Source organism: Monodelphis domestica, chromosome 6 (assembly GCF_027887165.1).
Source record: "Monodelphis domestica isolate mMonDom1 chromosome 6, mMonDom1.pri, whole genome shotgun sequence".
Lineage (NCBI taxonomy): Eukaryota > Metazoa > Chordata > Mammalia > Didelphimorphia > Didelphidae > Monodelphis > Monodelphis domestica.
Window position 1 is genome coordinate 24,826,601 of NC_077232.1, and position 72,089 is coordinate 24,898,689.

Genomic DNA, 72,089 nt, shown 5'->3' on the forward strand with positions numbered 1-72,089 from the left:
CCAGGCTTATCAGTGACTTAGTTGCCACAAGGAATACCATTTCCTACAATTCTTGCATGACTCAACTATTTACTTTTCACTTACTTGGAGGTGTTGAGATGTTCATCTTGGTGTCCATGGCCTTTGATCGCTATGTAGCCATCTGTAAGCCTTTACACTACATGATAATTGTCAACAGGCAGAGATGTAACATGCTGATCCTGCTTGCCTGGGTGGTGGCATTTTGGCATTCCGTTGCCCAGCTCTTTATGATTCTGAGGTTACCTTTCTGTGGCCCTAATCAAATAGATCACTATGTGTGTGACTCAAAACCACTCTTAAAGCTTGCCTGCACAGACACACATATTGCTAGCATTTTAGTCATTGCTAACACTGGAATGGTTGTTTTGGCAACTTTTCTGGTATTGGTTGCATCTTACATTATCATACTATATAACCTTAGGAAGCACTCATCAGAAGGTAGGCGTAAAGCCCTCTCTACCTGTGCTTCTCATGTCATGGTTGTTTTGCTATTCTTTGTACCCTGTATCTCCACCTATATTCTACCTCCCAGGTTCCTAAATAGTGATAAGGAGTTCTCAGTGTTTTATGCTGTGATTGCACCTATGTTAAATCCTCTCATCTATACATTTAGAAATGCAGAAATGAAAAATGCCATGTGGAAGGTGTGGTCCAGAAAATTGGCTTGGTTATTCAAATAAAAGAGACAAATTCCATTGTGTTATGGTCCCCTCCTTTACATTTACCCAATTAAGAGAAAACCATTTACATCACAAAATTTTCAAGAATAAGCAGTACCTTAGTTTATACTGACTACCCTCATCCCAGAATACCAGGCAATATTTTATTTCAAGGCTGTCCCAGGACATTCCTGAATCCTTAATGGGATTTTAGATATCTAGTATATTTATGCAGCCATTGGCTCTCATCCTTAGATTAAATACTCTGAAGTATAGATCACTTACAATCCAGTTCTACTTAAACATTAGCAGGTTGGTTGCTTTTATGAAGAGTTGTAAATAATGAATATACGAGCATATTAATTTCCCCCTTCATTCTCTTTGGAGGGAAAGGGGATTAGGTTCATACTTTAGCTCAAGTGTTATATAGCACAGACCCCATGTCGAGTCTAACATCCCTATTGGCCTTAAGTATAAGAGCCTCTTGAATTCCCAGGACTTCCCTGCTAGGCTGACTCAAGACAACATCTTGCTTAAAATTTGGGTGTATATGTTATTATTTCTAAAATCCCTGGGTGCAGTGGGGATTGCTCACTGAATCTAGATGATAAGATGAGAAAAAAAATTGAATGAGACAAATACGCTAAACCCATTTCTCAGAGAGATGTGGCTAAAATTGAGATCAAGAGAAGGAAGACCCCTCACTCTTCAATCAATAGTTCATTCACTTCATGGTGCTCAGGCTGGGGGTTAACTTTTGACCTCTATAGAACATGAAACAGGGAAAAGTTTCTCAGATATAAAAATGTAGCTTGTTCTGGTTTTGTAGCCAATCAATAGAAGGCATCACAATTTTGGTGGGAGAGGAATGGAGAGAAGCAAGGTTTTCCATCTTAGGCTATCTCAGAATATTTCAAACCTCCATTCTATTTCAAAAGACCATCAATGAAAATTAATATCCAAATGAATGAAATAGACCTCCTCCTTTAATTCCAACAAAGTACTTGCATATAATAGATACTTCATAAATGCTTATTTAACAAATTATTTGGGGCTAAAAGAGATTGGTATTCTTTTTCCTTTGTTTTCTATTATACAACTCAGTTTGCCACATATAAGATGCTTTTCTTTGCAAAGATAAGTAATGTCTAAGGACAGAGCCAGTCTAATTAAAATTCATGAAACCATCAATTTCCCTTTGATCTTCTTTAGCCTGTCCTATTTTACCATCTCCTTGTCATTTTATCTTCTCTCCAACAACTGAGGTAGTCCAGCTGATGGTTTGTCCCATTCCTATTCTTTCTCTGTAATGTCTGCAGGAAAATGTCTTTAAAAACATACTTCTAGATGGTAAAAATCCTTATTAGAAGTGTCTGCCAATATCTGATAAATATGTGAATTAAGTAAAAATTGAATAGCCTTGGGGAATATAAAAGGTATTCCATAACAATAATGCTATTAGCTATGTCAGGTCAGGTGGTTCTCTGTTATAAGTTTTCAAAAATAAATAAAAATATGTTTTTTTTTCAGTGTCAAGTGTTTGAGAAGAATATGTGGGTCATGAACTGCTTCTTATATTTCCCAGAGAAGAGTAGACTTAGGAAAGAACAATCATTAAGTCAGAGTCATTCATTAGTTCCTACTCTGTTGTAGGTACTGTGAAAAGCACTGAATATACAAAAAGAGACAAAAGTCAGCCCCTATCCTCAAGGAGCTCATTGGATGAGACAACCAAATAAGTAGAAACAAGTTTTATACAAAGTAAATAATTAAGAGAAGAACACTAATAATAAATAATTAAGAGGAAATTGGGAAAGGCTTTTGATGTAGGAGGAGTAATTCTAGTTTGTGTTTGAAGGAATTCAATGAAGTCAAAAGTGAAAAGATGAGGAGGGAGGACATTTTAAGCATGGAGTAATTCTAGAGAATATGATCACAGCTTAGAAATGTAGTGATTTATTCATTGTACTGCAAGAAAGCTTAGGTTACTGACTTAAAAATAAGTGTCAGGAAATAAAGTGTAAGATGACTAGAAAGATAGATGTGTATCTGGTGAGTTATGAAGAAAGGAAGGAAAGAGCCCTTTACAATTATGCATAGTTAAGCAAAGCAAAGCAAATTTACATCGACCATGTCTGAAAATATTTCGTATTATGAATCCTGAGTCTACCATCACTCAGTCAACATGGATATTATATCTTCAATTCTATGGAAAAGTGGTAGATTATTTCATTGAATAGATTTCATTAAGAATAAAAATTATTGGTGAGAACCCTTCTGAGCCGGACTATATTTTTCCGTGAAATATTGTATGCATGAGTTTTTTTGTTGTATTGGGATCATCTTTCAGCTTGCGGCCATTCTTCATCATGTCTTCATCCCCAGCCTTGACCCCGAGCCACCAAAGCAGTCGGCGAGGCCATGCCAACAACCCTACCATGCCTCCCATTGAGAATGGCAAGTCCTCTCCATCACAGAGGCTCTGGCCTGAAGATTCCACTTCCACAGGTGAACTGCAACCAATGCCCACCTCACCTGGGGCTTATCTGTAGAGCCCTGGGACCCAGGACACATTATTCTCAAGCCCACCACCATTTTGTTCTTCAGGTATTCCTCTTGATTTTGATCTCAGTTCAGCTTTGACATATGGTAGTCCCAATTCACGAGTCGAGGGAACTACAAGAAGTGGTGTTCAAGGAATGCCAGTGAGACAGAGGCCTGATCTTGGATCTGCTCGTAAGGGTCAACAAGTAGATCTTCACTCTGATGGGCCAGCTGCAGAAGATAGAGTGGCAAGTGAACAGTCTCTTGGCCAAAAACTTGTGATTTGGGGGGACAGATGTAAATGTAGCTACGTGCAAAGAAAATTTCCAGCGATTTCTTCAACTTTTTATTGACCCCTTATCCAAAGAAGACGGAAATGTAGGCATAGATCTCACTGTGCCTTTATACATGCAGAGACTTGCAGAGATCAATGTTATTTGGGAACCATTTTTAAATGTAAATTGTGAACACCTAAAATCATTTGACAAAAATTTGTATAGACAACTTATCTCCTACCCTCAGGAAGTTATCCCAACATCTGATATGGCTGTAAATGAGATCTTCTTTGATCATTATACTGATTCAATATTAGAACACCAGATACAAATCCAACCATTCAATACATTGAAGACTAGAAACATGAGAAACCTAAATCCAGAAGATATCTATCAACTAATTACCATCAGTGGAATGGTAATCAGATCATCACAGTTGATTCCAGAGATGCAGGAAACATTTTTCCAGTGTCAGGTTTATGCCTTTACAACAAAAGTTGAAATTGATCATGGCCGGATTACTGAACCATCCATGTGCAAGCACTGTAACATGAAACGCAGTATGGTGCTGATCCACCACCATTCTGTGTTTTCTGACAAACAGATAATCAAAATGCAAGAGTCTCATGAGGACATGCCAGCAGGACAGACTCCTCACACCATTCTCTTTGCTCACAACAACCTCGTTGATAAGGTTCAACCAGGTGACAGGGTGAATGTTACAGAGATCTATAGAGCTGTTCCTGTTCAAGTCAATCCAAGGATGAGCAACGTCAAATCTGTGTATAAGACCCATATTGATGTCATTTACTATTGTAAGACCAATGCCAAGTATCTGCATGGTGTTGATGAAGAAGCTGAACAGAAACTTTTTTTTTTCAGAAAATCGTGTGGAAATGCTGAAAGAGCTTTCCAGGAAACCTGATATTTATAAGAGACTTTCTTCAGCCTTGGCTCCAAGCATTTATGAACATGAAGATATCAAAAAGGGTATTATGACTCAGCTGTTTGGAGGAACAAGAAAGGATTTTAGTCACACTGGAAGGGGCCAATTATGTGCCGAGATCAATATCCTTCTCTATGATGATCCTGGGACCAGTAAGTCCCAGCTGCTACAATATGTCTACAACCTCATTCCCAGAAGACAGTACATGTCTGGGAAGGGGTCCAGTGCAGTTGGTCTTACTGGATATGTCATGAAAGACCCACTAACAAGGCAGTTGGTCTTATAGACTGGTCCCCTGGTCTTGAGGGACAATGGTGTTTGCTGTATTGATGAATTTGACGAGATGAATGAAAGCACGAGATCTGTACTTCATGAAGTAATGGAACAACAGACTCTCTCAATTACCAAGGCAGGAATTATTTGTCACCTGAATGCTCAAACTTCTAGCTTAGCAGCAGCTAATCCTATAGGGTCTCAATGGAATCCCAAGAAAACTATCATTGAAAATATTCAACTTCCCCATATATTATTGCCAAGATTTGATTTGATTTTCCTCATGCTGGACCCCCAAGATGAAGTATATGATAGGTGCCTCAACCACCATCTGGTTGCGCTGTACTACCAGAGGACAGAGCAGGTAGAAGAAAAGTTCATGGATATGGCAGTCCTGAAGGACTACATAGCATTCACTCACAGCTCTATCACACCTAGACTCAGTAAGGAGGCGAGCCAGGCTTTAATTGAGGCCTATATAGACATGAGGAAGATTGGAAGTGGCAGAGAAATGGTTTCTCATATCCCTGACAACTGGAATCACTGATACATTTGTCAGAAGCTCATGCCAAAGTGTGATTTTCAAACAAAGTTGAGGCAATTGATGTTGAAGAAGCAAAGTGTCTCCATTGTGAGGCATTCAAACAGTCTGCTACTGACCCAAGAATTGGCATTGTGGATATAGCTATTCTCACTACAGGAATGAGTGCCACATCTTGAAAAAGAAAAGAAGAATTACCTGAGGCTTTGAAGAAACTTATTCAATCAAAGGGCAAAACACCATCTCTAAAACAGCAGCAACTCTTTGAAGATATTCAGGGACAGTCTGACATAGCTATTACTAAAGATATGCTTGAAGACGCTCTATGTGCTTTGGCTGATGATGACTTCTTGACAGTAACTGGAAAAACTGTTTGACTACTCTGAAGAAATAAAATACAAGTGATAATGAGTGCTATTATGTTCTGCATTTCTACCAAAATATTTCATTTATTTGCTTAGATAAAATTACCAGTTTTGCTTCATTATTTGTCAATCACTGTAAATAACTGATTTCTAAAAGAGAACTTAATAACTCTGTTTTTTTTTTTTCAAATATTAATTGGGGGAGGCAGCAGTGGATTGAAAGCCAGGCCTAGAGACAGGAAGCCCTAGGTTCAAATCTGGCCTCAGACATTTCCCAGCTGTGTGACCATGGGCAAGTCACTTAACCTCCATTGCCAAGCACTTACCATTCTTCTGCCTTGGAGCCAATACACAATATTGATTCCAAGATGATAGGTAAGCGTCTTTATAATATATATATATATATATATACACACATATATATATTAAGTAGATATCAGTTTATGTAATGAGATACATTCATTAAAAATGCTTTAAGTAAAAGTTTTCCCCTTTTTTGCATACTACTTTTCAAATCTATCTTTTCTTAGTATAGACTTTATTAGAATTTATACTTAGTTTAAATTTTAATTTCATCTCTCCTAATTGTTCTCATTCTATGAAGATCTTATCCATATTTTTTATAAATATCCACAGATGATGAACCAATGTGCTGAATTTTTAAATGTCTATTTAAATGTCTTAGGGGTAGTAGCACACACACAGTCCATATATTGCATCTTCTCCATAACCATGTATTTCTCAGCACTGCTACTTTTTGTGATAGCAAAGAACTGGGAACAAAGTGATTGCCTATCAGTTGGAAGCAAATAAACTAAATGGTGTACAAATAAAAGGTATTTTATTATGTAGCAAGACATAATGGTTACCAGGAATTCAGAGAAACACAAAGCTTTGAAGAACTCTGCAGAGCAAAGCAATCAAAACCAGAAAATTATATACCTTCGCCGCCTGACTGCAAAAACAAAGACAACAGAGAGACTCATCCTGGAAGCTCTCTTGGCAGATGACTGTGCTCTCATGGCCCACCAAGAAAATCATCTCCAAACCATTGTGGACAGGTTCTCAACCGCAACAAAACTGTTTGGCCTGACTATCAGACTCAGCAAAACAGAGGTGCTGTTCCAACCTGCACCAGGGAGGCCAACTAATCAGCTGTGCATTATAATCAATGGCACACAGCTTTCAAGTACCTGGGCAGCACCATCACCAATGACGGGTCCCTAGACCACAAGATTAATGCCAGGATCTAAAAAGCCAGCCAGGCACTTGGGAGGCTGCACTCCAAAGTCCTCCAACACAGCAGTGTAAGCACTGCGACGAAGCTCAAAGTGTACAACGCAGTGGTCCTCAGCTCGCTCCTGTATGGTTGCGAGACATGGACACTGTACCGAAAGCACATGAAACAGCTGGAGCAATTCCACCAACGCTCTCTTCAGTCAATCATGAGGATCCGATGGCAGGACCAAATCACCAACCAGGAAGTCCTCGACAGAGCCAACTCCACCAGCATCGAAGTCCTGGTCCTCCAAACCCAGCTACGATGGTCTGGACACGTCATCCTCATGGACCCACAGCGAATACCGAGACAGGTATTCTATGGTGAACTGTCAGCTGGACTCAGGAAACAAGGCCTACCAAAGAAAAGATTCAAGGATCAGCTAAAGTCCAACTTAAAGTGGGCTGGCATTACACCAAAGCAACTAGAACTCGCTGCCTCTGACAGAAGCAGCTGGCGAACCCACATTCACCATGCCGCCACCACCTTTGAAGATGAGCGATGTCGATGCTTTGCCGCTGCGCGTGAACGCCGACACCAGGCCACAACCGTACCTCCCATAACAACTGGCATCCCATGACCCATGTGCCACAAACTCTGTGCCTCAACCTTTGGACTTCAAAGCCACATGAGGGTACACCGTAGATGTAGATGAAACTGCACAAAGACAATAGTCATTCTAGATCACCGAGAGACTACCACTAACTACCTTGTAAAATTTTTTAAATCCTTAAAAATGTTTAGCTGAGCAATTATAATAATCAATGTAATTCCCACAGAAAACAAAAGATAGCCAAACAAATAGTGGTGCATACCTGTAATAAAGTGCCATTGCACCCTAAAAAATGAGCATGAAGAATAATAGTAGCTATCATGTAGATAACACTAAGATTGGGAGGACTGCAACAACCTTGTGTGGTAGCTTTACTGTCCCCATTTTACTCATTAGGAAATGTAGCAGTCCACACCTCTGTTTACTCAAGAAGAATAATTGAGTCATAAAATTAGGCCTGAGAAGAGCGCATTCTCTGTCAGGCGCATGGCCAGTAAGGCAATGAACTTTGATCCCAACTAATTTGGGCACAAAAATAGGTTTCTTTGTTCTCCCCAGGCTGAAGAAGGATCCGCCCTTATCTTATGACAATTTACCTTTCTACCAATGATAATCCCCTATGTCATTGATTACTATGCATTATGTATCTTTGCATATGATAATCAATAAATACACGGGCCCACAGGCCCAGCCCAGGCTTTACCCACTCATCTTTCTTCCTTACTACTATCTCTCTCTCTCTCTCATGGAGCAGGCCTCTGGCCATGCTCCATCTTTCACCTCTATTGCTCTTATCTCTATCATTAAGCCATAACAGTTCGTGCTAATAGCATGGGTTTAAAGACTGTGGCTTGTCTCTCCTGATCTCTAAGCTCATTTCTGATGCCCATGATGTTGTGTTGTGGTCCTCTCATTGTCTCATGTGTCTATGAAGTGGACGGCTGGAGCTTAAGTCTGGGGAGCTCGATTTATATATGATTTGATGTCTGGGTCTCTCTCTTGCCATCCCTCCAGCTTCAGATCCTTCTTTCCCCCAGAGATAAACCTCTATCTATCTTTCTTCTTGGGTGCGAGGGCTGCTGGCCAGTTTCTCGCCTCAGGAAATTTAAAAGTTAAGTGACTTGCCTGTAATATGAGTTAGCAAGTATCTGAGGCAGGATTCGAACATGTCTTCCTGTCTTCAACCTGCTATGTCTACAACACTGTCCTTTCTTGAATTTTGAAGTCAAGAATGCCTTGAAGGAAAAAAGGAGTTATTTTACCTGCACTTTAACTTTAATAGAAATGACTGAGCACATTTCAATGGCCAAGATTTATGTCAAGGAATGATAGAGAATAGGAAAGAAATCATGACTTTGTGAACTTTTTATTTGGGCTGGTGCATAAACTAACTATGTGGGAAAGAGTCCTATGATTTCAAATTGATAAAGTAAGAGTTGTGACATATAGTGGGAGTTATATTTTTAGATGTTTATTAAAGATTATTAGAATTAAGAAATAAAGAAATACAAAATAAGAAAAGCACATGCAACCTACATCTTGCCTGACTGGTAGAGAGACCCTTGTGCTTAGAAGTGGAAGCCAAAAGAGAGTGGCAAAGTAGGCGGAGCTTCAGTTTACCCATTCTGTTCTTGGCCCAGATGAGGACCTCAGGTGAGATTTATGGGCATTCTGGGAACTACCAAGGAAATCTGGGAGTTGAAGTTCAGGGTTCAAATCTCCATTTTACAAGTTAACACCTATTATCTAGTATACCTAATGCTATATTCTTGTATAAAAAAAGTAGATAGAAAGCTAATTAATGTCAAAATACAATTTCAGATATATGTTTTTTTTAAACCTTGCCTTCTGTCTTAGAATTGATAGTAAGTATTGGTTCCAAGGCAGAGAAGAGTAGTATGGGTTGGGAGAGGCTATTGTGGTTAAGTTACTTGCTTAGGATAACACAGTTAAGAAGTTTCTGAGTCCAGTTTTCAACCTGAGGGAGCAGGAAACTGCTGGGCCTTGGAAGTTAATATGTCAAAGGTCCTAGCAGCAGTAGGTCCCAGATAAGAACTTAGGGACCATAAATGCTGACAACATTCCAACAATGGTATGTACAAAATACACACTGGGGGGTCATGCATGCTGGAGGGCATATATATCCCAGCATCCCCAGACTAGGATTTGAACTCTATGGCAGGGCTCCCCTGGTGTGTGCTGCTGGTGCACACCAGTTCAATAAACAACCCATTTGCTAATTGCATTGTCCATTGGTCTTCCGTGGTGGTGGGTGAAAATCCGGACCCTAAGAAACCCAGTACTTCCTTTCTCAAGGCCTGACTCTCTATCCACTGAGCCACATAGCTATCCCCCTGATATGTGTTTTCAAGAAACAGCCTGACCATACATGAGAAGTTAAAGGCTAATATCATTTCCCAAAGCAATAAATTTTCTTCTGCATGGTAATACATTATGTATTGTTCAACTTAGAAAAGCCACTGGGACCCCATCTCCCTAGACTCTAATATACTGTTAAATTCAGGTAGTGCTCCGTAAGTGTTTCCTGGAGGGTTCTTTGCTTGAAAGATTTAATATTGAAGCAGAACTTTTGAATATCTTATGTCAGTTCTCTTAACTTTGGCTCAGATGGAGATGAAATAACTACAAAATATGAAGTTTTATTGCCATTCTAGTGATTTAAAGAAACCACGAAAAAAGCAGCTTTCTTCTAATTGAGGAAAAGGATTTTGGAGACACATTTCTGCCATTGTCATGGACCACATGGATCACTATTTGTCAAGTTTGCTTGTTCAGATATCAATCCAGGTTTTTAGGTACTATCTGGTTTCTTATAATGTGGCATAATTTCAGTTTTTGTCTATTTGCTATGTTTTCCAGTTTTTATTCCTTTTCATGGTTTTGAGCATTGGATTTTCCCTAAAACATAGATTTTTTAAAAACCTTTTTTTGTGTGTCTGTCCTGAATACCCCCTTTGGTTGCCTGTGGGGAAAAGCAACAACTAATGGATACCCAAGACTGTTGTTAATTGCATAAAATATAATTCATGGGATTATAAAGAGACCCAGTCATTTATTTTAAAAGAGAATTTTTTCTATCCATTTTACAGTAAAACTTAAATCTATCCATATTCCCCAGGATAACATCTTCTACTTGTCTGCTCTCTATGGAGCATGATTCTGCTAACATCAGGTATCTCTTTGTACTTTTATGTGTGTTTTATATTTTCACGTGTTGTTGTTCAGTCATTTTAGTTACTTCAGGCCTCTTTGTGATACTATTTAGTATTTTCTTAACAAAAATATGGTAGTGGTTTGCAGTTTCCTACTCCAATTCATTTTACAGATGAGGAACTGCAATGTGTTTCCACCTATTTTCTTTAAAATAATTACCTTGATGGAGGAATTAAAACCCTTTAATGGTGCTGGAAAAGATCTGTAGCAGCTCACAAACATGGAAGCCTTGACATCAACCAAGTCACCTCAATCTAACATAAGCTACATTCTCTATATTGTTATCTTCTTCAAAATCCTGTTCATCTGTCATTCACATGTATGTGTTCTGCTTCTCATACATGTATTACTTATTACTGAGCCTTCCTTCACCTTTATACTCTCACTCGTGGGGACAACGATGAGTGAAAAAACACTAAGTTAAAAGGATTATTGTAAGGAAAGTGCTATCTAAAGATGTAAGAGTTTTAGAAATGCGGCTATATTTTTTAGGCATTAGTTCCCCCCCCCCCCCATTTTAAGACATTTATAAGGAGAGAAAGTAGACACTTATGTGGATACAGTTTTAGGTACTGTCATTGATCCTTATCCTGTCAAAGGACTTACTGAATTTCAAGTTCATTGCAAAATACTAACTGATCTGATTATCACTGGGAGTCTGTGATGTAACCCAAGTATCTACTATGATTCCCATATTGGAACTGAGAAAAGTGGACCTCAGAGTGATAGTTAAATACCTAAAGTCAAACTACAAGTTATACAGTAGCATATTCTGGATATCTCATCTCATTAGAGACTTCCCACTAAGACAACTTTTTTTCTACCTCCTAACAATCATTAGGGAGAAGAGTGGATCCATGCTGATTTGGTTACAGGAAATATCAATGTTTTAAAGAGGATTTTTCTTTGGATTCTTTCAAAACAATTAAGCATATAAAAAAGAAAGTCTATTAACTGCTTTCAGCTCCTTTTTTATTTACCTCTAAGAGACTTAATTTCATGAAAAGTAATTCTTATATTGTATGTCATCTGCATGTATTTCTGTTTGTACATGTATTTGTGAGAAAAAGAGACAGGGAAAGGGAGAGATGAGAGACAGATATTACCAATACATTCCTATCCTCCAGGTATGCAATTGCATTGTATTCTTCCCCTGACATATCTCACTAAAACTTTTATTTTTAATTTTTTTTTAATTTGTAAAAGGCCTAGCTTCTGCGTTTGGATCAATACTAAGTATTGGTTCCAAGGGAGAAGAGTGGTAAAGGCTATGCAATGGTGTTTAAGTGACTTGACAAAGGTCACACTTCTAGAAAGTGTCTAAAGTCAAATTTGAGCCCAGGATCTCCCATTTCCAGACCTGACTCTCAATCCACTTACCTACACTTCACCTATAGCTTTTACAGGACACAATAGTGTCTATCTCACTGTTTCTCCCTTTCAAACTTTGAAAACCTATTGACAAGAAGTCATTAAACTTGAATCAAGAGCGTCTAATTTTGAAGACTATCTCCATTGCTTACTAGCTATGATAATCATTAAATCAATTTGCTTTTGTAATCTCCATTTTTTAACTGTTAAAGAAGGTATTTATATTTGATGACATCTAAATAATCTTCTAATTGAAAGCAATCTATAACTTATCATGTTTGAGTAACTCATAGATAAATCCTTAAACAGAGGCATAGGGTATAGAGCCAGAGAAGGTGCCGAAGAAATCCATCATTCCAAACAGAATTGTTTTCTCTATTCTCTTATGGAACATACAGGAATAAATTGCCTCTCTACTTTAAACCTCCAAGAAAACAAAGCTTAGGTACACATTGTTCATTAGAAAGTAATCTAAGCAACTCTGCACAAGTATTTAGTTGAATTTTATTGGGGCATTTAGAAGAGGATTGAGATAATGGAGAAAAATTGTGCAGAAATATGTCGTACATTCATTCCAAATGGCAGTAAATGTAGATTCCTTTTATGTATAACCAGATTGTCTCCTCCAAATTAGAAAGTGTTATCTAAAACTTAAAGTGTTATGGAAATGTGATTATTCTTTTATGCATCATTTTGTTCCTCTAATATACTTAATTTTGACTCAGTGATGAATTAGAATGTTGAATCAGTCTTGTTAGCTCCATGTATGAACATTATGACAAGATCTCACCTGGTAGAATCATAATCCTGAGCCCAAAGTGCTTCCTCTAACAATAACTCTCTCTCTCTCTCTCTCTCTCTCTCTCTCTCTCTCTCTCTCTCTCTCTCTCTCTCTCTCTCTCTCTTTCTCTCTCTCTCTCTCTCTCTCTCTCTCTCTCTCTTTCTCTCTCTTTCTCTCTCTCTCTCTCTATATATATAAATATAACATTTTATTTTATTTCTTACACTTAAAAACAGTATTATTTTATCCTCACTGTAAATCTTCTTATTATCCTCACTTTTTACAGAAGAAACTAAGGCTGACAGGCTGACAGGATTGCCCAGAATCACACAACTAGTAAGTATCTGATTCTGGATTTGAACTCTGATCTTCCTGACTCTTAATCCATCTATTGTATGACACACCTTCCTAATCTGTCAAATTCTTGATGAAGTCATAGTGGCTCTTTGTGATTATTCCTATGTTTTCTATATGTTAATTTAATTTACTTATTTTTGGTTTTTTAAATTTAGAATATTCTTCAATGGTTAAATGATTCATGATTCCTGCTTTGCCCGACTCTTTCCTCCCCCCCTTCCAAAGCTGACAAGCAGTTCCTCTGGGTTATATATGTATCATTGTTCGAATACCTATTCCTATCTTAGAATATAATATTTTAAACAAAATTTTAAAAGGGAGTACATGATCTGAGTTGATGGAAATGATGTGTCCTACCTCCAACTGAGAGAGAAATCTTAGGAATTTTTCCTGAACCTGTTTCAGTAAAACTTAACTCTTTACCTCTCATTTAATAGGAGGTCTTAAACTTTTTCTCTTGGTATCTATGGCCTTTGATCACTATATTACCATACAGAAACATTTAGCTTTATGATAACTGTTAGCAGATAGATATATAAAATATTAATCCTGTTTTCCTGTGTGGTGGCATTTTGGCACTCCATTGCCAAGCTACTCCTGGTCCTAAGGTCACCCTGAATCTATTAATTCTTTATATTTCTTACTCAATGCTCTTCTTAAATATTTCTTTCATAGGCACATATATTACTATTACTTTAGCATCTTCAATACTGTACTGAGTTCTGGATTTGCATTTGAAGAATGACACATAAAACTTCTTTAAAAAGCCAATACATAGCAACCAGTATAGTGGGGAGCATCAATATCGTGCTATATGATCATCCTTTGGAATAAACAGGTATAGAAGAATATATAGTATTATAGCAGAAGTTTAATATGAAGAAAGAAGATTTTGAAAAAGTGGAGTTTTTGCTTGAAGAAAATCATTCTCTGGCCTATAGATTAGAGTGAGGAGTAAAGAATTTAAGTTCCAAAAAGAGAGATTTATTTTCTATATAAGGAGAAAAACTTTCAAAATATTATTGAGGAGTGCTCTAAAGTCTTTTGGGTGGCATTTTGTTCCATAGTAATTGAGGTCTGAAGGAGTTATTATGGGTAGATATCAGGTTCTAGGATAATAGCATAAGTTTAATTAATGACTGGGGTATGGTTGATTGAATGTAGAAAGGAATCCGTTGCCTGGGACATTTTGACTTCTGATTCATTCTTTATCTCTGGTATAATATAAATCATTAAGAGGATACTGTCCTGAAAAAGTCCACATGAATGCCTCAGCCTCAATTGTTCTTAAACTCAAAAATCAGTCTTCTCTCCCCACCCTAGCTGCATACATTTGCATCATTATTATATCTTCTATTATTATATCAATTCTGAATGTTTCAATGGTTTTCTCTTCTCTTTCTCATTTTTGAATAAATAAAAGGAAAAAAAAAATTAAAGCTCCCTATTCATCAGACACAGTGCTCTGACCCAGAGACTAAAATACAATAAGTGATACAGAATAACATTTGGGAATTTTGGTTTGAAATATGGTAAGTTGATTCCTATGGTAGTCAATTGCCTTGACTATTATTAGTTAATATTGTGATCACTGTTTCCAGAGCAGGAAATGGGTGGAGTGTAGGTAGCAGGGCAGGTGGCAAAATAACCAAGGTGAACAACCAGATGGCACATGAAGCATAGTTTCTTACAGGATCAGCTGGGGAAAATAATATCTTTTGACTCCCTCAACATACATATGAGGAAATTGAATATTCAATGATATTCTTTTACTTTTCCAAAGTCATGCGTAGAGTATGCATCAAAGTTGAGATTTGTACCAAATTTTGTCACACTCATTCAAACATTAACCAAGACTTGTTAAAGAGAAGATACAAGCTGAACTAGTAATTCTCCAAAGAATATAAGCATGGATTTAGTATGCAAAGTGTAAAAGGTATTACTCTAGGTGGTAAAGTACAAAGTAGAAAAACTCAAAATAATAGCATAAGAAAGCAGATGTGTAAACCTTGAAATTTCTCAGACTTGTGAATGTTAAAAATTTCCCCATTGGACTGGGAACATTCCCCATTTTGATGAGAAAACTCCTTGCTATGGTTGGACCTCTACTCCACCCATACTTAAGACAGCTTTAGGGGAGAAAAATGCTTGCTATGGGAGGACCTCTACTCCACCCGTACTTAAGACTGCTTTAGGGGAGAAAACTCCTTGCTAAACAAAGAAAGTACTTGGACCCATGCTTATAATAAAGCAAGGAGTTCTTTGAGTCATGCCTGTTTTTTTAAAATTGATACAATGAGATGCTAGATACCTAAAAGGGTTGGGCAAGTTTTCTCTTAATGAGATTAGTTGACTCAGCTGTGTTTTCACAGGTTCAGACTTACTGAGGAGATTAGTCAACACCGCAGCATTTTTTTCTGGTTCAGATTTACTGAGGAGATTTGTCGACTTAGCAAGAATTCAGATGGGCAGTCCTTTGGAAAACGTCTACAGTGATTGGTAGATGTAAGGACATAGGGGAGGTGACATAGGAGAAAAACCGCTATATAAGAAAAAGCAGAATCTCTTGAGAAAAAATCCTTTTGGAGGATCTCTGATGAGGATCGCTTGGGAAGAATTGCTTGAGAGAAGGTCTGGAGAAGGGAAGCTCTTGGAGGACAATCTCTAAGGAGATCTTGCTGGAGCTCCTCTGAGGGGACTCTGTCCATCTGGAGGCTCTGGAGAGAGGCCCTTTGGAACTCTTTCTGGTGAAGTCAGCTGAGATGGAGCTGGCCTGGTGTCACTAGAATCCTTGCTTAGACAGAGCTTGTGGTGAGTGTTAAAAGACTGGATGACTGATCTCTCTCTCTTACGACTCAGGTCTAGGCCATGTTGGCTTAAGGCCCCTCATACTTATTTCCTTTTTCTCTCTTTCTCTCTTTTCTTTAATTCTACATTTGTATTAATTAAAATCTCTATAAACCCAGTTAACTTGGGTATTTGAATAATTGGGAATATTTCCCTGGCGACCACCTTATATTTGATTTAAAAACCAAGACACTGTATTGAAACATATTTTATGTGGTCAAATTTACTCACCCTCTCTTATATCTATCACAATTTATATCTTCCACTATTTTAATCACTACAGTTTAAGACATCAACCATTTTAAATATAACAGTTGATACATATTCTGGAACATCATTAGGCTTATTTTTGCCTAGACTGCCTTTTATTGAATGGAAAATCATTCTTGTCACTAGTTATTGAATCATTGTAAAGTATTTTTAGAAAAAAAATCTGCTTTTCATCATCTGATTTATAGCCACCATATAATTTAATGTACAATGTGCATATATGTGTGTGTGTGTGCATGTATGCGTGTCTGTATTTCACGGTCTCCTTATTTAGGTTATAATTTAATAGTTTAAAGGCCAGAAATAATTTAATTTTACCTAGTTACTGATTTAGCTCTATGGGGTATTGAAGGACTTGGGAAGCTACTGCTTATCACATATATCATATACATTTACCTATGATATATGTGTTGGTTTGTGTGTGTCTGTCTTTGGTACTTAGTATTTAGATGTCTATTTTTTATGATATAAAAAAACAAATTTCATAGATTCCCCTTAGCTAAAAATGAATATCTAGATGTTTTCATAATTGCTCAATTTTCTTTTTAATAAAATTTATTTAATTGAATTATGTTTTGATCAACTTTACATTATACTTAAACTGAAGAGAAATATCTTAATTGTTTCAAAATTCGGCTTGTGTAGTTTATCTTCATCTCGTAAATTGATGTATATTTGAAACTAAAGAAATAAATCAATTTTAATGATATAGAAACATTTATTCAATGGACAATGAATTTTAGAATATTTCCCACATATTGTAATATTATCTTTGATCCTCTCCTTTCAAAATGTGTAGGTTTTCAGGTATAACAAATCATGAAGCTATTAAAGATGTATTCACAAGCTGGCTCTAATGAACCAAGTGCTCATGGACCAGACTTTTCTAATATTTCATGACTGATTTCTGAATCCTTAAATTGCATGGGTCTTAAATATTGTGAAACTTAAGAAGCAAGCTTTTACTGTGATCTGCAGTCTGAAAACTAGCAGACCAGTTCTGTAGGTCCTTTGTAATATCAAAGACTTGCATTTGCAAAGTTGGGGGCCAATGTGTTGAAAAGGAGAGGATTTCACATGTGCATCTTACCTGAGGACCTGGCTATACTACTGTGACCATCTGTTCATTTTGCTTGTCATTATTATGTTCTAATTTCTTATGTGCTGACTGTTTTGATTGACATCCTGCAACCCCCATTCCTACAAACCTCAATAAAATAAATTCATCTCTGTGACTCTTTCTCTCTGACCAACTGAAGAGGAAGAACTGACCTCTTGACATGCTGAGACCTTGGTAAAGTTTTGTCCTGTGTTCCTTATTTCCCTCTGCTCCTTCTATAGCTTACTCTCCCAAGTCTATGAACTTAACCCATTACTTTCCAGCCTTCAACTTCCCTTCGTGGGTGATTCAAACCCACATGAGAATTTTATGTAGAGTGGGTCTCTTCAAAATATTTAAAAATAGGTCAAATTTAAGAACATTGTGTGAAATATGGGTAATGATGTGGCATTTGACTTTTCCTTCATGAAGAATTATTCATTCAATGCTAGCTAGGATTGATCATGCTCTCTATCTTTTCAGGTTAATTAAAATTCTGGATAATAATTTCTTACTTTGAATACATGGAAATTCATAATAATGTGACTGAATTTATACTCTTGGGACTTCTCATGAAGGAAGAAATGAAAACACTATGTTTTGTCATTTTCATGGCCTGTTATTTAGCAATCTTCCTGGGGAACTTCATTATCTTCATCACTATCACATACAGCCATCTGATGCAGCAACCCATGTACTATTTTCTTTGGCACTTGTCTTTCATGGATCCATGTTTCACTTCCACCATAGTTCCCAGGCTTATCAGTGACTTAGTTGCCACGAGGAATACCATTTCCTACAATTTTTGCATGACTCAACTATTTACTTCTCACTTACTTGGAGGTGTTGAGATGTTTATCTTGGTGTCCATGGCCTTTGATCGCTATGTAGCCATCTGTAAGCCTTTACACTACATGATAATTGTCAACAGGCAGAGATGTAACATGCTGATCCTGCTTGCCTGGGTGGTGGCATTTTGGCATTCCATTGCCCAGCTCTTTATGATCCTGAGGTTACCTTTCTGTGGCCCTAATCAAATAGATCACTACATGTGTGACTCAAAACCCCTCTTAAAGCTTGCCTGCACAGACACACATATTGCTAGCATTTTAGTCATTGCTAACACTGGAATGGTTGTTTTGGCAACTTTTCTGGTATTGGTTGCATCTTACATTATCATACTATATAACCTTAGGAAGCACTCATCAGAAGGTAGGCGTAAAGCCCTCTCTACCTGTGCTTCTCATGTCATGGTTGTTCTATTATTCTTTGTACCCTGTATCTCCACCTATATTCTACCTCCCAGGTTCCTAAATAGTGATAAGGAGTTCTCAGTGTTTTATACTGTGTTTGCACCTATGTTAAATCCTCTCATATACACACTTAGAAATACAGAAATGAAAAATGCCATGTGGAAAGTGTGGTCCAGAAATTTGTCTTGGTTAATCAAATAAAAGAGAAAACTTCCATTATGTTATTGTCCTCTCCTTTACATCTACCCAATTAAGAGAAAACTATTTGCATCATAAAATTTTCAGGAATAAGGAGTATCTTAGTTTATACTGACTACGCTGGTCCCAGAATACCAGGCAATATTTTATTTCAAGGCTGTCCCAGGACATTCCTGCATCATTAATGGAATTTTAGATATCTAGTATTTATGCAGCCATTGGCTCTATTGTCCTTAGATTGTATTCTCTGAAGTAGAGATCTAGAATATAGAAGGAAGACCCCTCACTCTTCAATCAATAGTTGATTCAGTTCATGGTGCTCCGGCTGGAGGTTAACTTTTTACCTCTATAGAGCATGAAGCATGGAAAAGTTTCTCAGTTTTGAAAATGTAGCTTGTTCTGGTTTTGTAGCCAATCAATAGAAGACATGGCCATTTGAGTGGAAGAGGAAGGGCGAGAAGCAAGGTTTTCCATGTTAGGCTGTCTCAGAATATTACAAACCTCCATTCTATTTCAAAAGACCATCAATGAAAATCAATATCCAAATGAATGAAATAGACCTCCTCCTTTAATTCCTACAAAGTACTTGCATATAATAGACACCTCATAAATGCTTATTTAACAAATTATTTGGGGCTAAAAGAGATTGGTATTCTGTTTCCTTTGTTTTCTATTATACAACTCAGTTTGCCACATATAAGATGCTTTTCTTTGCAAAGATAAGTAATGTCTAAGGACAGAGCCAGTCTAATTAAAATTCATGAAACCATCAATTTCCCTTTGATCTTCTTTAGCCTGTCCTATTTTACCATCTCCTTGTCATTTTATCTTCTCTCCAACAACTGAGGTAGTCCAGCTGATGGTTTGTCCCATTCCTATTCTTTCTCTGTAATGTCTGCAGGAAAATGTCTTTAAAAACATACTTCTAGATGGTAAAAATTCTCATTAGAAGTGTCCACCAATATCTGATAAAGATGTGAAGTAAGTAAAAATTTTATAGTCTCTGGGAATATAAAAGGTATTCCATAACAATAATGCTATTAGCTATGTCAGGTCAAGTGGTTCTCTGTGTTATAAGTTTTCAAAAATACATAAAAATATGTTTTTTTAGAGTCAAGTGTTTGAGAAGAATATGTGGGTCATGAACTGCTTCTTATATTTCCCAGAAAAGAGTAGACTTAGGAAAGAACAATCATTAAGTCAGAGTCTTTCATTAGTTCCTACTCTGTTGTAGGTATTGTGAAAAGCACTGAATATACAAAAAGAGACAAAAGTCAGCCTCTATCCTCAAGGAGCTCATTGGAGGAGACAAGTGAATAAGTAAAAACAAGTTTTATACAGGATGAATAGTAAATAATTAAGAGAAGAACACTAATAATATATAATTAAGAGAGGGAGTTAGGAAAGGCTTTTGATGTAGGAGGAGTGATTCTAGTTTGTATTTGAAGGATTCCAATGAAATCAAAAGTGAAAAGATGAGGAGGGGCGCATTTTAAGCATAGAGGAATTCCAGAGAACATGATCAAAGCTGAGAACTGTAGTGACTTCTTCTTCAAGGGACTTTAAGAAAGCCTGGGCCACTGACTTAAAAATAAGTGCCAGAAAATAAAGTGTAAGATGACTAGAAATATAGATGTGTGTCAGGAGAGTTATGAAGAAAGGAAGGAAAGAGTCCTTTATAATTATGCATAGTTAAGCAAAGCAAAGCAAATTTACATTGACCATATCTGAAAATATTGCTCATTCTTAATCTTGAGTCTACCATCACTCAGTTAACATGGATGCTTCTTGAAGTATGCTATATCTTCAATTCTATGGAAAAGTGGTAGATTATTTCATTGAACAGATCATTAAGAATAAAAATATATAATTATCTTTTAATATTCTTCAGTTACTTTAAATGGTCATAATCTATTCCTCTATCCATTTTTGAAAGGCATTGTCTCCTTATTTTGCAAATGTGTTTATAGTGTCAGTATGTAGAGATATGTGTAATCTATGGGAAATAGACAATGGAGGTAGGTACTATGAGTTTATTTACATAATTAAACACAAGTACATGATTATACATATGTGTTTAATATTTCCATTGAATATTTTAGAGTAGAATGCCAGGGTGGGGGGATCATGAAGGCCTGAAATCATATCCAACTGCAGATATTTTCTTTAACTGGCCAAATCACTTATTAAATAAATGTTTGCTTCAGTTTCCTCAATTGTAAAATGAGGATAATTACATCTACCTTTTGGAATTGTTGCATCAAATGAGATAGTACTTATAAAGTGTTTATTACAATGGCTTTACATTATAAGTACTACATAAAATGTTAGGTACTATTAACAGCTGTTAAATCAAACTTCTACTCGACCTCTTTTCATTTTCCCAGCAGTTTTTGTTGAATAATCAGCTTCTAAGCTTGCAATTGAGGATTTTGGTTTTATTGAACAGAGTTTATATGTTTCTCTATTTTTATTCCAAATTTGTTCCTCTAATCAACTTTTATAATATTTAAGCCTATCAAATAGAATTGGTGATTATTTATTTGAAGAAGAATTTGAAATTTGTTACTTTGAAACCTCCAGATTTAGGAAAATGAAAATGAGGAAAGGAAATTGAATTTATATAAATCCCTTTTGGGAAATCTAAGCAGAGAACAGTTAGTCTAGGCTAGTAAGAATCCAAGTCTAAGTGCAAGGGGTAAATATATGATTATCTCTAAGATACTTGATTGTGTCTCCTTATAAGTCAAATGAATCATTGGGATGGAATTAAATATTACTGAACATACATTTTGTATATATTCTAAACTCCTTCTTCCCCTCATACTCATCCACTAAAATAAATCATTCTTAGGATAAGTGGACTATACATTGGGATATCTAAAATTCCAATAAGCTTTTGTAAGTGGTGAGGAGAGGCAGAAAGATCCAAAGTGTATGTAAATGATAAAAAATAGTCTCCAACATATGTGATAATGAAAGAACCTTTGCTATGTTAGGAAAGTTAAAAAAAGTGATCACCCTTGGTACCAAAATGTGACTTCTACCTGTAATAGTGTTTTCCTTTGGTATCTTCTACATGTCTCTGGGAGTTCATTCCCTAGTCATACACAAGCCATTAAAATCAGTGTTTAATAAGTTTTTGGGAGGAAATTTATTTGAAATGCTTAATGCATATATAGCCATGACTTTGATCACATGATGACTTACACTTCAGATTCCAACACATGGAGAAAAAAAGAATGAGTAAAAACTGAGACTCATCATGTTAAACACTACCTCCTTCCAGTTGAAGAAAGAACTTTGGGGTGAAATAGACATGCATCAAAATTACTTTTGAGATATTGTGTTAATCCATATTTCCTAGCATTGTTTGTCCTTGAAGCAGTCCATTCTTCAAGTCACCTGGATTGGTTTTTATGAGAGAATATAAACCAGGTATGTTCCTCCATATGGGAAAAATTGAGGATTTTCTCTCCCCATTTGCCTAAGTACCAAATATCCATATTTATTTACTTTTTTTTAACTTTGTATGTGGTATATTAAGCTATTGATATCAAACTTGACTTTCAACTTATGATTCTTATTTCGATTACTAAGATGGTAAAGAACTAAATAGACTAAGCAAAAACATACATAGAATTCAGTAATCAACCATCCTTCTACAACCTCAACTCAAATTCCATTCTCAGTACTATCATTGTCCTCTCAAAACTAACTTCTTCCAAAGTTGCCCAACTTTCGGTAGAAACTTGACAAATTTCATTCCTAATGTGGATGATAGTTTTATTAGATGAGAAATAATCAGATTTACAAAAAAAACCTCATCAGGTATATGGGAAAATAGTACATTGTAAACATAGATATAGTAAGGAAATATGGCCAATCTTTACTTTCTTGATGCACTTTATATCTTTTAAATAATTTTCATATTTATTTATTATCTTATATTCATATATTTAAATTATTAGACTATCCTTGAGCAAGTTGGCCATTACATTGATATATTTTCTGTAGAGAGATAAGATACAATCATTAATCATGTTATATTTTCTAAAGCATTTTTCTTATACTATTTTGTCTGACCTTCATAAAAGAGGAAACAGACAAAGAAGCCATTTTCATCACTTTGCTAAAGGAGAAAATTGAAATGAGGAAATATTCTGTTATGTTCCCAAATCCACACTAAACATCATAGTATAGCAAGGAAAATCCTGGGTTTCCAGTTCACTATCCTGCATTATTTTCACTACAGAAAACTCTCCTTCTTCCTTAGCAATTGACATTGATTCCATAGCAATAATACAACAAACAACTTTCACAACAGCAAAAGTTTTCAGTAAAAATTGTTTTTTTTTAATATTTTTTATTGATCAGTATCATTTAACTTATATAAATTGAATTCAATTAATACACCACTTGTTTTCTCTCTACAGATAATATGACTGGCATAGTCTGACCTATTAATCAGGACTTTTAAACTTTTAAAATGTTTAATATAATATCAATATTATTATATTGCACATCGTGTTCTTGTTCTCCTTGTTCTTATTCTTCAGTTTCATTTTTGAACACTAAAATCAACCCTGTTATTGAACTCTGAAAATACTCTTGTTTTTGAACATTGGAAACAATTACTATATTTTAATGGAAAGAGACTAGTAACAAGAAACCTGGATTTGATATCCAACAGCCTATAATCATAATTTTATTTTTTATGTTTATCCTTTTCGAATATATTTTGATCTCCTAGTATGTCTCATAAATATGCAATAGCAACTTTTAAAGTACAAAAGGCAAAATACATATATGCAGAGAGATGTGATTTCTTGAAGGAAATCATCAGATTTATTTTTAGAAAAAATAAAAGCTTGTGACAGATATACAATTTGAAATTCTACTTCAATTATTGCTTTCATATTTATTGTTCTAAAGTTTTCTATAATATTTGGGACCCTGGTTTCTGAAAAGGCATTACATAACATTTACAGTTACACTATAAAGGCAGGGAAATCTTGGTGGTTCAGTGGATAGAGAACCAGACCTGGAGACAAGAGTTCCTAGGTTCAAATCTGTTCTCAGATACTCCCTAGCTATAAGAACCTACACAAGTCACTTAACCCCACTTATCTAACTCTTACTGTTCTTCTTTGGAACCCATATTTAGGATTTATTCTAGGAAAGAAGAGAAAGATTTTTTAAAAAGTAAGAGATCAAGCAGGAAAATTTCTGGAAGTAGCTTTAAGTAGAAATAACACTTATTTGGATTTAGTCACATCAGAGAAACTAATAAGTTTGGTGTCAATGCTGTATTGGTGTTGAATGAAAATTATATTCTCTATATTTGTTTCAGGATTTCTTCTGCACATTATAATTTTAGTATTTGCAACATTAATAAATTAGCCTTAATGATTCTGTCTGATTTCAGGACAAGGTATACAAAAGAGCCATTGCACAGGGCCAAAGATAAATCAATCCAGGATGGATTGATGCACTTCTAAACCAATACAAAGGACTTGAACTTAGTGTGAAGACTCAAGGTTGCAATGCTTAATATACATTAAGATGTAGACCTTCCTTATATCCATACTCACTCTGAAAATACTTATAGATGAGTATCCCAAACTTGACTTCAACTTGGCTTCTATAATCTAGTCCCTTTTCTGTCTTTCATAGTGTGGCAAACTTTCTGTAGTCTTGGCTACTGACTGGGTAAATTCATCATTGCTTAGATCATTTTAATTGGGCCCTGATTCAAGGACCTGTTATAGATTTACTTTTCATTTACATGGAATTTTACACATAAGACTTTGATAGTCTATATTTTCATCCAGAAATTTTCTTTTTAATTTGGATTTTTCTGATGTCTTTTTAATATCTCTTGCCAATTGAGTCATATACCTCATAACTCAGTCATGCATCCCAAAGTGATCCCTGTGTTTTTCAATCACCCTCTTAAGAGGGAAATGTAAAAATATTATTATTTTAAATTGCAAAGTTTAAATTCCTTTTGATAAGAATTTTAGGTTAAGAAACATGCTGCCTCTCTGAATTCAGAGACTGAACTGTTTGGAGAAGACACCATGGAGTTGCCTTCAGACCACAAGCTGCAGGAGAAGGTCAAGAATGAACTTTGGGTGTGGTTGATTGAATATCTATTTGTATGTATACTTTCATGCCAAAGGGGACTGCCCACTGACTGTTTGTTGTCAATGTGTCTAGCAATTACTTGTTTTGTTCTTTTTTCCTCTTATCCTCAAATTATTGTAATCTTTAAGTTGATTATGTTTTCATGATCCTTTTGGGGAAAACTTTCCCCAAATGATCAAACTGAGAAATTTAAAAATGGAGATTTGAACCCTGAACTTCAATCCTCAGAAGTCCTTGGCATTTCCCAGAATGTCACCTGGGCTGGGAACAGAAATTGTATTTAAGATGACTCTCTGTCTACTTCGGGGCTCTCAGCTTCCACCTCTAGGGATGGGTGGCTCTCCACCTAGCTGGCAAAATGTAGGTTGTACATGCTTTCTTCTTTTGTATTTTCTTTATATCTTAATCTTTAATAAACCTTATAAAATATAATACTTTCATTACTAGAAACTAAATTTTAATCTTAACATAATGCATACAATTTTGGAGAATTACATATAACATTTCCCCACACATTAATATATATATATATATATATATATATATATATATACAAATTCTATATATATAATTTACTCTGAATGTAGACCTTATAGAAGAGAGTTCGAATGAAAAAATTTTTTTTTCTCCTTTTCCCTTTCTTTCATATTTACCTTTTCATGTTTCTCTTGCTCTTTGTGTTTGGATATCAAACTTTCCACTGAGTTCTGGTCTTTTCTTTAGAAATACCTGAAAATCATCTATTTTGTTGAATGCCCATATTTTTCCCTGGAAGTATGAATTCAGTTTTGATGGATAGGTGATTCTTGGTTGAAGACCCAGTTCTCTTGCCTTTCTGAATATCTTGTTCCAGGCTTTGTGGTCATACAGTGTGGAAGCTGCCAGGTCATGTGTGATCCTGATTAGAGCTCCTTGATATTTGAATTGTTTCTTTCTGGCTTCTTGTAGCATTTTCTCCTTAGCTTGAAAGCTTTGGAGTTTGGCAATTACATTCCTGGGAGTTGTCTTTTGGGGATTTAGTGTAGAGGGTGTTCTATGAACTCTTTCACTGTCTATTTTGTCCCCTTGTTCTAGAATCTCAGGGCAGTTTTCTTGGATGATATCTTGTATTATGATGTCAAGATTCCTGTTTATTTCTGGCTTTTCAGGTAGACCAATGATTCTCAGATTGTCTCTCTTTCTTCTGTTTTGCTGATTTGTCACCTTGTCAGTGAGATAGTTTATGTTTTCTTCTAAGTTGTAAAATTTTGACTTTGCTTTATTAATTCTTGCTGTTTTTCAAGATCATTATCTTCCATTTGCCTAATTCTGGTCTTTAAAGACTGTTTTTTTTTTCTTTTCAGTTTGGTCTACCCTGCTTTTTGAGGCTTCTTGCTGTTTCTCCATTTGGGTGTTCTTGTCCCTCAGATTGTTAAATTCTCTTTGCATTATATCCCATTTTTCCTGCCAGAAGGCTTCCATCTTTTTGGTAACCTCCAATTTAAATTCTTTAAGAGCTTGTGGACAATTTCCATTTCTTTTGGAAGATTTTGAAGCATTTATTTGGGTTTCCTCTTCTGCTATTTCCTCTGCAGTCTGTATTTTTCCTCCATAAAAACTATCCAAAGTCAACCCCTTCTTCTTGCTTTTCTTGGTGTTGGGAAGTTTTTCCTAGGCACTGTTTGCCATCTCTATGGTTTTCCTTTCCCTTTCCAGTCAGAAATCTGAGTGAGGAGGGCAGGCTCTCTGTGTATGGAAATAATGATCAAATCTTTTTGCCTCAGGCCAGCTCTCCATTCTCTGCAGCTAGGCTATCTTCCTGGGGGAGCCCAAGGTCTGCCCTCCCCTGCCTGCCAGCATTTTGGGTATTACAGCTCTCAGGGGTGCGTCCTTCAGTTTCTTTGTCAACTCCCAAGACCTATAGATGCCCCTTGCTAATTTCAGGGGTGCCCTTTGCACTCTCATTGATTATGGCATGCTCCTTCTGTGTGCCTGAGATATGAACTCCCCTTGCCTGTCTGCTGGGGTTTCAGGTATTACTGCTCTCAGGGGTAAGTCCCTTGGTGGTCTTAGTAGCTCTCCAGACCTGGAGTTGCCCATTGCTCACTCCTGGTGGACTCCTCCCTCACACGTTGTTTCGAGCATGTGCTGACTTTAACTCTGGCTCCATAGGTGTGGTGGGGGAGGGTAGTTCAGCTCATGTTTGGGTGGGAGCTTTTTTGTTCCCTTATAGTTTGGAAATGCCCCTGTCCCTCATACCTTCAGTGCTGTGCCCTACTGTAGGGGCCCTCCATTCTTATGAGGATGGTTTTATGGGGTATTTTGAAGTCATCTGTATCATTGGGTCTGAGGAAGGGAAATGAGCTGTGTCTAATATGCCGCCATGCTTACCCGGAAGTTCCATAAGCTTATCTTTAATTACCACTCTGAATCTCCAAATGTTATGAGATTTCTCTGTACAATCATTTGAGGCTGGGTGAAATGGGGGACAGAAAAAAAATGATATTGAAATCTGTTGAGAAAAATCAAGTTCCAAAAGAGATAAGAATGGCTGTCAATTTATTTTTGTCTGAATTAAAGTTCTGAACTCTGGGCAACCTGTTCATTCTACCATATTTCTCAGAAAAACAAAGCAAAATAATTTTATCCAAATTGGGCATGCTAGTTCACTTCAAATTCCTGGACCTACTGTTTGGCTATACAGAGCCATTTTTTCCAAATAAATGGAAACAATCATACAATTTTTAGTCTCTTTCCCATCTTTGTTCCCTGAATCATAAGAGAAAGGTCAAATATTTTTATTCCTATAGAGTAGAATTTTATTCTGAGGTATTGGAATAGGAGTCTCTCTGCCTCTCTCTCTGTCCACCTGTGTCTTTCTTTGTCTTTGTCTCTCCCTCTCCCTCCCTTCCTCCCCCCCTCTCTCTCTCTCTCTCTCTCTCTCTCTCTATATATATATATATATATATATATATATATATATATATAAACATATACATGTATATGTCTGTAATAGCTATTTAGCTATATGTATTATATAAATGGCAGAGAAAGACATAGACATAGATATACAACTGTAAATTTTTCGTTGATGAATTAATTTATTTACAACTTCTCCTCTGATTATTTTAGATAAAGGAAATATTCTTAGTACTTTGGAAGAAAAGTTTGCTAAGTGAAGTTGATTGACTAAGTTAATGGATATTACATTACAATATATTATGTTATGTTATATTATGTGATATTATGTTGTGGGTTATTGTATTTTATAAAATATATAACATATATTTACTTGTAAGTGATAGAGTTATTGTGAGAAATAATTTGACTCCTACCATATTTTAATAGACCCTTGGCCATCTTAAAACAATAACCTTATCCCTGATTATTTCTAATTATTATTATCTAACTTAATGAATTCCATGATAATAATTATCAGTTACTCATTAAAAAATAGTAATCAGAAATCATTAATTGCTCCAGTTATAGTTCATGATTTGTTGTTTAATAAATACAAGTCTTTTCCCCTAGGAGTTCTATATCAGACTTTAGCTTAATCAAGATGACTTGAAACATGAAAAGAATCAACATGATGGGGGTTGGGGACAGGCTCCACCCAAATGTCATAAACTTCCTTGGAAATTCCCATGATATATAAAATATGGGGGGGGGGGTCTTCCTAACCAGTATTGCTTCATTTTTGAACTTTATTAAGTAAGTTGTACCCTTAAGAAATTAAAGTATATCTATGATAAAGCAGACCTGATGATAAAGCTGGTGATGAGCTAATTACTATTTGGCAACAGCATGACATACTAAGAGTTTGAAGTTAATTTATATCACTCACTAATTTCTAAACTGGCCAAAGGATTGGACTAGACACTAAAGGGAAGAAAAGTTATATTCTGGTGACAGTAGATGTCTCAAATAATGAGGAAGGTCTAGGAACCAATCTGTTGTAGTAGAGGGGTCAGGTCCCTCTACTAAGTATTTAGTAGCTCATAGCTCTACCTCAGTTGTTTTACTGTGATTGGACAAATTTCTAGCTACACATTAAAAGTAATCTATCAGACCAGACTTCCCCATCAAATACTAGTTACACAAAAGAAAATCATAATTAATAAATATGAAGAACATCCATTCATTCAAGCAAATAGCAAACAGAAATCAAAGTTTCATAAATTAGAACATGCAAGTGACAGACAAAAATTACTGAATTTGTTAGATTGGAATGAGATGAGGTATTATTCAGCTGAGAAAGAGTCCTATCTCATTTCAAAGGACACATTCTTCAAAATCTTCAGGAAGTGAAGCTGAAAATCAAGTACAGCTCGACAAGTCAGCTTCCCCTATTTTTTAAGGGTATTGTCCCTTTTTGTATGGTATTAGTCCCATATAGAGTTTGGAACCCTGTAGGACTTTATTTAAGAAATGATGTAGAGCCTAAGCCTCCAGAGTGATTTGTGATAACTCTGCCCCTCAGGAAAGTGGAAAACATCCTATCAGAATTCTCTCCACTAATCAGGAGAATCTCATAAAAATACTTGAAGCCTATATGGAAGATCCTATACGATATTCATGTTCACTATTGCAATGTAATTCAAAGAACAAGAAAAGAAAATAGTACTGTAAGTGAGAAAACCACCAATGATAATCCTGAAGATGAGTTATTTAAACATTTCTCTTTCTTCATCACAGAGAAGTGGATTTGAGGAAACATAACTACATTTTGTTGCATACTTTGTCTTGTAAGGGTTAAAATTAATGGTTGAACAATAATTATATGAAATTATGTGCTCAACAATATTTATTGTTGTGCTCAACAATAACAATATATCTTGAGTCAGAAATTTATTTACAAAAATTTACAAATAGAAAGGAAACAATAAAGACAAATTAGAGGGGGATAGAGAAGTTATATATCCTATCAATCTAAATGCTTACTCTTCCAGGTATGCTTAATCAAGACTGAGATTAATTACCTTGCAACAACTCTTCCTGATTGTTTCTGGTGGTAACCATAAGGCCTTCACTAACAAGGAAGCTAGTCTCTTAGGAAACTAGGAAAGGAGTCAGCCTTTCACTCACCCAATGAAGTCCAGGAGTCAGAGTCCAAGTTGAAGCTGAGTACCAAGCCCACGTTCCAAGCCTCAGGCTTCAGTGAAACTCCCTTGAAGACTCTCTCCAGTCACAAGACTATCTCAAAAAGACAATATCTTCAGACTATCTTCTCAAAAACAATCGCCCCTTAGGGAGTTTGGGACTTACTTTTATGGTGACTTCTTGTCCCTGCCCCTTTTCAATGGGACCAATCATAGTTTCTAAATTGCTTAGCACTGCCCTGGGGGCAGTGTCTGTGGAATCTACTTCTCACCTTCTGACGGTTAAGTTCTCATCAAAAAGATTCCCAGCTAATGGTGTGAATTTTTAAAATCTCACCTTCTGGAGAGGTGAATACTAATCAAAAGAGTTCATAGCTTCCTGGCTGCCTGAGATGTGAATTATCTAAGTGGTTTATCAAGATATAATTTCCTTTCTTGTCACATTTAATACAATCTATTTTAACTTTAGCTTTATCTGATATCATGACTGCTACCCCTGCCTTCTGTAAATGCCAAATCTGTAAAGGATAATTTTTAAGTGTTTTGACTTAAAATCTAACTAAGTGGTCACAATGGGAAATTCCCAAATATAAAAAAAATACTCAAATCAGCTGGGGATTTATGGAGATTTTAATTAATAAAGAGAGAATGAATTAAGGGAAGGAGAGAGAGAAAGAGAGAGATAATTAATTTAAACTGCTCTGGACAGGCTGAGCCAAGCAGTAGTTAAAGGCCCAGGCCAGAGTGGCCTCCCTGAGCCTAAGGGAGAGGGATTCAGTCTTATTACTCACAACAAGACCATCTCCAAACAAGCTCCATTCCTTCACCGTATCTCCTGAACTGAGTTCAGAATCTAACTCAATTCAACTCAATTCTCTAACTCAATACGGAACTCAAATTGCCCCATCTGCCTTTTTACCCCTTGCTTTTAAAGAAATTTTTTCTCATGTCACCTCCCCTAAATTTTCATGTCTACCAATCACAGTAGATGTTTTTTTTTTTTCCAGGACAGCCTGTTCTTAGTTTTCACCTTCTTTGGTTCTCACTTTCTCTGTTTAGATTATATCTTCTGAGTACTTCACACCTCTTTGGTAAGCTTTCCTTTGTAAGTTACTTGAACTTTTTAGGAACTGATTTAACATTTACAGTTACTTACCACCTTTTTGTATTAGATCTAAAAATAGACCTAGCTTAAATTTCCAGCTTTACTATAAGGTATGAATTAGGGATTTTCATTGTTCAATCAGGAGTATATGCATTAACATATGTTAATATATGTTAACATATAGTTAATGTAGTAAGAGATACCAGATTACCTCCAAAGAAACTTACATTTCTTATTGAATAATAATAAATCATTATAAAAAGCAACCACATTTAGAACAAAAACACAAAAATCAGATATTTGGGAGTTAATCCACTTAAAAATCTTAAGGAAAAAATGAAGCGAACCTAAAAAAAATCCAAAAATTGAAATAAAATGTAGCTTCCAAGAACAGACTCAGTGTCTGAAATGGTTTTAGAAAGAAAAAAATTTAGGTTATCTGATAGAAGAGAGTAAGCCAGAAAGGGAATGGCTCTATTCAGATTGTATTATATAGCAGTTCTATATAGGAACCCCATCTACCTCATGTACACTGTTATATCATTTTGCTGAGAGGGCAGTCTGAAGATTGAGGTAAATTGAGTCTCATTCATGTAGATAGAGATGTTATTGTTTTGTTGTTGTTCAGTCATTTTTCAGTCACATCTGACTCTTCATGGTGCCATCTGGAGTTTTCTTGGACAAGGTAATCAAATTCTTTGCCATATTTCTCTTCAGCTTATTTTATAAATGAGGAGATTGTGGCAAACTGTGTTAAGTGACAAGGTTAGGTGATTATGGGTTGTAAAATTGTGGAAAGTGCCTAGGCCACATTTGAACTAAGAAAGATGAATCTGAGGCAAACAAGTTTAAGTGATACAGTTAAGTGACTGAGTCATAAAACTAGTAACTGAGGTAAAAATTGAATTCAAGAATATGAGTCTTCCTGACACCATGGCACTACTACCTAGTACCAGAATGAGATGGTTATGAGCAAATGTCACCCAAAATTTGAGTTTGGGGTGGACTTCTCATCAATGAATGTCTGTGGTAATCCAAAACATAATGCTTGAGTGAATCTGGGGAGATAAGAAGTAACTTGTGGCCATCTCTGCCACTCATATAGAAAAGTACTGGGACTAAGAAACATGGAGGGTGAACAACCTTTAATCATCAAGAATTGGTATAAGACAACGAAATAATTTTTACTGAACAGTATAATCATTTTCCCCACAAAAGGTAGACTTAAAATGCTATAGAAGTTTTCAAGGTGCATGTAAGGATTAGACTACAGTAGAAACAATATATTTGCTTTTTGAATCAATACACATATTTTATTCAATATCATTAATCTACTCATGAATCTGAAATTTTTTGATAATTAAAAACAAATCATGATTCACAGAGTATATGGAGATTAGAGCATTACACAAAGAGGACAACAATGAGTCTCTTTTTCTAGTACTTTTACCTTCAGAGAGTCAATTGTTGTTTTGGGGACACAATAAAAAGGAAAAAAAATAAGTAGCAATAGAATACTAAGTTGCACCGCATATGGGGTTCTGGACAAGTGTAAGATTTAAAATTAGGTTTGACTCAATATGATAGTTATAAAAGTGAGATTGTGGTCACTGTTTTTAAAAATATTAACCTATAAATCAAAAATGACTGTTATCAGCTTTTATTTACAACAAGGTAGAGATATTGAAAGTGAGAAATGTAGGAAGGAGACAGTCTTGTCTAGCCTACCAGCCTAAGTGCTGATCTGGTAAAGTCTGACTCAGTACCCAGTAAGTACTCCCTCAAATCCCAATCTCCACCTGGAAATCCTGGTGGCATCTTCAGCCAGAAATCCACCAATGCAATCCTCTTCCTTCAGTCCAAGTCACTCTCTAGCATAGAAAGTTACAACAAGAACAAGTCTAGGACAGTGTGACTCCTTCCAAGAGGCTTCCTTCAACCATTCTCACCAGTGCAGTATGAATCTGTTCATTTAAAAACAAATTGTACAAAATTGTACACTGGGGTCTTTGTTTCCCAGCATTCTTTACTCTTCCTGGGGTTCCCTTGTCTTGCATCTCTGTGTTGCACCCTAACGTGGGTTTGTTTATGAGTTTGCTGAAACCCAAGCCACAGAAGGGGGAGGTGGGGCTTTGGGACTTTTGCTTTGGCTCCAGTGTGTCAGGCTGCTAGGTCTCTGGCTCTTTGTTCTGCTCACTTGGCTGAAGGAACCCCTTTCTCTCTCACTTTGCTGTCATTAAATACTTGGAGAATTCATTCATTTTTACTCTTACATATTCAAGAAGAATCTCCCTTCAACTTGGGTTACCAATGCAGAGTGAGTGAATGAAGGCTTGGGCAGGCCTTTTTAAAGTAGATTTCTTGATGTCACTACCTGTTGCTCCCCCACTTCACAGGAACCAATCACAGCCTCACAATTTGTCTAGCACTGCCCAGGGGAGGTCAGTGGTCATGGAGGTGTGAGCTTTCTTCAGTAAGTGGCTCGTGAATTCTCTTACTTATTGGTTAGCTAGGTGCTAAACAGGACTACTTTAAGTTCTTGATTTGTTTAAATTAAAGGTCACTGATGGATTTTACTGAAAATAAACTCATAGAGGATAATTCTCTCTTCACACAAGGAGTTTGGTAGACCTAAGTTAAAATATGGCCCCAAATATTTATTGTTTGAATGACCTTCATCAATTCATTTTTCCTTATTCTGACTTTCTTTATTTGTGAATTTGTGGTAGAAACAGCACCCAACTCTCATGGTTGTTGTAAAGATAAAAAGGAGATGATATTTGTAAAACACTGTTCAAACTTTAAAGTATTATATATATAAACACTTGCTATTGTTAGGAAATGACAAAAGTACCCAGTTATGTCACTATGTCTACCCTATATCACAACAAATAGATTTACGGGAATGATTAGTTTTCATTTTTGTCACTTACTTTAAAATTGAAGAATCTGTTAGCCAGAAATACTTCAAATATATGACCAAAATTGTAAGGAGTTTTTAAATATATAATATATATATATATAATTTTTATTAAGAAATTGTCATTTTGAAAATTAACAAAGAAAAACTAGTGAATTAACTTTTCTTTGATTAAACCTCCTTTCTTTATGAAGTCTTTTACATTTTAAATTATCTCCTCGTTAGGAGATACAAAAATCAAATTTCAGATATTGTATCCTATTATTATTACTTTAGCAAAATTAAATATATAAAATATTCTCAAGTTAATAGTTATATTTTTACTCAAGATTATGTTGCTAATAATCCCTAATTTATCATTGCATTGTTACCTCTTTTAACAATCTTTGAAGCCTTTTATTCTCATAAATTATGTATCAAATTAATAAAATTATTAATAAACTAATAAGAAATAAGAATATTATGTATATTATAACAAATACATTTTAATATGCATTAAAATATGTGGTTCATTATAGATTACCTAAATATTTAACTACAAACTAATTTCCACCCCCAATGCAGGTGGATAAACTTATACAAAGTAGTGCAAAACAATGAGTTCAGGACAAAGCAAACCATAACCATTAGCACTTTAACCTCCTCCCTTCCAACTCTTATGGAGCTCGGCCATGTAATGAGGAAAGGAAAAGAAATCGGTACAAACAGGTAAGAGAAGGACTTTGCACAAAGATCAGTTTGTTGGATTTACCACATGCTGCAGAACTAGCTAGGCTCTGTTCTAGAATATGGGGAACATAGAAAAGGGGACACAGAGATCAGCCAGGGGCTTTTTGGTTTCCTGTTTCTGTAAGAGCCTGAAGGGACTACTTCCTTCTGCTTGCAATCTGTATGAGATAAGTGGGGGTTTGATATCTCTCCCGTGGAAGCCCAAGCTAGCTCTCTTGGTGTACAGTTGGATAAATCCTGCCTATTTTGTTATCTACTCATGTTCCTGTGTCCTGAGAGAGCTTTCCTGACTGCTATGGAGATTTCTGCCAGCAAGTCAGTAAACTGACTGTGGGGGAAGGCCTGAAGCCATTTTGGGCCCAACTGAACTAGGATTGGACCCACTCATAAAAGATTAAACTTAACTCTGACGAACTATAAATATCTAACCAAATGTTATCTGGGAGGATTATTAGATTATTAAATCACTTAGTTAGATAGCCGGGAATTTCTAGTCAGATGGAGTAGTGAACTAGGCAGCTGGAAGAAATGAAGGCAAACCTTTTCAGGGGTCTTATAAAGGGTGAAGGTTTAGTAAGAATTTCTTAGATTAGGGATTCCTATTTCCTAATCTGCCCATCCTGCTTCAGTGGATAAAAAATAAACCCTGTCTTTGGTTTTTTGAACCTGGTCTAAGAATCAGATCAGTGTTCTGGGGCTATGAAAGGCCTGTAGGGCCTATCCTCACTGTGGGGTATCAAGTAACCATCAACCCTTGACATCTAACTTCTACAAACCTACCATCAAAACTATCTACCATATTTCATCCTCCCACTCCTATCATTGTTTTCACTAGTAGTTCTCAAACTAGGTCATGTTATAATGACAACAAAGAATATTTCTGCTTTACTCATAAGCTCATTAGGATGATCTGTATTTTTCCCTCATTATATATAATGAGAGTTCTTTGAAAATAGAATTTATTACATTCAAGTAAAGTTTTTTCCCCTGTTTTCTTTTTGTTTTGTGAAAAGCTTTTTTTGCATCTATTAATATTATGATTTTCAATATTTTTAATTAATATGTTCAATTATTCTTGCAATTAATATTGAACTAACCTTAAATTATTAATTTAAATATACATCCTATTCTTATTCCATCCTCTTTGATTGGATTATGAGTTAGATAAAACATTTATTTAGTACTTTATATGGATTGAGCGCTAGGCTAAATATTGGTTGACCCATATGAAAAGAGAAATTAAATTAATTAGCTTACAATGCTTTTGTTAATGAATGTTGCTCTGGGTTTTATAGTAAAAGATAGCTCTAGAGGCTATGGATATTGATAACATTGAATGACTGTATATAAGAGTAGGAATAATCAAGAAATGATCACAAAGTGTGCTATGTCAGAAATCAAAGCAATATTAATTTTATGTGCACTTTTGACCATGGGCAGTGCACTCTCTCTCTTTGACCACTAACTCTAGGGTTATAAACTCAGTTACCAACCATCTGTTATGCAATAGAAGAAGCTCCCACTGAGGCCCCCATCACTAAGAACACTTGGCTTCAGACACGCTCATTTTTGCACTGCCAATGCTTCTATTTATGTTATAAGTATCTGCAATGTCTAGTCTTCAGGTTCTCAATCCATCCTGCCTGTCCATAAACTCTGGGTTTTGTGATCTTCAGCTCATACAATAAAGTCAGTTCTTTTCATATCTTTGCTCAGTTGTTTCTCTTTTATCACATATAAAGAAAAAGAAAATCCCTGATCTCTAGGGGCTTAAATCCTAATCCATATGTAGAGGGTGGTGTGGAAGGATACAATGAATGAAAGAGCTAAAATGGACAACTGTAGTTTCTGAGTGGGAGGCTTGTTCATCTTTGTCAGAGGACCAATGATTTGGGGGGATAGCTTCACTTTTCCCTGAATTGCATTTAAGTGAGTCAGAGTTGCACAAAGTCATCAGCCTCACTCTCTCTCTTCCAGACAACAATTAAAGGGTTTTTTCCCCCAGATTATATTAGATACAATTTAAAAATTTTACAAAAAATGAAATTTTGTCTTTCATGTTCTCTCTCCCTCCTTCTATTCCCTCTCCCTGAGGTGTTAGGTAATATGACATAGATTGTACAGATGCTATAATGCAATTCATATTTATAGTTTCATCATATAAAAAAGACACATTTCCCTTAAAGCAGAAAAAATTAATGGAGAAAATAATTTTGATAATGTCTTGCTTTAGTTTCTATTTAGACTCCAACAGTTCTTTCTAAGGTGGTGAATAGCATATTTCTTAAGTCCTTTGGGGTTTTCTTTGGATCAGTCACAGTTGTTTATCTTACAATATTGCTGTTGCTATGTATAATGTTCTCTTGGCTCTGTTCATCTCACTCTGAATAAGTTCAGGTAGATCTCTCTAGATTTTTCTGCAATCTTTCTGATGATCATTTTTTTTAGTGCAGTACTATTCCATTCCAATCATATACCACAACTTATTCAACTTTTATCCAAATGATGAGCATCTCATCAGTTTGCCATCTTTGTCACTACTAAAAGCAATTGCCATAAGTATTTATATACAAATAGTTCATATTTTTAATTTTTTAATCTCCATGAGGCAGAGAGGGAACTAGTAGTGGTATTACTGGATGAAAGTTTATGAATAATTTTGTAATTTGAGGGGCAGAATGGTTGGATAAGTTCATGATTTCATCAGCAGTGTATAAATGTGCCAATTTTGCCACATCCCACCCAACATTTATCATTTATTTCTTTTATGTCACATCAGTCAGTTGTATGGGTCTGAGTTCCTATGTTCCCAAAATACTATGTAATCCCTCTTTTTTCTTTATTAAATTTGGAACCCAACTACTTCTGTTTGGTGCTGAAGTGGAATTCAGAATACAATCTTTCTAACTGTGATTTAAGACCCTTTAATAAAAGTAATGTGGTAGTTGTCTTTTTTTAGGTTGACAAATTCCAGTGGCAAAACAAAGGTCAGGGTGATTGATGAAAGTCTGGGATGCAGTTAGTGACATTGTCACCACCATACCTGACCATGTTCTAAGCTATCAACTGAATCTGCTTCAACTGTCTTCATGTCTTTGAGAAAAAATATTCTCATTCACCTGTCACTGGAAGAAGCCACTTCTGGTGGTGAGATAATCCTCCTAACCTCTGGTTACTCTCAGTCTGTTATAACCCATATGGCAAAAGGATTTTACTGGGTTATTGTTGCTGGGCATTATACAGCTTCATTGGGCCACACATGACAGTAGGGTGAGAGGATGACACCAAAATTGGATATTTTACTTTAGATTTTTTTTTAGGTTCTTCACCACATTTGGGATTTTCTTGGTAAAAATCTGGAAGTTTGTCATTTCCTTTTCTAGCTCATTTTACAAATTAGGAAAGTGAGAAAAACAAAATTAAGTAATTTGCCCAGAGTCATACAGCTTGAAAGTGTCTGCAGCCATATTTGAAAGGTGGATGAGCAACCCTGAAAATAATTTAGCAAACTCAAGTCAGAGGTATTTATCCTCTTTGAACACCCCCAAGATCTGAAGAAAATTAGATGTAATTAGTGACCCAAACATTATTTGAGGGGACTTCTTCAAATGGAAGTTCTAGGGAGGAATATGGCAGGCAGAGGAGGCTGCATGGGTGCAGTCCATGCAATTTGAGAAATGTACAAATGAAAAGATGCTCTGTTTCACAGAGGTTTATGGCAGATGTTTTATTTAACCTGAATATACTATTTTAACAATTTTGCTAAAATTTTATTCAATAAAGTTTGCATCAATTATAGTTAAAGATGTGGTTTGTATGATGTTCAATGCCTAAGAAGAAGAATATTTATTACTAAATAAACAAAGAGATAATATGCTCCTGGCCCAGTGTAAAGACTCAGGTTACCCCATAGTCCCACCAAAGGTTGGTTTACTAGTCCAACCTCCAGGACAAACTCAAAAACCAACCTCTCCTCAAGCCCCTTAACAAATGGAGTACAAAGATTGTTGGAAATGAGCTAGCCAGCAAATTCAGGGTAGGAAAAAAAAAACAGTTATGCTGCCTGGACTGTCAAGTTCTCCAAGCAGAAAAGAGAAGGAGCAGAGAATACTGAAAAGGGATGTATTCCAGGGTTTATCAAGATGTATTTTTTAATTTTCAAAAATTATTCATTTAATATTAGAGTTAAATATTTACTCAGTTTGATAGAATTCAATTTTAAATCACTATGCAAGCATGAAATATATGTCACTGATCTTAAACAAGCCAGCCAGGAAATGCCTTGGGGATTAGTCCTAAAATTACTCTGGTGACTATAAATGCCTCTCTTTAATCTTTTCAGTACAATTTTCTGTGAGATCTCAAAGTTAGTGTATTTAGAGGAGTGAAATGTACTACTATATAACATAGAACTTGAATAATGAAAAGAACTATAGTACTTAACAACATTGGAATGATAGAACTAAGAGTAGCATTAGGAAACAGTATGTCCAAGTTGGCAAGGACCAAAGAACAGTGGGTTTTCCTGAGAGACAACTAAATGCAGAATATCTGAGTTAGAAGAAGTCTGGTAAATGACCTTAATTTTACACAGAATAAGGAATAAGAAATGATATGACTTTGTACTTGGGGGAAAAATTAGAGAGCATCAATTTGTTTCATTGAGTCATCCAAAATATATATTTTTGCAATTTTATCAATATATTATTTAGTGTTGAATGTCTCAGAATATGAGGTTAGACACTAACTCTATATGAGATTTTCATTTCGAGTATTTTTTTTCATGTCATTATCTGAAGATAAGCTGAGATTTTTAGTCATTTTTATTTTTCCTCTGTCCTTGTTAATATGGTGAATCATTGATTGTTTATTTATTAATTTTATTTAAAGTCTATCTAAAAAACTTTCTATCTCTTATCTCACTTGAGGTTCCTTCATAGCACTCATGGAAGATCTTACTTCAGGACCAACTTTCTCCATTTCACACATGAAGAAACCAAGGGTCAAAGAAGCTATTTAGTTTGGAGAAGAAGACAGAATTGAAAAGTGGCAGAGGAATGACATGATCCTAGTTTTTCCTCACTTTGAGTCGACTGTTCTATGCATTTTTGACAACTTGACTTGCTTATGGTGTATAATGGAGAATCCAAGAAGTTATTTCCAGAAGTAGAGTGGAGAAGGGACACTGACAATATGTAAGTTCCTAGCATAAAATAATATTTTCTATTTATCCCTTCCAATAAAGGCAGAGTTCTTGATGTAATTGTTTATATAATGTTATTGAAATATAGATAAAGAAGGCAAATTGGACAAAGTTATATAGTTAGTCCATGTCAGAACAAAAATCCTAGATACAAAACCAGATAACTTATGAGATTGGTCCCTCTCAATCAATTAATTCTTACACAAAATGAGAGATGAGAAAAATAAACTACAATGCATCACAGATTTAGAGTTGAAAAGGATAATAGAGATCATATAATCTAACCTGATCTATTTTCAGTGGAGGAAACTGACCACATAAAAGGTAAAATGCTAGAACTGATACTAAAGGTTATTAGTTCTAAGGCAGAAAAAAACAGTAAAGACTAGGCAAATGGAGTTAGGTGACTTGTTCATGTTCAAACAGGCATTTAATGTCTAAGGTCAAATCTGAAACCATGACTTCCTGCCTCCAGGCCTGGCTCTCTACTTACTAAGCCACATAGCCACCCTGGTTAAATGACTTCAGAAAAATAACAGGAAAGGCTGAGGTAAAATTTAAATTCCTATTCTCTGAAACCTGAAAGAATATACTTTCTTTATTACCATATTGGCTCAGTAAGTGGAAATTAGACAATGACATTTTTCAGACAATGTGATCACCATATTTTATAACATGGTGTAGAATTATAAATTCATATGAAACATAAATAATTGAAGAGAAGAGTATAGCCAGTTGATGGTAGAATTTTTGATTCTCTCAAAAATGGTGTCTATAATATTTTTTAAAGTGAACTATCAACAGAGCCTCTGAAAGAACATTGCTTAGATATGAGGGGTTTTGGGGGATGCAGAGATAAATTCATCAAGATATTCAGTCCATTTCCCTGAGGGTCATTTGAGAGTATGGTCACACTGATACAAATTCTTTTCAATCTTTTTATGATGCCTTTATAGTCAATATTTCCGCTAGAAACTTGTCTTGTGCTAAAAAACTACTTTTCCTTCCAAGGGCTGGGGGGTGGGTTGGGGAGGGTTGCTTTTAGAATTATGGCAATGAAAGAGAGATGACCTTTTAGAAATGAATCAGTTAGTCCCTGTTCTGCTAAATCAGTCACATGTATTTATGATTCTCATTTTGATGAATTAGAATTTAAATTCAAGACTTCATAAGCACGATTATATTGATATTATAGACATTATGGAATACCGTGTTTCACAGTGACAAGTTGTGATGGCCTCAATTCCTTTCCATGAACTTTCCAAATCTGTTGATTTAATGTATAATTTTTCCTTAAATTTTTTATTGTTGCACATCCCTACTGTGGCAAATGAGCTATAGCATAATTAATGTGCTGTTTCCTTATGAATCATGATATTTTCTTTGGTCTTTACACAAGGAGGAATGTAAGAAATTCAGTGGTGATTTCAAATAGCTTTTAAATCAATGTCCAAGTAAACCTGGACTTGTGTTTCATTGAATAAAAAGAATCATTTCCTCCAAAATTTACTTATTTTTATTGTACATTACATTGGACTTTACATATTTGATGTCCAATATTGGGCTTCCAAATAATGAACCAATGCATTCCTAGATATAAACTAAAGGGGAAAAAAAACTCATTTTAAGTTCCTTTATAAGTAATATGAAGTAGAGTACTTTGAGGGACATAACATTGGAATTTAAGGGAAATGATTATCAATGGCTACTTGATATTTTAGCTGTTAATACTCATTATCTATGTGCTAGTTTTTTCATCTATAAATGGGAATAATTTTTACATTTTCTTTCTCACAAGGTAATAGAAAAGATTAAGGGAAAAACTTTTAATTTATAAGTATTGTATAAATGAAATATATTATGATGCTAAAAATAGAAGTATAAAGACATGAGAAGTTATCATGCAGGGTAACAACACTTTTATTCACTTGTGGAGAATAAAATTATCTTAATTATATTTAATAGATTATAATTCTTTTTTTCAGGGTGCCCACTCTCTCATCAATGGAAGTACTCTATCCAGCAATGTATATTAAGTCCCATTCATACCTTCTTATTTTGTGCTGCAGGTTTCAATACTTTCCCATAACCTTCAGAAGTATATACTTAATGTACAGGAGAGCTTCCTCTAAAATTTTGCCATTTTTATATTAGTGTCCAAATTAAAGTGTTCCTCTGTTTTTCTCCTTTCTTGCTTTTTGAAACTCCAATATCTAACTTTATATTTCAGAAAGGATCATATATTTCCCTTTTAATCAGCTATAATTGATTCTTAATTGATTATGGTATGCCATTATGTATAGATATTTAGTATCACTGGATAAATATTACTTCTAAAGATATGAGATTTGCATTTAAGGGAGGAGTCTAAAATCATTGAAAGCTCTATGAAATTTCTCAAATCCAAAAAATCTATTTATATTCCCTAATTAATTTTTTCTCTTAATGCATTCTCTGTCATTAGTTTTCATCAAAGGCATTCATATTGATGGAATAATTAATTAGTTGGCCCATCTAGCCATAATTTGGACAAATGAGCATCATTATATATTTGAAACATTGTCTTTTGTCCAAATGAAATGTTTTTCCATCTGTTTTTGAGCATGGAAATTTTTTGTCAATATACATGACTTAAGAAAGCACTACTAATGAACCTACCAGAAAACATGCTATATACAAATACATAAAGAAAATTTTAAATGTGAACATAGGACCAAAAATTCAGGTCAAAAAAGGACCTAAGACATCATTACAGATTAAAATCCAACAGATTTGTTTTGCAGATGAAGAGACTGAGCACATCAGTGGTGAAGTGGTTTGCCCTGGTTCCTACCCTTATTCAAGTGGAAGAATTCAAATGAAGAATTTTTGACTATAAATGTAAAATATATTTAAATCAAGCTGACTTGAGTTTATAATATTAATAAATTTTACAATCATCTTATTCTTTTCACATTCTCATTACAGAACTAGATATTTAAGTTCATTTAATAAAAATATTTTCACACTTCCTTGATTTCTTTCTCCTTCTCTCACTCTCTCCCTGCTATGATTCCCAATTCCTGTCCAAGTGGTTATTATTTTCTTGTTTATAATTCTTTCAATGTAAAATATAGTGATGCATCATCAGATCAAAAGATATGAACAATAACATAAATTTGTTTATTATTAAATTGTTTTCCAGAATTGCTGTACCACAGTGCTATCACCCCTGGAATGATATGCTGTCCTCCCACAACCTTTCCAAAACTGAATTTTCCTATCTTTCATCATCTTCAGCAATTTTATGGATGTGAGGTAATTTATCAGAATAATCTCGTTATGGATCACAATCTAACTCACACCACTGATTTGAGGGGTACCCTAAGAATGTTTTCTTTTCCACCACTCTGCTCTATATTTACCTACTCACAGCTCCCATAGATTTAATTATCACTTTCATGTACATGACTCAGATCAATATATTCATCTAGAGTAATGGGTAGAGTACTGACTAACAAATTGCCTTCCTTAAATTTTGAACTAGATATCCTAAAGGCATCTTAAACTCCATATGTCTAAAATTAGAACTCATTTTCTCCACAAACACTCCATTACTTTAAACTTTTCTATTAATCTTAGTGGCTTATTGTCACAAGATGGAGAAATGCTTTTGTTTTGGCAGCTGCTGCTACGGGTAAGGAGAAACCAGCCTCAACTGCTTGTGTGTCTATGGAGGCTAAAATTCAAGGCATGGACAGTGCTGGCTTGCTCAGACAGCAGAGAAGTCAAATTACAATGTAGAGATACAATGAGATAAGGAGCTGAGCTGAGAGCAAAAGACAGAGACATGATGAGAGCAGAAAGACAGAGACAGACAAGAGACATGCAGAGATCAATACATAGGACCTAGGGAGGCTTGTGAATGTGTCATGGAGTCCTAGTATATTGGGCATTTAAGTGTAGTATTTATACATTCTATGAACAAATATATATCAGTAAAAGGTTACATGTCAGAAGTACTCATCTTTTCTATGTCAATTAAGAGTATGCTGTCCTCATCAGAATATGCAGGCCACTTAAAGTATACAGCCACATGAAGAAGTAGATACATTCATCAATGCTAATCTACAAATCTTCTTCTACTTCACTCTGTTTTCTCTAACATAAAGATGTCTTGAGATGCCAAGCATAAGATAAGTAAGATTGTTCTGTATAGAAATAAAGCTTAAGGTTATATTTGCCTATTCAATAATATTTTAAGCCATCAAAAATATTTTAAGACAATTAAGAAAACTAATGAGGAAAGTCGGATGTACTCAAATCAAGATTTGTTGGACCTACGATTTCATGATCAGTTCTTGCCAGGTCTAGGCAGATATTACAAAATGTTTTTTTTCTGGCTTGTGCCTCAATGGGCCTGAGATGTCTTTATGGATCTGACAACCTACTATCCTTTTAGTTACATAGGCTCACAACCTTCATATCATCCTTTACTCCACTCATCTACCAAAAATATCAAATATAATGTCAATTCTTGCTATTTCTACCTTTCCAGAATCTCCTACATATGTCCTCTCTCTCTACTTACACAGCTGCCACCCTGAGTCATATCTCATATTTGAAGTATGGTGAAAGTCTTTCTGACTCAATTCTTCATTCAAATGCATTCTTTTCTCAGCTAACAAAATAATTTTCACAAACCACAGATCAGTTGTGTCATTTTCTAATCTAAAAAATTGCAGTAACTCAATATTGCCTCCAGGTCAAAAACAACACTCTCTTTGTTGGCATTCAAAGTATTTCAAAACCTGGTTCCCCCTACATTTATAGTCATTTTATAATTTGTTCCGCTACATATCCTCTGTGATCAAGCTACACTAGGCTAGCATTGTTCCTCCTCCCTAAAACTCTTATCTGACTATTACTTTAATTGCTGTGACCCATGCCCAGAATGCTTTCCCTCCTTACCTTTTCCTCTTTATCTCCTTGACTTCTGTTAAGATTTCTCAAATCCCAATTGCTGCAGAAGGCTTGTCTGATTTCCACCCCAACCCCTCACCTAATGCCTTCCCCCTGCAATTAATCTGTGATTGAATAGGAAGATGACTAGAGAAATAAATGGTTATATGATATAAATGGATGTTACTATCTAAATATCTGTCCATCCTTAGCTAGATGGAAAAGATATGGTATATACATGTGACTCTAGATATTTTCTGCCTTTTTATAAAATGAGTTTATTTAAGGCAGGGCCCAACTTTTTGTTTTTCTATTTAACTCTAATACTTAGCACTTACTCTAGATATGTATAAACTAAAGCAATCTTGTTGACAGAATATTGAAATGAAATTAAGAATTTAATAAATATCATCTTCTTCTCTTCCTTGATCATAAGGTCAATTCCTGATTGTCAGTGGCAATGTTTAATGAATAACTAATATTATCTCTGAATTTTTCTAGTTTTAGGTATATTAACTTGTCTTTTATAGACTCATCTCAGTACTGAAGTCATGGGGGATAAAAACAACGTCACTGAATTTATCCTGTTGGGTCTGTTCAATAATCAAGAAATGAAGGAAACTTGTTTTGTTTTCTTTTTGTTTTGCTATCTTGTGATCTTGCTGGGGAATTTCTTCATCCTGACCACCATCAGATTTAGTCAACTCAGTGAACAGCCCATGTACTTTTTCCTAAGTTACTTATCTTTCATGGATGTCTGTTTCACCTCCACGGTTGCTCCAAAACTAATTGTGAATTTGTTGTCTCAGAGAACGACCATCTCCTATAACAACTGCATGGCCCAGATGTTCTATGCTCACTTCTTTGGTGCCACAGAGATCTTTATCTTGGTGGCAATGGCCTATGATCGCTATGTTGCCATCTGCAAGCCACTACATTACATGGTCATCATGAGTAGACGGGTATGCTATCTAATTGTGGTGGCCTCCTGCATAGGGGCATTCCTTCATTCAATCATGCAAGTATTGATTGCTGTGCAGCTGCCTTTCTGTGGCCCCAATAAAATAGACCATTATTTCTGTGATGTGTTTCCTTTGCTAAAGCTGGCCTGCACAGATACTTTCTTGTTTATTATTGCGATAATTGGCACAACTGGAATTCTGTCCATTTTGACCTTTGTGGCTTTGATCATTTCTTACATCATTATCCTAACCACCTTGAGGACTCACTCCTCAGAGGGTCGGCGTAAGGCCCTTTCTACCTGTGGATCACATATTACTGTAGTCCTCATGTTCTTTGTGCCCCTCATCTTCACTTATGTCCCTACAAGCAATTCTGTCAATGAAGATAAGGTATTTGCCCTCTTTTACACCATCATTGCCCCCATGTTCAACCCTCTCATCTATTCCCTGAGAAACACTGACATGAAGAATGCTATGAGGAAAGTGTGGTTACAAAAATTTCTTTCCAAAGTAAAATGAACTCTGTGTAGTGAGTAGTCTGGTTTCAAACAGAGCTATCACTAAGTAAAAGGGGGCAATTTTTCTCTACTTATTGGACTGAACTAGAGCTATTCTACAATCTAATGATATTGAGCAATTATTCAAAAGGCTAGATTACTACTTTCTTCCTGAGTAGAACTGGTTTTGGGTCCCTTCATCAGATGGCATCCCAAAGGGCAAGAGGACTTGTTTCTGTGTTTGTGTGTATATGTATGTATTATACATCTGTTGGTACTCAAAATTTCCAACACCAACATATCAAGGACCAATTCACACTATTAACTATACTGTCATCATTTGCTAATTTCCTTTTCTTGCTATCTTTTAATAGCACCAAATTTCTGTAATAGCAGGATATCATGAGGCTATCTAGTCTAACCGCTTAACCCAAAAGAGATTTCCGACTTTGGGTGTCCAAGATATGTTTATATACCTGCTACCTGAAGATCTCTATGAAGGTTAATCAATAGCCTATAGAATCATGTACTCTTTGAAAATTTAAATAGGAAGTTTTCTTGATTAAATAGAAAATGCTTCTTTTCAAATACTATTCATTGTATCTAATTTTACTCTTAGAGGTCTAGCAAAATAAGGCATATGTCTCATCCATAGGATGTCCTTTCAAGTCTTTTGAGACAACATTTATGCCCCTTTTGTTCTCTGACATTAAATCTCCTATTCTCCAGGGTAAATATCCTTACTTCCTTAAATTAATATTTTAAAAATATAAAAATATGTGTTTCTGCTCAACTTGATGCTCCCTTTTACCTAAACCCCCAATTATCTTGATTTGTATTTTCTCCATATTCTATGTATTTAAATATGAATATGGCCCCACTCAACTGAATATAAGCAGTATAGCTTTATAGCCCCAGTTCATAGTATCATTTCTCTTATCTATTAGGTGGATATCTTAGCTTTCTATTTCTACTCCTTGGAATGTTTTATCATCTCTAAATTTATGCTCTAGGGATGGAGAGATGGAAGACAACTAAGAAATTATCTGGTTGACATTTTTCATTTTATAGAGAAGAAAGCCTTAGAGAGCTAATGAACCTTGCTGAGATTGCATATTTCTAATTAGAAGATTGAGGCTATGAAAACAAATCTTGAGAAACCAGATCTTGGCCTCTTGCTTTTAGACCATGTTTCCACTTCATATAAACAAGATATGTTTGGACCAAAGGACAAAACATTTTACTTCTCTCTCACTCAATGTTAATCCTATGCATTACCTTAAAAGGGAAAATTGTTTGAATTACGCATACAATCAGTAATGGTAGTAACCCCTCTCCCCATTTACACCTTTATGCTTTCTTACTTTTATCAACGTTAATCCTCCATCCAAAATGTTCCCTTCTAAATTCATCTCTACTTTACAATGTATTCTCTGAAATATTTGTGCTATTATTAACAATTTGCCTTGAATGCATCTTTTTGTTCATATTCCCTCTTCATCTGCCTAATATCTGGAGTCTTCCTTTTGGTATTTCTTCTCTGACAAAAGTTTTGACTACTGACTTTACTTTCCTTTATATGGGTGGACTTGAATTTTCTGGAGGGGATGCAGAATCTTCTTTGTTCCACATCACCATTTCCATATTATCCCTCTTTGTAATTTCTCACTAACCTGTACTCCTTTCAGATTCATTCACTTAAAATTCATCACCCAATCATGTTTCTTATAGCTACTATCTATCCACACTTGGAAAAGTCTCCATACTTCAGTAATTCAGTGTCTACTCCACAATATTTTTTCTCTACTTCATTTCTTGTCTTCATATTAGTGTACTTCAACATGTATAATGATACTTCCTCAAGCACCCTGATTTCTCAGTCACTCAATCTAACCTGTTCTCTTGACCTAATATACCAATCAACATTTACTAAATATGAAAATGATATAACCCTTGATGTCATCCCACAATTTCATGACTTAAAATTCCTTTATCTTATCACAATCTTTATCATTCTATTTTTACTTCTGCGTTATGATCCCTAATGCAATTCTCTGTCCTAATCATGACCTTGAATCTATCCTTCAGTTATTTCCTAGACCTCACAACTACTATCACTACACTATCTTTCTGTCCTCTTGCCCTTTTGGTAAGTGTTCAGTTCTATGATGTATTCCCATTCAAATAGCTTAATCCTGTTACAATCATGAATTATGTTCCATAAAACTACTTTCTTGAACTACTCACATCATCCAATACTTTATTTCCTATTCACCTGCTGTTAAATGGATTTTGAGAAAATCATGAAATTTTGACTTGGTTTGACTTTTGTTATTGTATAAATTCAACTAGGATGTCTTTTAGGAAGGTAATACTTTTACCCTTCTTTAATCCATGAACCATTCCATTCACCATAGCAGCCTTCCCCCCAACAAATTCTTAAGCTTCTCCTGTCCTCTCAGCTAAGAACTTTACTTCATATTACTTCCCTATGCCACAGTCAGTCCATTTGCCAAGATCCCCATCTTCTTCTCATCTTGTATTACTTGAAAATCTTTCCCTAATATTTCCTTCTTCTAGCCTCATATATATAGAGAAGAGATAATTCATTTTCCAAGGTAAACACCTCTACATGCATCCTTGATGCCATTCTTTCTAATATTCTGTAGACGATTATCACTTCTCTATAAACCTTCAGTAATTGGAAATACCACTTTTTCTTTGGTACTGGCAAATATGCCTGTCTTCACCATAGCAGTCCTCTCATTTCATATGACTTTGCTCAGAAGTTATCATTACATAACTCCCATACCTTTCATTGAGAAATTTCTTGAGAACTCTCTATATATGGGTTACTCCCACTTTTCCACTCACTGAAATCTAAACCCTCTGCCATCATTTGACCTAATTATTTAATAAAATCTTATTTCCAAAATGGTCAATAACATGAATTATTGAAGACATATTATTTTTCTTTGCTCATCATTTTGACCTCTTAATCTTTGACACTATCAATCAACAACTTTCCTTCAATATTTCTTTCTTTCTTGGGTTTATGACACTTTGATGGTTCTTCCCTCACCTACTTCCTTCTGAAGATTACACCCTTCAGAGCCTCTTTTTCTGAATCTTCAACCATGTTATGTTCTAAATACATTTGTTCCCTGAGTTTGCCCTTAACCTTCCCCTTTTCTCCCTTTCTATTATTCCCCTTGTTGACTTCATCAGCTGCCATCAATTCAAAAAATACCTCCTATAATATTAAGATATATTTATTTTTACCAAAAGTCTAAATAGTGTGAACTTTAATCATGAGCTCTATATACCCATCACCAACTATTCATTAAATATCTTGAACTGACTATATTAAAGTCATCAAAAATGTGATTTGTCTGAAACAGTTTATATTTCACCACAAAACATTATCCTCATCCATACTTCATAGTTAACTGTCAGGGTCCAAGACTAACAAGATTAATCCCTCACACTCATCCCATATATACAATTTCTTGTTAGGTCTTGCTGTTTCTTTTCTTTCAAATAAAATAATATTCTTAAAATGTTTAGCACTATAATAAACCCTAAATAAATATCTTATTCCCTTATCACATAACAACTCCCCCATGAGTGAATTTCTCTACATATTTCTATTTTCCTGGTGCAGACCCTCATTTCTGAACTCTTATAATATCATTTTAGGGAGTCTCCCTGTCTTATGTCTCCCACTCTATGAGACACCAAACTGGTTTTCCTAAAGTATAGATCTTAGCATGCCACATATCTCCACAAAAAATGTTATTATAAAATCAAATATAAAATATTTTGTTTTGAAGTTAAAACATCATAATACAGCCTCTTCCAGCCCTTTTGATATTTTTATTATACTTTATACCTGATATAGGTTGATCCAGTTACACTAGGACTTTTTGTTTTTTATCATAACTCTCTCTCTCTTGACTCTACATTTTTCATTGATATTCTTGGGTGATTGGAATTTTCATCCTCTTCTTGGTTTCTTTAAAGACTGATCTCAAATTCATATCCTACTAGAAAATGTTGATGCCACACACACACATATACACACAGTGTTAGTACCTTCACTCTGAAATAAACTTTCCTTATACTGTGTATATTAAAAATGCATGGTGGTAGATGGGTTGCTCAGTGGATTGAGAGCCAAGCCTAGAGACGGGAGGTCCTAGGTTCAAATCTGGCCTCAGACACTTCCAAGTTGTGTGACCCTGGGTAAGTCACTTGACCCCCATTGCCTAACCCTTACCCCTCTTCTGCTTTGGAGTCAATATTGACTCCAAGACAGAAGGTAAGGGTTTTTAAAAAATGCATATGTGAATATGTGTCTTGTCTCATCTGTAAAAATGTGAGATTTCCGAAGGTCAGAACTATGTATTTACCTTTCTTTGTATCCTCCAGTGCTTAACATAATATTCTACACATTGTAATATGCAAATCACCATAAAATGTATGTGCTTTAAACAGACTTTACAAAATTTCAAAATATGTTATATCAATTTAAAACACAGAAGTACATTACAAGAGTATTTTTTAATTATTTGACATAGAACTGATCATTATAGCAATATCAATGACATTGAGTATATTAGGAGCATTAACTTTGAGAATAAAGAGTTTAAAACAATGCAATTTGAAGATGATATGAAAGGAGAGTAAAAAACATCAAACTTTTTACCATCATTAATGATCTGAGACAATAAGGTGTATTCCATAGGAGTAAGAAATACAAAATTAACTAAACATACACATAAATATATATCCATCCATCTAGATGTAGTTAATCTTTTGTGTATATATTCTTATTCTAAAAGGTATTTGATCTTTAAATGTGTTCTATCTTAAGAATACATAATTTGGAGGACAGTGTGGGAGAGATTAGGTTTGGATCAACACCTCACACCCTACACCAAGATAAATTCAGAATGGGTGAATGACTTGAACATAAAGAAGGAAACTATAAGAAAATTACATGAACACAGAATAGTATACATGTCAGAGTTTTGGGAAGGGAAAGATTTTAAAACCAAGCAAGACTTAGAAAGAGTCACAAAATGCAAAAATAGATAATTTGGAACACATCAAATTAAATAGTTTTTGTACAAACAAAACCAATGTAACTAAAATCAGAAGGGTAGCAACAAATTGGGAAGCAATCTTCATAAAAACCTCTGACAAAGGTTTAATTACTCAAATTTAAAAAGAGCTAAATCAATTGTACAAAAAATCAAGCCATTCTCCAATTGATAAATGGGCAAGGGACATGGATAGGCAGTTCTCAGCCAAAGAAATCAAAACTATTAATAAGCACATGAAAAAGTGCTCTATATCTCTTATAATCAGAGAGATGCAAATCAAAGCAACTCTGAGGTATCACCTCACACCTAGCAGATTGGCTAACATAACAGCGAAGGAAAGTAATGAATGCTGGAGGGGATGTGGCAAAGCAGGGACACTAATTCATTACTGGTGGAATTGTGAATTGATCTAACCATTCTGGAGGACAATTTGGAACTATGCCCAAAAGGCGATAAAAGACTGTCTGCCCTTTGATTCAGCCATAGCACTGCTGGGTTTGTACCCCAAAGAGATAATAAGGAAAAAAGACTTGTACAAGAATATTCATAGCTGCACTCTTGTGGTGGCCAAAAATTGGAAAATGAGGGGATGCCCTTCAATTGGGGAATGGCTGAACAAATTGTGGTATATGTTGGTGATGGAATACTATTGTGCTAAAAGGAATAATAAAGTGGAGGAATTCCACGGAGCAGAACCAGGAAAACATTGTACACAGAGACTGATACACTGTGGTACAAGAGAATGTAATGGACTCCTCCACTAGGGACAATACAATGTCTCTTGACAATCTGCAGGGATCTAAAAAACACGATCCACAAGCAGAGGATAAACTGTGGGAGTAAAAACACTGAAGAAAAGCAACTGCTTGACTACAGGGGTGGAGGGGATATGACTGAGGAGAGACCCTAAATGAACAATCTAGAGCAAATACCAACAACATGGAAATGGGTTCGAGTCAAGGACACATATGATACCCAGTGGAATCATGCACCAGCTATGGGAGAGGTGGTGAGATGGGGGGGTGAGGAAAAGAAAATGATTTTTGTTTCCAATGAATAATGTTTGAAATGACCAAATAAAATAATGTTTAACAAATAAATAAATAAATGAAATAAATAAATATTTTAAAAAAGAATACATATTAAATGAAAATCTATCTTGATATTTATGTATCCATATATTTGAATATACAATGTATCTATGAGAATAATCACAGACAGATGCATAAATAAACCATTTGATAAAAAGGATCAAGAAAATAAAAATAAATTAAAAATAAAACTGTTTAGAATAAAACCAATAGTTATTAAATGTTTGGGTATTGATCCACACACATTTTCTCTTAAGAAAAGGAAAAAGGACAATTTAAAATAATAATAAAGAAAGGATAACTAATAGCTATAGTTAATTTCAAGGTTAATGAAAGGTAACGTATTAATATGGACACAATGGCATTACTTTCCCAAATCTGCTTGCATTAAATTCCATTCTAATGAGCTACTCTTGACTCCACATCTTCCCAATAGTAAATAGATATATTATTACTGAAAGATATAGTTCGATATGAATAGATAGTAAAATTATGTACATATATTTATATGTATTCTCATTTAATCTTTTAATTATTTAGTTAAATATTAATTAGTTAATTAGTTAATTAAAATATTAATTAATAAAAAATTTCCTTTGTTACTATAATCAGAGGATTCCACAACCGGGCCAACATCTTCTTTTCAAATACTGTTCCTGGAGAATTGATCATTTATGTTGTGTAAAAAATCCAATAAGTCCAAACTAGTAATAGAAGGCTAGATTGCCCAGTGAATAGATTACTGAATCCAGTCAGGAAGATTTGAGTTAAACTTTTACCTGAGGGGTTTCACAGCTATGTGACCATGGCCAATTCATTTAATCACTTTGTGTCTCAGGTCTGCCATTGCCAAATTAGGATTATAACAAAACCCATGTAAAAGGGTTGTTATAAATATAAAATGAGATTATATTTAAAAAATGCTTTGCAAATCTTAAATTACTTAATCTTTTTCTCTCTTCCCCTTCCTCTCCCTCTGTATTTCTCTCTGTCTCTCTATATATTTATATCTATTTATTACACACAAGCTGTTATTAAATAGTATCATATAGATTCAGCCAGCTTGTAATATGTCTACCCCACTACTTAAGAAGTAGTTCAAAGGGGTGGGGGGCAGCTGGGTGACTCAATGGATTGAGAACCAGGCCTAGAGATGGGAAGTCCTAGGTTTAAATCTGGCCTCAGACACTTACCAGCTGTGTGACCCTGGCCAAGTCACTTTACCCCCATTGAGTATCCTTTACCACTCTTCTGCCTTGGAACCAATAGAAAGTATTGATTTCAAGATGGAAGGTAATGGTTTAAAAGAAGAAGTCATTAAAAGGGGAAAATTTCTGGTAATGTTTTTTTTTTCTTTTTTACTTGCCTTATGATTAAATAAACATAAAATAACAATACATTAACAGAACATTACTAGCAAATAAAGCAGCTCTTATTCATGATTCATTAACCTTTACAATGACAAAGTGCAATGGAAGATAGAACATTGCATTTGGGGTAAGAAAAAATGAATACAAGTGTTGTGGCGAATATCAGTTGTGTTGCCTTAGGAAAGTCATTTTACCAATCCTGACTCTTGTTTTCTCATTGGTCCAATCAATGCAATAAATTTCATGAACTCTGAAGTTTCTTCTAGATTTACATTTCATTGCAAACTATTTGTGAGTAGCCTCTTAAATACCTGATTTGCCCATGAGGCCTCTAATACATCTATGCTGAATGAGTTGGTATTGTATCATACATCAAGGCCCACAGTCAAAGTTCAGCAATGCCTTTTAGAGCAATTGTTTTCTGCCTCCAAATAGGTTTCTGCTCCATACCTTCTTCATGGTATTTTTCATTTCTGAATTCTTTAAAGTGTAGATCAAGGGATTGAACATGGGAGCAATGATGGTATAAAACAGAGCCAAAACTTTATCCTCCTGGAATGTAGTGGCTGGTCTAATATAAATGAAAGGGAAGGTCCAAAGAACAGGACTACAAGAGTAATATGGGAACCACAAGTGGAAAGAGCTTTTTGGCAGCTCTCAGAAGAATGTGCCCGAAGAGTATATAAGATCACAGCATAAGAAGCCATAAGGACCATGAAAACCACTAATGCAATCATTCCTGAATTGGCTATTACTAAGAGACCCAAATTATAGGTGTCTGTACAGGTAAGTTTCAGCAATGGATACATGTCACAGAAATAGTGATCAATAGCATTGGGACCACAGAAAGGTAAGAGAACAGCAAGAAGAAACTGTGCAAATGAATGTACAAAACCTCCACCACATGCAGCCACAATCAATGCATTACACCTGTGTCTGCTCATGATAGTCATGTAGTGGAGTGGTTTGCAAATGGCCACATATCGGTCATAGGCCATCCCTGTGAGTATAAAGACCTCCACCCCTCCAAAGAAGTGCACAGTGAAGAGCTGGATCAAACAGTATAAGAAATACTCTTCCTTTCAGCCAATGTGTCACTGATGAGTTTTGGGGTTACCGTAGAGGTATAGCAAACATCAATGAAGGACAAATAAGCCAAGAAGAAATACATCGGTTGTTCAATAAGCTGGCTACATGTGATAGAGATGATGACAATGAAATTTCCCATCAAAATAGCTATGTAACAAAACAAGAAAATAACAAAGTACAGAATCTGAACCTGAATATTTGGGGAAAACCCCATAAAAATAAATTCAGTGACATTATTCCTATTGTTCATCTTCTTTTTAAGCATCAGAAAGTGGACATTTTTTTCTGAAAAAAAAAACATTAGACAACATCAGAAATGCTATGTCAGAAGTCCACCAATTACATTTCAGGGGAGAGTTTCATGAATATAACATTAGAGTCTATAATGATTGATTTAATGTATCACTTAGATATCCTGTGTTCAGGACACTTGGGGGCTTTATAAAATAGCACTGATTTCTGATCATTCACTTCACATGATCGCAGAATGCCAGAGTTGGACACAACACCTGCATAATTTTATCCAAACTGCAACAGAGCAAGAATCAGATAATTTCTCAAGTGGCCTTTTTGTTGCTTCTTAAATACCTCCTATGATATGAAACACAAAAATCTTATGAGCCAGATTAAATCAATTCTTGGGAGTTTTTCTAGTATAATTTCTTTATAAAAATTAATTAGCAAAAGTATTCATATGTGATAGCATCCTCCTCTTAGAAATGTGATGGTATAAGAGCAAAGATAGCATTAATTGTTGCTTTTTTAGACATGGAAAAATCAAGAATTTACTTTATGCAAATTTACATGTTTGTAATTCATTTTGTGGTTTTGCTTTTTCATGGGGTTTGGGGAGTGGAAATAGGATGAAGAAAATGTAGAACTGAAAATGCAACAAAGTCAAGGTGAAAAAAGTAGCATGAAACCAAACAAAAATCCATTAAGCTTTTATTTACTTAGCTTAGTCAAGGAATGGGTTCTATATATACACACATAAGCATGGGTATGTATATGTGTATATATACATGTGTATATATATACATATATACATGTTTATATGCATACATAATACATATATAATATACTAATAGAAATATGTGTGTATGCATACATATATATTTCCTGACTCTGACCCTCATTGGTCTTTTTTTTAACTGAGGCCAATTAGCAAGGCATGTAAAGAGATAGCATCTCTGTTTCCGTAAATGCAAAAATAATAATGTCTGCTGTATTTAGTTACTTGGTCATTGTGTGTTTCACTTTAAATAATGTGTGAACCAATGATATCCATTGATTTTTTCAGCCCACAACATCTTATGGTTCAGAAAGATCTTGTCAAGTTTGTATTCTTTATGAATAAAAATCACTCCTATAATATTTCCTATAAGTGGCCATCCAGCTCTTTTTTAAGTATCTCCACTGACAAGGAGCTCACTACCTTCGAAAGCATACTATATTAAACATCATCCAGACCAATATATTTATGATAGTTACATACAATAAAATAAACATATTGGTTAAATATATTTACTCTTTTGGATGTTTATTTTGTGTTTATATATGTTTAATTTCATTTTTAACTATTCTCAAATTTGTAGGAAATAGCAAAAAATATCAAAAGCCTTCTGCCTATGAATCAGAGATCTAGCATAATCCATTTTCCCCCAATGCATTACATTCCATTTTAATATAATTCTCATTTTTAGGATGTTTTGTATTTTTTTTCCTGAAAATCAAACTTAGTTTACTTCTTTACAATTTACTTATTACTTTTAGATTTCTTAACTTATATCTAAACAAAGTAAATTCATCTCTTCTAGTCTTTCAAAAATTAAAAAAAAAATTGTTATTATTATCTCAGGATTCATATATTTATGTTAGCTCATCCCACCAATGAGAAATCATTTTTTCTCCAATTGTTTAGATCTAGTTTTAATTGTGGAGCGTGTTTTGTAGTTTTGTTCATATAGTTCCTGTGTTGCTCTTAGCAGGTAGATTCCTAGGTATTTTATATTGTCTAGTTTGAGTTTAAATGGAATTTCTCTTTCTAATTCTTGCTGCTGAGATGGGTTGGAGATATATAGAAATGCTGATGACTTATTTAGGTTAATTTTGTATTGTGAATTTCAAAACTATTCCACCCTAATCAGACCATTCTTCAGAAGATCTGATTTAGCTATTTCCTCATCAATAACAATAGAGATACTTGGAATAACAGAATCAGTTCTTTCTTAGAAACTACATTTCTCCTCCCTTTTTAGTTAGGTATGTCTGCATTAAAATCAAGATTTAATTATCTGAGGAGATGGACTTCAAAAGACATGTGCAAAAAAAGGACAGACCTCTGGGCTGTCCTAACTCAAGCTTGAGCCATCATTGGCACATGTAAGATGCAGGAAGTGATGGAGAGAACAGCCTCTGGAGTTCTTATGACTTCCTGTGGAGAGGGCTAGAGTTCAGTTCAATTTGGGAACTTGAGCTTGGAGGAGCCTGGCAGATAGCTTTCCTTCAAACCGGTCATGTGAGTGATAAGGACTGACCTGTTTCTTTTCCTTGGCTTTCCAAGGCCTTAATGCCCTCTTTGGCTCAGCCTGAGGCAGAGTGGTTCTGAGTTAAACTCCTTTCCTTCTCTCCCTCTCTTTATCTCCCTCTAATATTTTCTTCCTCCTGTTGTAATTAAATCACCATAAAAATTTAGCAGCTGACTTGTATATTTTATTATTTGGGATTTCACTTGGCGACCAATTAAATTAAGATTTTTTTCAGTCTTAACTATAATATTCACCCTTTACAGTATCTTGTGTCTTTGCTAAAGTAGTTGATCATTTTGCCTAGCTTTTTGGTTGATTTTCTAGGATTCTTTCAGTAGACCATTATATCATCCACAAAGAGTGATACCTTGGTCTCCTCATTGCCAATTTTAATACCTTCAATTTCTTTTTCTTTTCTAATTGCTACTGCTAGAGTTTCTAGTGCAATGTTAAATAATAGAGGTGATAATGGGCATCCTTGTTTCACTTCTGATCTTATTAGGATGGCTTCTAGTTTATCCACATTGCAGATGATGTTTTCTGATCATTTTAGATATATACTGTTTATTATTTTTAGGAAAGGCCATTCTATTTCTATACTTCCTAGTGTTTTCAATAGGAATGGGTGTTGTATTTTATCAAAGGCTTTTTCGACATCTATTGAGATAATCATGTGATTTTTGTCAGTTTGCTTGTTAATATGGTCAATTATGTGGATACTTTCCCTAATATTGAACTATCGTTGCATTCCTGGTATGAATCCTACTTGGTCATAGTGAATAACCCTTGTGATCACTAGCTGGAGACTTTTTGCTAGTATCCTATTTAAGATTTTTGCATCTATATTCATTAGGGCAACTGTTCTATAGTTTTCTTTCTCTGTTTTTGACCTGCCTGGTTTCGGGATCAGTACCATATTTCTGTTGTCAAATTAATTTGGTAGAATTCCTTCTTTGCTTATTCTGTCAAATATTTTGTATAATATTGTTGTTAGTTGTTCGTTGAATGTTTGATAGAATTCATTTGTGAAACCATCTGGACCTGGGAATTTTCTTCTTAGGGAGTTCTTTGATGGCTTGTTCAATTTCTTTTTCTGATATGGGGTTGTTTAGATAATCTATTTCTTCCTCTGTTAGTCTAGGAAATTTACATTTTTGTAAGTAATCATTCATATCATCTAGATTGCCATGTTTTTAACCATATAATTGGGCATAATAGTTTTTTAAAGATTGCCTTAATTTCCTCTTCATTAGGGGTAAGGTTTACCTTTTCATCTTGGATATTGCCAATTTGTTTTTTTCTTTCCTTTTTTTATTTAGACTGACCAGTACTTTGTCTGTTTTATTTGTTTTTTCAAAGTACTAGCTAATATTCTTATTTATTACATCAAAAGATCTTTGACTTTCTATTTTATTAATTTCTCCACTGATTTTTAGGGTCTCTAATTTAGTCTTCATCTGAGGATTTTTAATTTGTTCACTTTCTAGTTTTTTAATTTGCATGCCCAATTCATTGACCTCTCCCCTTCTTAATTTGTTAATATATGAACTCAAGGATATAAATTTCCCCCTGAGAACTGCTTTGGCTGAATCCCATAGGTTTTGAAAGGTGTCTCATCATTGTCATTTTCTTCAATGAAGTTATTAATTGTTTTTTTTATTTATTCTTTGACTAACGAGATTTGGGGAATTGTATTGTTTAATTTCAAATTAATTTTTGCTTTACTTCTCCATGTACCCTTACTAATTATTATTTTCATTGCATTGTGATCTGAGATGGTTGCACTTAATATTTCTGCTCGTTTGCACTTATTTGCAATGTTTTTATGCCCTAATATATGGTCAATCTTTGTGAATGTACCATGTGCTACTGGAAAGAAGGTGCATTCATTTTTGTCCCTATTTATTTTTCTCCACATATCTACTAACTAATTTTTCTAATATTTCATTCACTTCTCTTACCTCTTTCATTTTTCTTTTTTGGTTTGATTCATCCAGTTCAGATAGAGAAAGCTTCAGGTCTCCCACTAGTATAGTTTTTCTATTTATTTCATCTTTGAGCTCCACTAGTTTCTCCTTTAGAAATTTGGATGCTATGCCATTTGGTGCACACATGTTGAGTACTGATATTTCCTCATTGTCTATACTGTCTTTCATCAGTATGTAATTAGATTCCCTATCTCTTTTAACTAGATTTATTTTTACTTTGGCTATGTCAGACATCATGATTGCAACTCCTTCCTTCTTTTTTTCAGTTGATACCCAATAAATTTGGTTCTATCCTTTTACTTTCACCCTGTGCATATCAACATTCTTCATGTTTGTTTCTTGCAGGTTTTGTATTCTATGTTAGGTTTTGGATTCTAATCCACTTTGCTATTTGCTTGCATTTTATGGGTGAGTTCATTCCATTCCCATTCAGAGTTATGATTACCAGATTTATGCTTACCAGCATCTTGATTTCTATACCTAGTCCTGCCTTTTCTTCTTTCACTATTTCCTTCTACACCAATGTATGTTTTTAATCAGTCCCCCTAGTTCCCTTACTTATTTTACTTCCCTTTCTACCCCCCTCCATTCTTATTCCCTCCTTATTTTCTTTGCAGTCTTTTTAAAACTACCCCCCACCCTCTCCCTCCCTTATATTGATTTCCTCCCAATCAGTCTGTTTGTTACCCTTCTACTCCTCTATAGACCATGAATCTATTCTCTGCCCCAATGGATTGGATTGTTCTTCCCTCTTTGGGTCAATTTCAATGCCCATCAAAGTTGAGTATTTCCTGTCTCCAACCTCTTTATCCTTCCAGTGTTTTGATGTTCTTTCCCCTCCCTCCATGAGTTTCTTTGAGACATAAATTTCCCCCTTTTGTTTCTTTTCCCATTTATTTTACTATTAACCTCTTTTTTTACCTTTTTTTATATATACTAATTGTATATATATATATATATATATGTACATATATATATATATGTATTTATGCATACATATATCTATATACCCATTTATGTCTTGTTATTTCATCCTATAGAGTATGTCATTTTTCTCTCTAAGTGTAATCCTTCTAGCTGCCCAGGTGATGACAACAGTTTTTAAGAATTACCAATTACCTCTTTTCTTATAGGGATACATATCATTTTAACTTATTGAATCTCTTTTAAAAAAGAGGGTTTTTTAATTTTGTTTTTCTTTTTTCCCACTTTTTAAATTACTTTTTGATGGTTCCTTGAGTTCTGTGCTTGGACACCAAATTTTCTGTTCAGGTCTGGTCTTTTCTTTACAAATTCTTGGAATTCTTCTATTTTGTTGAATGACCATACTTTCCCCTGTAAGAATATAGTCAGTTTTGCTGGGTAGTTGATTCTTGGTTGTAGACCTAGTTACCTTGCTTTCCATAATATCATATTCCATGCCTTTCTGTCCTTCAGTGTAGATGCATCCAGATCCTGTGTTATCCTCACTGTGGTTCCATGGTATATGAATGACTTTTTCTTGGCAACTTGTAATATGTTTTCTTGGTCTGATAGTTCTTGAATTTGGCTATACCATTCCTGGGTTTTGTCAGTTGGGGATTAAGTACAGAAGGTGATCTGTGGATTCTTTCAATCTCCACTTTTCCCTCTTGTTCTTATATATTGGGTCAGTTTTCTTGAATAATTTCCTGTAACATTATGTCTAGACTTTTTTTTTTGTCATGGTCTTCTGATAGACCAATGATTCTTAAATTGTCTCTCCTCGAACGATTTTTTAAATCTTCTGTTTTGTGAATGAGATGTTTCACATTTTCCTCAATGTTTTCATTCTTTTGGTTTTGTTTTATAGTGTCCTGCTTCCTTCTGAGATCACTTAATTCTAGTTGCTCAATTCTGGTTCTTAATGACTGGATTTCATCCCTGGTTTTTTGGTCATCCTTCTCTTTCTGGTCTGATTTTCTTTGGAGGTCATCTTTCATACTCTTTGCCTCATCTTTCGTCTCCTTTGCCTCATTTTCAAGCTGGTTGATTTTGGTTCTCAAGACACTATTTATTTTTTCCAGATGACATCTTAGTTTTTAAGTTATTTTCCCAATTGTCTTCAGCCCCTCTTAAATGTGTTTTGAATTGCATTTTGAGTTCTTCCAAAGCCTGTATCCAATTTGCTGCTATTTCTAATTTTTCCTTTGCTGATCCCTCCCCATCTGTGTCATTCACTCTTTGATCATTACCTGTACAGAAGCTGTCTATTGTAATTTCTTTCTTCTTTTTCTGTTGTTTCTTCATATTTACCCCTTCTTTGCTCCCCATAGTTGTCTGTGTTCTTGCTCCTCTTATTTTTTTGGTTTTGGGGGTTTCTGTTAGTCTCCCCTCTTAGAGCTTTGAAAGAAGGTCTCTCCCTGCAGTTTGTGGGGGAGGGGTGTTGTAGTTTGAGCTTCCCTGTCCTCTGAAGGCTTTTGATGGGATTAAATTAAAGTCCAGAAGTCTGTGAAGCATGGTTGTTGAAGTTTGGGCTTCCCTGACCTCTGAAGGCTTTTGATGGGATTAAATTCAGCTGGGTTGGGCTGGATGTTCCCTGAGTCCAAAACCTCCTGGAAGGCTGGAACATTATGGAAGGTCTTCATAGCTCTGTCCAGGCTTCCAGCTCTGTACTCCCTCTCCAGCTCTATCCCCGTTACCTGTGTTTGAAGCTCTGAGCCTGGCACAGCTCTGCCCACATGGTACACCCTCCAAACCACTTCCTTTGCCCCCCAAGAGGTTCCCACTGCCTCTGGAGTCTTAGTGCTCTTGGTGGTGGTGGGGTATCCTGGGACCTTGCTTCTGCCTTCCCCTTAAACCTGAGTGTTCTTGGATTCTGACTTTTGGTGGGGTAGGGTGTACCTTTTGATTGAGTCCAGCCGAAGAGTTCCTTATATCTGTCTTATTAGGTTTGATTTTTCATTCTCCTAGGAGCAGTCAGTTTGTAATTGGTAATGAAGGGTTTTCAGAGGTCTGAACTTCTGCTGCTACTAAACCGTCATCTTGACTCCGCCCCCCATATATTTTTTAAATGACAGTTTTTCAGAATGTTAGAAGATTCTTGGTTGGGGAAAGTTCTTGGGCAAGTACAGCAATTAGGCAAAGACTTCACGAATTCAGGTTAAATGTTATAAGGGATTCAAATACTGTGATTTTCACATGACTAGAAAGACATTAGGGAAGAGAACAAAATAAAGCAATAAAAGATGTAGTGTGAAGTTAGAATTTATAGAACATTGAAAGTAGGGGTTTTATAAGTTTCATTTTTGAAGTGTTCAATTTGATATGCAAATGGTAAAAACATTGGGAAGATGTATAGATGTAGATTTTTAATTCAGAGGAAAGAAGAGGGCTACATATGTAGATCTGAGGTTTTTCATGGAATAGTATTCAAAGCCAAAGTTGTTGAGGATATCAAACAAGAGTGAGGATATAGAGAAAAGTGATCCCTTTACAGAATCCTGTGATACACTAACATAGATGTATAATACTATTAAATAGATCAAGGAAGAAGAGTCAGTTTTGTAGAAGAACAAAAACAGATGAATATCACAAAAGAAAAGAGAAGAGACTGTATTCAGAAGAAGCTAGCTATCAACATTAACTAATGAGAGAGACTGAGAGAGAGAGAGAGATGGAGAAAGGGACAGAGGGAGGTATAAGGAAGGGGAGAGGGAGAATAAGATGAAGAAGCAAAAGAAGAAGAGGAAGAAAATGGAACAAGAAAGGAAGAGGAAGGAGGAAGAGGTGGGGAAGGACAAGGACAAGGAGACAGAGAGAAAAAGCACAGAAAATTTGCTAAGCACTTAAGATATTAAATGCAAAATTTTCCCTTTAACCTTTAAATCTTCTGTATTTTTCTTTTTCCCACTTTTTGCAATCTTTGTACTCACTTCACATGCTTTTTGAGATAGTTATTTTGGCTTCCTTAATATTCCTTGAATGTGATACACTGAAAATGTTCCCCTTTCTCATCCCCTCCTCCTTAAATCTTAGTCAAAATCTCACCTTCTGTGAAAGAATTTTTAAATCCTCCTTTATCTCAGAGCCTTCCCTCTGAAAGTATATCTCAATTGCCATTCATATAGTCATTATTTATATTGTTGTTTACATCTTGTCCCAAAACCTTTAGCCTGTAAGCATTATGAATGCAAGATCTACTTTTTTTTATTCTCTGTATCCCTACTGCTTAGCACAATACTTTACATGAAGTATGTGTGCAATAAATGATTGTTGATTTGACTTGTGGACTATGTGCCAGGAAAAGTGATGCACTGATTCACATTCAAGCAAACATGATGCTCTTATGACTCTAGGAGCTAATATTTCTAAAAGGAAAGAAAAATATTTAATGAAGAGAAGTGTGCTCATGGTGCTGAGAGGGCCAGGAAATGATGTGAAGGACCCTTCCATATAAGATAAGGAGAAAAGTTACCTATGAGAATCTATCTTCTCAAACACTGAGTGCAAAATTCAATTGTGCGCAAGGGCAGAATGAGTTGAGTTAGGAACAATTAAGGATAAGGATAAGAAAAGGGCATTAATGTTAGCAATAAATATTTTAAATCACCTTGGAGAGTTAAGATATGAAGATAGAACTTATATCCATTATATCTCAAGTGATTAATATATGAAAGATGTGAATTTGGATGGATGAAGAGAGTCATCGCCAATATCACCCTAACTTAACTTACTGAAACTTACATATTTTTACTTAAAATTTTCTTTTATTGAAAAGGTAATTCACAAAACATCATATTAATAAATTTACTTTCGTATCATGATGCAGAATGGGTTTAGAGTTTGGAATTGTATTTTCTCATGTAAAATGCATTGGAATAAACTGGAATTTTTCTCTTCAAATTCCTCATTATATATATAGATAAATATATATATACACATATAGAGATGTTATATATATATATAATATTGAGAAAAGAGTTCTAAACATAGGCTGTTTCAATTGAATAATCCACAATATCAACTTTAAAAAACAAAATCTGTTTAAAAATTATGAATACATGCTAATTCCTCTTCTGAATGTACATTTTTACCCATTTCTACTAAAACATATGGTTTTCTGCCCCCCCCAAATTGTTACATTTCTGTATTCTGTAATCTTCGGTAGAGAGAAAACATTCAGACTTTTCAGGTACAGAGGACTGAAGTAAATGATATTACATTTTTCCTTTAAGAAATAGCAACAAGTCTCATACTGGAACTGAACAGAGAATTGTTCTTACACCATGCATACCAACAGATTCCTTGGGAGACAGCTGATAAAAATATACATCCTTTTTATTGTTAAATCATAAAGTGGTGTCAAAATTAAAATAGCAAAATTATAGGATGTTTATTGTAGTTACTAGGAAAATTGAAGGAAGTGGCAAAACAACAAGGTGTAGGACAGAATTAATGAACATGGGAAGAATTAAGTCAAGTACAACAGTGAACAAGTGCTGAAAGGAACAAAAGGGAGGAGAAATGTACAATTCTGACTTTGTGAGTTGTCAGGACTATTTTTCAAATTTTTTTCTTTTAAATGATTTTGATTGAAAATATTATATTTTCTTCACCTAGATTCCACCCCTCATCCTTTCCCTTCCTTTCTCCTTCAAAGACATCTTTTATTTTTTAAAAAATGGGATGATAAAAGAAATAATAGAGGAAGAAAATATCATAACCGAAGAGGAAAAACAATCATGCTATTTAGAACATTTATAACCCATTGATTCTGAATGCCATAAAGAAGAAGGGGAAAGTGTCTTCTCTTATATTGTCTTTTGAACCAAGCTTTTACTTTATAATATTATAACTTTCAGTTTCCTATTCTTTGTAGTTGAGTGTTCTTTACAATTTAATTTTTATAGTTATCATATATACTTTTCATTTTTTACTATTTTTTTGTGATGAGGCAGAGGAGGAGATGGAAGATAAGAAGAAAGGAGGAGAGGGAGAAGATTTATGTAGGAATTTTCCTAAAAATAATCCAGTGGATGAAGAAACATTTGGAGTTATGTTAAAAGGGAAAAGAAAACAGAAGGACAGAAAGAGATGAATATTGATACAAAAATAAAGAGGATCCTATTATAAAAGATAATGAGGCTGCTCTTAAACGAGTTGAAAGTAAAGAGTAATGGTTTTTAAGAGAGAATCAGCTTTAAAAGCTGCTATTTTTACAGTAGTTGACTGAAAATGCAAATCTGCATTATTTTTTCACAATAATATCTCCAATTTATTATCTTTTTCCACAGTACAAAGTTTCACAAGCCAAATATCCTTTGTAGTAATTTAAAGTCTGTAACAGGTACCCATATTTCTCTCTCTCACACACACACACTTTAAGTTTGTGAATGGTTTAAGTCCTTCAATCAAGTTCCATGTTTGTCACTTGCAAAAAGAATCAAGAACCTCATTCAGCTCATTAAATTATTCATATATTTTATCATGTAGCCTGCAACACAGTATAATCACAGTGAAAACCCTTGGGGAAAAAACAACAGAAACAAAAACCATGTTCATTACAGCAGGACTTGAAACTTTAAAATAATACGTGTATCTAAAGCTTCTCATAATAAAAAATATGTGGGTTTCCATTTCCAGAAATCGTCAATTAGAAATCCTAGTACTTAAAAACCCCATTTAGATTTGAAAGTGAATATATAGCCTCCCTTTTTTAGTCATTTTACAAGTCCTAGACATTTTCACTTGCAGAGTTTTTTTTCCCCAGATTGGAAACAGTGCAATTAGTTTTATTTCTTATAAGTTACTTAGTTCAGTGTTGTTAATAGCTCTTTGAAAAGATAAGAAGGCACTCTGGTAAACAAGAAATTTCTGCAAATTCATGCTGGCTTACTAATCTGTAAAAGCTCAGAAGTCCAAAATAGCTTTCCAAAAAATGATTATATATGTAACTAATAGGAGAGCAGAAAAAGATGCAGGAATGACTTTAAACTGTCTCAATATTTTAATGATTTTTTTTCAGTAACAGCTACTATGATGTACAAATGGTAGAGTCACTTTAATAAGCAACCAGTTGTCTTTAATGTCATTCATTCAACAATGGCATTCTTTCTATTTTGTGGGTACCCACTGGTAGTGGATTTTCATTTACAAGGAAAGATAATAAAACATTTTGGAATAATGTGGACTGAAGATATTGGCAATTCTCCAGAAAAGTATAATTAGCCTCCTTGGGAAATGTTGGCTATTAGGACATCTTAAACAAAGAACAAATGATAGTATGACCATCCATAAAATGAGCGAAAACTGTACCTTGGGGAAATGGGTTCAGTCACAATAGTGAACATCTCTGCATCCTTTGTCTAGCTGGAATCCATAGAAATCGCATAAGAAAAATAAAGTGATATAATCACTTCTGAATGAAATTTTTAGGTAGATAATTTTTTCTTTCCAGAAAATCTAACATTACTAATTTTCCTTCTGACTTATTTAATTTTCTTAGATAATTTGTGGATCTCAATATATTCTATTTGTCATTTCTAAGATTTAACCCAGTGTTATCATATCATTGACAAAATAAAATTCTATATTTTAAGAATTCTGCTTCAATAAGTTAGCATCTATGGAATTAAAAATTACTATGATTATTGTAACCAATTTTTAGTCCATTTGCAGTTGTCACTTTTAGAAAACCATGTAATCTCTTTATGCAAATTTGGACCACCAATTGCCTTTTAAAACTTAAACACTTCAATGAAAAGTGAAGATAACATATCAACAGGGTTCCAAACTGAGAAATATCTGCAGTTTTGATATATTTCACTGAATAAAATTTTCAACATATATATGTATTATATATATATAAAGAGATGATTAACAAAAATATAACTTTACATATTTGAGAATAACATATTTTGAATTTTTATAATTATAGCAAATAGCAATATCATTACTTTCTGGAAACTCCCACAAACTTTGATTATAAAGTTGGGCAATAGATATTTTAAAAATGTATATAAGATTCCAAAAATTATTGTTATATCTCCATAAAAGCCCTTAGTCATCAGTAAAATTAATAATTTAATAAAATCAATAAGATTCTATGATTTAGAGGAAGAGGTACCTTAGAGTCCTAGTTTCTCTGTACTTCTCTCTCTCTCTTTTTTTTTTTTTTTTTTTTTTTTTTTATAAAAACCCTTACCTTCCGTCTTGGAGTCAATACTGTGTATTGGCTCCAAGGCAGAAGAGTGGTAAGGGCTAGGCAATGGGGGTCAAGTGACTTGCCCAGGGCCACACAGCTGGGAAGTGGCTGAATCCAGATTTGAACCTAGGACCTCCCGTCTCTAGGACTGGTTCTCAATCCACTGTGCTACCCAGAATAAAATGGAATCAAATTGCCTCAGAATAAATGTAAAGGTTTCTTGCCTTTAACTACTAAGTTAGACTATTAAATGTAAATTTCTTACATTGATGATTTTATAATTACAATATGTATTTAAGAAGCAATTACCACATTTCACTGTTACAAAACTTTAATCACTGAGATTTTTTTCCATACCATTCAATTAAGTTATAAATAATAATTCATGCCAGTTTCTTGCAATTTTGTGGTTCTTCAATGTTATATTGATTTGTTATTTTCCAGTTAATAATAAGGATAACCATATATTCATTAAATTGCTATTTTGCACAAAACATAATTTGATTGCTCTAATATATAGAAATATAATGAAAGCACATTTTTCCTCATGGATCTTGTAATCTAATATATATTAGTTTAATTGTCAAATTATATCAGAGTTGATGCAATTAGAGAGTAAGAAATTTAAGAAGTACCATATTTTAGGGACTGAAGACATGACCTTCAAGTTAGCAAAATCTGTGTTCAAATCTTACTTCTTTTTATTATTGAAAGTGTAAATACAGTATGGATGGGAAAATCGTAGTCCCTAATCAGCTTGAGTATTTCTTTAAAAGATGAAATTTTAGGAAAAAGATTTTAACTTCTATTGATAGAATAAATCTTCTTGCAAGAGCTCAGTAAAATATTGAAATCATATGTCTGCTGTATACATGTTTCAGATACAAAAACAGACACACACCAAGACAGGGACCGGTAATCAGGCCTAGACAGACAGACATATACAGACAGAGATAGAAAAGACAGAAACAGAAAGAGAGAAAGTGTTAGAATGTCCAAGGAAAGAAAAAATAATTTTTTCCTTAAGGATGAGTGAGGACTTAAAGGAGAAAGTCTTATTTAGGAAGAGCATTGAAGAATTTAATTCCAGAGTAATGAATAGAGAAACCAGTCACGGGAAAAGAAAACTGATGTTTATGTGAGTAGCATATTTTGCCTAGGATAGATAGGCTGTGCAATGGATAGAGTTCCAGGTCTGAAGTCATGAAGACTTTTTTTCTGAGTTCAAATCTGGCATCAGAAACTTACTCGCTGTGTGACCCTGGTCAAGTTACTTAACTTTTTGCCTCAGTTTCCTCCATCTATAAAATGAGCTAGAGAAGGAAATGACAAACTACTTCAGCATCTTTTCCAAGAAAATCCTAAGTGAAGTCATAAAAAGTCATAGATAACTACAATGACTGAACAACAATGATTTTCCTGGAATATGGAATACCTTGGAAGTTCAAAAAATCAAGGCTATAGAGTTAAAAGGGAATTTAGAAGACATTTAGATAACATTGAATTAATAGATGCTGACAAAAAAAATGACATGATTAAATTTATCCGTAAGAAATTTCACAATGATATGAAAGATTGAGAAGAAGCAGAAGAAACACTACAGGAAGAAATTTTGGGAAGCTATTATTATGATCTAAATGTTCAAGAAAAAAGGCTTTAATCTTTTTTGGAGTGGAAGGCAGAGGAGAATGTGAATTTGACAACTTTTATTCAAATATTAATGTATATATGACTTGGTTACTGGAAATGAAAAAGGCAGAAATTAAACTTAATAAGATTTAATCATAGTGTATTAATTTAAAAATAATAAGAAATATATATTTAGAGGAGAAAGTTGTCACTTTAGGTACATGTAAAATTTGTGGTGCTAGCTGAACATTCTAGGAGATATAACAGTTATATTACTGGAAATTAACAGTAGCAATAATAACATTGATATTGCACTTACTATGCTAAGTATCTTAACTATTTCTTATATGAAAGAATTTAGGACTGCAGAAGGAAATCCAGGAATCTTTATGAAGAGGAGAGATTTGAACAAGGGACAATGGTTACACACCACCAGGCCTAGAGTCAAGAAGGCTTGAATTCAAATTCAGATTCAGATACTTATTAGCTGTTTTTTTTTTTTTCACTCAGCAACAGTTCACTCAAATCTTTCTAAATTTTTCTAACTTTGGGAGTAGAGCATTTCACAGATAAAGAGATGTTAAATGGTGCCAAAGAGAATGGATAGATTGAAGATGATGATGGATAAAGAAAAATCCATAAGTTTGGTAATTGGGTAACAAAATCTTGAATGAAAACTTTAGTAAGAGGTGGCTTATTCCAAAAGGCTATAAAAGAATGCATACCTTTTGATCCTGTAATACCATTACTAGGTCTGTATCCCAAAGAGATAAAAAAGAAACACAAATGGACTTGTTTGTAGAAAATTATTTATAGCTCTGTTTTTTGGTGGTGGCAAAGAATTAGGAACTAAAGCGATGTCCCTCACTTGGAGAGAGGCTGAACAAATTGTGGTATATGATGGTGATGGAATACTATTGTGCTATTAGTAATAATAACCAGGATGGATTTAAAAGTACTAGAAAGACCTACATGAACTGATGCAGAGTTAAATAAGCAGAAAAAGGAGAACATTATACACAATAACTGAAATATTATAAGATCAGGTGTGATAGACTTTGCTATTGAGAGAACTGTAATGATCCAGGACAATTTTGAGGGACTAAAGAAAAAGAATGCTGTCTACATCTCTAGAGAAAGAATTGTTGGTGCAGAAATGAAGATGAAAACAGGAATTATTTGGGTATATGATTTGGTGTTTTGGTTATATATGATTGTTCTCTTACAAAAATGAAAAGTATGGAAATATGTTTTGAGTAATAATACATAGGAGAGAATATGAATCATGTAACTTTGGAAAATTCATGTGCAAATGTGTTATCAGAATAAAATAAAGATAAAAATAAACAAAATTACTGAATAAATCAACAAACAAATAAATAAAAGAGATCACATATATGTATTTATATACAATGCCTTTGTGTCAAATGCACATTTAAATATTGGGAGGAAAACCAGATCTATACATTTTTAAAGTTGCCAGCAAACAAAAGACTTTTTCCATAGACAATTCAAGACATATGCATTCTCAATGCTGATATGTGGATGGGTTTGAATGACAAAGTTTAAGGTGTTTAACATATTAATTAATCTCCTTATTTGTGTGTGTTTTGTTTTAGCCAATATACCATAAACTCTCAAAGTCAGAGATTATTTAATTTTTGTCTGTTTTATCAGCACCTTTCATAGAGTTTGGCACATTTAATTGTATGTTCCAGTTTTCAAACTTTTTCAGCTAATATTACATTGGTATATAGACCTTTTGATGAAGGCATGTTACCTCCTAAGGTGGAAGAATATCTATTTTGTAATACAATAGGAGAATGTTTTATGGGGCACTTAAAAGTTAATCAACTCTCTTGTAGTCACATAGGTAATATCTGTTGGAGACTGAGATTGAACTGATATCTTCCTGACTCTGAAATAGTCACTATCCACTGCATTATTTTGTCTTTCTTGCCCAGAATTGCCTAATGGATATCAGATGTGTAATAAATTATTGATTGACCAATTGATTTATCAACAGGTTGGTTGATCCTTAAATTTCTCTTTGTTTTTTAATACATTACCTTTTTAAGCTCCTTAGAAATTCTTCTGGGAGTTCTAGCCCCAAAGGTCCTTCCCAACTCTTTAAATTCACTTTTCTCCATAGCTCCCCAGGAAGCATCCTTTGGACTAAAATTTTTGGGAGGAGTCAGTAACCTTGAAAACCTGTTTTTCTTCTGAACTCCAAGGAAATGAAGGGAACACTCTAAAATTTCAAATCCTGCTCACCTCTTATGGGGAATTAGAATCACTTGACAAAAAGTCTTTTCTTTCACACCTGCCTGTTTAAGAAAATGGACCCTCCTTTTGGCAATTAAAATAAATTCATTATATTTGCCAGGAAGGCTTAACCAGACAGCAGTCTGCCCTTCTTGGTAACAGGTAGGTTTCTGACAGAAGCACATTGCCTATGAAGATATTTGTCTTCTTATCTTGAGGCATAATGTACTTCCTTTTCTTGGATGCACTTGTACACACTGACTACAGATCTTGATTGTCTAGACAAAATGAATTAGCTTAAAAATACTCCCTTCTGTTTTTTTTTTATTTATTTTACTCTTATAAAAATAGACTTTGAAATAATTTTTCTTCCTACAAAACTCATATATTCTCATGATTGTAT

At 34.7% G+C, this 72,089-nt stretch overlaps 4 protein-coding genes and 1 pseudogene across 4 annotated transcripts in view; 4 read left to right on the plus strand and 1 right to left on the minus strand.

The window, feature by feature from the left end:
• LOC100020600 (olfactory receptor 4P4-like) overlaps window positions 1–701 on the plus strand; it is a 930-nt gene extending 229 nt beyond the window's left edge. Inside the window, exon 1 of the mRNA XM_001373002.3 lies at window positions 1–701. This exon is cut by the window's left edge and continues 229 nt beyond it. Within this exon, the coding sequence (XP_001373039.3) occupies window positions 1–701 (701 nt within the window).
• Window positions 702–2,995: 2,294 nt separating this feature from the next.
• Window positions 2,996–5,645, plus strand: LOC100020569 (DNA replication licensing factor MCM4-like; annotated as a pseudogene).
• A 12,294-nt stretch (window positions 5,646–17,939) lies between these two features.
• LOC100020535 (olfactory receptor 4P4-like) lies at window positions 17,940–20,776 on the plus strand. The gene is made up of 2 exons (XM_001372962.4): window positions 17,940–18,850; window positions 20,713–20,776. Exons 1-2 carry the CDS (start codon window positions 17,940–17,942, stop codon window positions 20,774–20,776), a joined length of 975 nt encoding a protein of 324 aa, XP_001372999.3.
• A 24,770-nt stretch (window positions 20,777–45,546) lies between these two features.
• On the plus strand, window positions 45,547–46,476 carry LOC100618443 (olfactory receptor 4P4-like). Its single transcript, XM_007497451.1, has one exon. It carries the CDS (start codon window positions 45,547–45,549, stop codon window positions 46,474–46,476), a length of 930 nt encoding a protein of 309 aa, XP_007497513.1.
• A 7,861-nt stretch (window positions 46,477–54,337) lies between these two features.
• Window positions 54,338–55,376, minus strand: LOC100618411 (olfactory receptor 4P4-like). Its single transcript, XM_016422853.2, is given in 3 exon segments — window positions 54,338–54,610; window positions 54,613–55,086; window positions 55,089–55,376. Coding segments are annotated over 3 exon segments (930 nt in total). The 5' UTR covers window positions 55,363–55,376; the 3' UTR covers window positions 54,338–54,428.
• Window positions 55,377–72,089: the final 16,713 nt, after the last annotated feature.

Coding starts and splice junctions, on each gene's coding strand:
- LOC100618443 (XM_007497451.1), top strand. CDS start 45,547: ATGGGGGATAAAAACAACGTCACTGAATTTATCCTGTTGGGTCTGTTC.
- LOC100020535 (XM_001372962.4), top strand. CDS start 17,940: ATGGAAATTCATAATAATGTGACTGAATTTATACTCTTGGGACTTCTC. Junction 18,851..20,712: donor AAAGTGTGGTCCAGAAATTT/GTCTTGGTTAAT, acceptor TTCATTGAACAG/ATCATTAAGAATAAAAATAT.